Source organism: Coregonus lavaretus (genome assembly GCF_964263955.1).
Source record: "Coregonus lavaretus genome assembly, contig: HAP1_SCAFFOLD_2453, whole genome shotgun sequence".
In the NCBI taxonomy this organism is placed as follows: Eukaryota; Metazoa; Chordata; class Actinopteri; order Salmoniformes; family Salmonidae; genus Coregonus; species Coregonus lavaretus.
Window position 1 is genome coordinate 16,144 of NW_028159301.1, and position 64,870 is coordinate 81,013.

Sequence of the window (64,870 nt, forward strand, 5' to 3'; positions counted from 1 at the left end):
AGAACTCCAATCCGGATTTTGTGCTGAATCATAAGGCTGGCTTTTGGCATGGAGTTGGCTGGGGCTAACATATTTGCATCTTCAAATTTCCATGTCCTACATAAACATGCATTTGTAAAAGCAGTGGCTTCTCGACATGAAATTATATTGTCATTTATTTTCCATATCATTATTTTACAAGGCCACAGTTCTATCAAATAGTCTACACTTCAAATATAGGTATGGGCCGAAAAATTGCCAATGACTCCAGTCATCTGGAGAGGACTGTTCATGCTCCAGTCCAACAGGCGGTACCTGTGCATCAAACCTCAGACCAACAGACTCCTAAACAGCTTCTATCCCTTGGCCATAAGACTGTTAAATGGCTAACAACTACTGCTTACCCTCACACCTACGCTGCTGCTAAAATTATTATTGATTACATTTATTACTACCACTACGCTGCTGTTCATTGATTATTGATTGCAATTACCATTAGTATCTATCTATTTATTCTGCTACTGGTCACTATTACTACGGGTTACTTGTATATATTACCATTAGTATATTACTATAAGTATTTATATATTCCTGCCGCCAGTCACTTTTCAGCCCTGTTGACAGCCCTGTTGTAGGCCTATATCCACCTATGACGCGTACACGGAAGCTCTTGCACACACACACATTCACAGTTCACACACTCACACTAACACCCACACACTTACATACACACACTCACCAACATGCACACACCCACCACTTATGCTGCTACCATACTGTTTATTATTATTATTATTATTATTATTATTATTATTATTATTATTATTATTATTATTATTATTATTATTACTCCTTCTACCAGTCACTTTCTCCTAATCCCTGCCTACATGTACATATCTAACTCTATACTCCAGTATCCCTGCACATTGTAAAATTGGTAATGGCACATTATTTCTCGTGTTTTTTTAAACTTATTTTCTTATTAGTTATACTTTTTATATTGAATACTGCACTGTTGGGTAGGGCTTGGAAGTTACGCATGTCACTGTACTTGTGCATGTAACAAACCGAACATGAACAGGCAACTCTGCAGCTCAGTCTGTGCTATTTTTCCGACAAGAAGCTTTTAAATCGCTCTGAGCTCCATGACCAGGCGCAAGCCCTCTGCCAGACTGTTTCCCCTCGACCCCCGACCCCCATATGCAGCCCTGCTCCCTCGCGATCAGAAAAGCCTCTCACCTCTCCCTGCAACCTGTCGATGCTATACCCGATTTCCAAATGTCTTTAAATCAGGTAATTCTTAACCAGACACAAACGCTGTCGTATACAGGCGCCTTGCCTTTAAAACCTAACGATATGTAGAGTTGGCTTCATGCACTCATTGGCTGCACTATGCAAGCAAGCGTTCAGCTTCACGCTGAATGTCTTTTGTGTCGTTGGATGCATGCATCCATGCGTTGTTATATAATTGGGACCATGTTATGTAATTTGGACTACTTCTTATGACATCATTCTCTCCGATTTTGTTCTAGGCCTGTTTTGTATTGGACTGAAATAACTAATTATAAAACCTTAATTGAATTAAGAGGTACGGTTATTGCTGACCAATATAACTGTGAATATATATTTAAAAATATTATGATGATAAAATAACGCATATTAGCTCCAAACGTGTATCTTTTATAATTAAATGAACATAGTGTGTGTTAACATTTAATGTGAAAATACAATACTGTCGCTACTTCACTTTCCAACAAAGGTGCATGAGCACAAAATGAAAATGAGGAAAATATTCAGCAACACTTGCAGTACAATGGTTAGATGAGGAAAATAGCTTACCTCACCAGGGATTGACTGAAGAACACGTTTGAAAATATATTCTATAGGCCTATCTTAACACCATTAATGGATATTTATAAAACTTTCTCTGACCGAAATAAGATACCTTAATAGAAAATGACTCAAGTAAAAGTCACCCAGTGAAATACTACTTGAGTAAAAGTCTAACAGTATTTTGTTTTAAATGTACTTAAGTACAGTGGTGGAAAAAGTACTCAAATGTCATACTTGAGTAAAAGTGAAAATACATTTTATTACATCAAATTCCTTATATTAAGCAAACCAGACAGCACGATTTTCTTGTTTTTTAATTTATGGACAGACAGGGACACACTCCAACATTCAGACATCATTTACAAAGGCAGTATTTGTGTTTATTGATCAGTTTACTGATTTTTCTTTAGGAATGTAGTGAAGTAAATGTACAGATACCCTCCAAAAACGACTTAAGTAGTACTTTAAAGTATTTTGACTTAAGTACTTACAAATCTGCTTTCTGTCTCTCTCTTGCTCGCTCTCTCTCTCTCCCTCTGTCTCTATATCCGCTCTCTCGCTCGCGCTCCCTTCCTCCCTGCCACAGCAGAACCGTGTACAGCGCAGGCAATCAGTCCAGAGCATCTCTCCGGCCTCAGATGAACAATCTTATTTAACTCTGTGGAATCACACAATAATAATACTGTGTGGTAGCATGCCACTATGAACTTAAAAAATAGTATACCACTAAGAATAGATTTACTCAATGTATTCAATAACTCCTCTAATCAGTAACTCCTTTACATGATGTCAAACATAAAGTCCACCGGAGAACTGTAAGACGCGAGTCTGACTTTACACTATGACGTTTGAGTCATTTAGCTGACGCTCTTATCCAGAGCGACTTACAGTTATTGAGTGCATACATTTTTCATATTGACCCCCCGTGGGAATCGAACCCACAACCCTGGCGTTGCAAGCGCCATGCTCTACCAACTGAGCTACAGGAGGGCACTATGGTACTTTGGTAACACAAACACATTTACCCACTATCTTTTAGAATATTGATATTAGTCTTCAGCGCTAATTTACGCGCGACCAAAATCAACACAAGAGAACAAGCTTTAACTTAATGACAGAAAATTGCTGAAAAAATAAACCTTTGCTGCAATTTTGCGAAAAGGGTTAAGATTAATTTATAGATTAGTTTATGTATAGACACAGGCTTTGGAGAATTACTTCAATTTTTGATTTGAATCACGAGTTTGCTAAACATTAGAAAGGACTATCCCCTTGTTTCGTCCTCCCTCTTCGCCTCCACTGCAGGCTTCAGGCAGTCAGTCACATGGAAACGAAGAGGAGATGTGCTGTTATGTTGCATGATCACACCTTTGTTATCATGACTGCTAACTCTGCTGTTCTGCTAATGGAGGCCAAACCAGCGTGTTTACAGAAGTCAGCGTTGTAAAACAGACGCCCTTCGGTTAAGTAAATAACCACCATTGTCAGTGAGACAATAAAAGCTATGGGTGTTTCGCTTGTACGGTATTTGAGTCATACGGACTGAACTGAAAACGTTTGTTTTGAGAGAGTTTGTGTTTCTCTCTATGAGCTGAGAGTTCGTCTTGTAGCGTTTCAGCCTATACGATCTTCTGTTTCAACGGGACTGGACCATACAAATCGACTGGTACAGCTTCGGCGTATGGAGTAGCTTATATAGGTCACACTCACTCACACACGCACACGCACACACACACACACACACACACACACACACACACACACACACACACAGACAGGCAACTCTCCATAGTAAGTTTTAAAAGACTACCTCATTCCAAAACCATATACCCTCAAACCAGTGAAACGTCGTAGCAGGGTTGAAATGCAGGGTAATGGGTCGCCTATAGAGCCATGGATGTGAATGGGATAATTGCATTTTCACTGGTCTTCAATTACCTAGATATCTGCTATAGTGTGTAGGCCTATTAGTAGTCGAAGGACAGGCTACAGCATCATCATGTGTGGCAGTTGTGGATTTGTAGTGACTGAAGCAGCAGTGCTGCCTGTTTCATATGGCTTCTTTCTTGCTATAGGAACATTATATGGTGGTTTCAATATCTGTTCCTTTCAAAATAATTCTACTTTCATTAATATAATTATTGAACTAATAAAAATCGTGGATGGAATAACTTGTAGTCAGTAGTTAGGTCATTTGATTCAGGCGCTGGTGCAACATCGTGGCCAAATCAGTGTGGATTTCTGCTGTTCATGGTCTTTGGTACATAATTATGTGAGGTTATATTGTAGTACTTTGGTCTGGCTGCATTTGCCTATTTGAAATGAATACACTACATAGGCCTAATAGTGGTTAAAAGTAGGCCTATTATTATTCCATTAAGACTATTGGTAATTCGGACAATTTAGTGCACACAAAATACATATCTTAAATTGGCCAAAGGATATGTGATTTCTGGTCTTCATGTTGTTTAGGATCCGGCCATATCAGACTGCATGGGACGGGTTAACACCTGCAGCATTTGCCTATTGATTACAGTCATTGTGGAGGGCTCCAAAGCAACATATGCTCACGTAACCCGAACTCTTACGGAAATCTCCCATTGATATCAATGCAGATTTTTACTTGAAGGTCGAGTTACTTACTAATAGTGTGTAAAAATATAAATATATATGGTAAAACAAAGTGCAGACATTTTTTTAAAATGATGCATAATTAACAATTGTTCCCCACAAATGACCAATGAAAACTATATATAGATCAAATTGTATTTTACTAAAACTAGTAACTTATTGTATGTGTGTGTGTGTGTTTCTGCGTGTGTGTTCTATTGGCCCTTTAAAACTTAAAATCTATATATTTAGCCTAATTAATTCCAATTATTATTTCCTCATTCATTCATAAAGTATTTTGAGTTCTGTGATTTTGAATAGTATTGTCAACAGGCAACACATTTTTTTCATTTATATATTTTTTAATAGGTCTATAATATAAAGGCGTTCTGACAGCTTTTATCGATCGCTTGTATTGAATTGTCTGATAGCTAGGTGCGTTGTGCTGACCCTGATTCAGGCTGTGTCCGTCAGCGTTACTCCTATAACTTGGTTTTCTAAACAAGGACAGCAGCTGGGAATACTGTAGGCTATGTGAGTGCCTCGGATGCGATAACTGTCCACGCAGTGATGGCGCCAGATTGAGTAGCCGACCTCTTTAGTAAATTGCCTGAGGTTTTTCTTAATCCAACTTGTGGTTTAACTCGTTTAATTCCTCTCTGCCTCGCTCCTGTTATTCTATAGAAGTTACAGTCTATTGGTTTGCAATCCGCACTGGAATTTACCTCCAGAATGCTTTAGATTTCAATGGTCGTCTGTCTCAGTGAGCGGCCTGCTAACCTCCACCCGTAGGCTACTGTGGGGCCTCCAGGCTGACAGGCCGGGCCCGGGTTAGAGGGCTCCCCCCATCAACCTCCGGGTTTACCATACCATAAAATCCCATTACTCAAAACCAGAACAGAGAAACAAACATGGCGGATGATGTCGACTGAAGTGCATGTGAAAGGGTACTAGGCACTATGAGTCGATCATTCAGTTTATTCATGTGGATATCAATAGTTAAGGGTTTGTTAAGGCCTTGATGGCGCTCATAGGCCCACATGCGTACTACAGGTTTGTATATAGAACTAGACGTTTGTGCGGACTTGGCCTATGTTAACATATGTACGTAATTACGCATAAGTAGGCCTATAGTGTGTATCATGCATGGTAGTGTAATATCTCTGTGGGTCATCGTAAGGGTGGGCTACATGGCAATAAAGTTTAGAAACCCAATGCATGGAGAGTAAAACTGTTCCCTTGCACCAATAGATCTTAACCCAAAATACATGCTGATTACGCATTTGTCCACAGAACCAATGCGCTGTCAACATGGGATCCTCTTGGTGACGATTCAGTTTATATAGGCATACAGTGTATCTAATATCAAGATGAATGAAGTGTGTGTTTCTTCAACTAACAACAAAGAGAATGCGCCGTCACTCACACTCAGACGTATTTAATGAACACTTCATTACTCAGAAGAAAGGGAAAGTGCTTCAGAAATCCACCAATCAAGTTTTTCATTTCGAGTGCATTATCCTACACAACAATGATATACAAAAACCCAGTAATTCACAAAAATAAATATATGTTTTTTATATAAACAACCAGTGACTTCAAATCTCATGTCAAAATCCTGACCTCAAGCATTGTATCAAAAAGCTAAGGGAATGAGTGAGAAAGCGGAGCAGCGCAGGAGAGAGAGCGGGAGAAAGAGGGGTTGGCCAATGCCTCGAGCTGCGACACCATGCAATTGTTTACATTGATAGCGTCACTGTCAGAGCTCTACCGCGGTAGTTCCCTCCGTAAACACCTCTACCACCATCTCCTTGCCGGGGTGATGCTCTCTGTGATCCGCGTGAGAATTGGCAAGTACCTACAGAGGGACGTGTGTGTGTGTGTGTATGTGTGCCCTCGCTGAACGCTGCGCGGTATATCCCTCCTCTGGCCCAGTAAACTTTGACACGGGCATAACAGGGTGAAAGTTTCCCTCCTGGAACATATGAATCCCCCTCCCTCTCCTCCCAGGGAGATCCTCCCCTTCCCCCAACTCCCTCTAGGTTGGAGGGATCACGTCATTTTCAAATGGAGAATAAAATGGCTGTGTTTAGTTTGGAGGCACGTTTTTTAAAAGTTCGCTTCTATACATACCTACTCTACAAGGGGAGTACGCATGGCTTGGGGTGGTATAGGTGCATTTCACACACAGATCAATCTATACAAAATCTGAGCATTGAGTGAACCCAAGCTTTTTTCTCTCTTAACTACAATCACCAATCGAATGGGCCTTTGTTTCTGTCTTTGCTGCTGATGTTGCTGTGAGAATCATGACATCAGGCATGTGGTTTGTTGTTATCTGCCAGAATGGCTGGCCCTCTCTTTGTCACAGGGAGAATAATCTCTTTGCCACAACTTCATAAAATCAACATTTTACGTTGGTGGGAAAATATTGATATTTAGGTGCAACTTTAATTACATTTGACAGATTATATATATTTTTTGTATATTCGGAGTTTTCCTATCAGCAACATCAGGATATTTAACATAATGAAAAAAAGTCTGACATACATTCATTGCGCGTCCATATTTAAACGCTATACTTATGATTACGTGGCAAAATTAGAAGAAAAAAATCTGACTTCATACATGAGAGAAGAAAGTCTGCGTATAGCCTAGTCTATATCAGTTGAAATTGGGACATGGAGAAGGCCATGTCCTTTTGTGTAAAACACGAATCACTGCAGAGTGCAATGCTATCATAACAAAGGTACAACCAGATTTGTGTTTGGGCCTGTACATTTTCGACTGACTGCAGGTAGGGCCTGTGTATGTATGCTAATCCTCTGTAGACTAAATTTGAGTAATTTTGACCGACTGGAGATTTTCCCAGGTCAATTCAGCACGGTGGGCTTCACCGCAGAATGTGAACAGGTAATTACGCATTTATGTAACTATTCCACAACAACTTGCTGTACTGGGCATTTCAGCATGTCTGCAGATGCAAGGGTACAATAAACAACTATATTACCGGTTTGACCCAAATATGCAAAACGATCCAACTTCATGTGTAGGCTGTGGATGGCCACAAATAACCAATTATAAATGGTCAGTTTTAAGTGAAAACTTTAAGTGGACATAGGCTAATAGCCTACCTTATCTTACATTTATTTTTATTTTAAGCTTCTCTCAAACAATCACCTCTTTCATAACTAGGCTAAACTAGCCTACACTCCTCAAGCTGAAATGGGGTGTGTGTCAAAGTGCAAAGCATGTAGGCCTATCACTTGTGCTTCCACGTGTTGTTTCTAAATTACATTAGGCTCAGTGTGTTGTAAGACAACCTTTTGGTGGGTTTTTGTTTTAGTGTATGCAACCCCCAAACTGGTTGGACAGGAGTGTCATTATCACCGTTTTTCTCATTATTTCCCCGTGTACATTAGGGCTATGCGTGTTTCAATTGATCGATAAACTTCTAATATATAGGAAAATGTCCCACCAGAATGCAAAAACCTGTCAAGGTTGTCAGGACGTGTGATTTTTCACGAAAATGCGTGATCTGTGTCAGGCCTGGGCGTATCTCTCTGTGTGATTGTCTGTATGTAAGGCCTGCACTGTTTTGGGCCTGTATGGGCGCTCGTGGCTGTCTGACTACAGCCAAACATAAGCTTGCAGGAAATACTCTCAGAAATACAAACAAGGCTGATCACAAACACTCTGAAAAACTGCAAGCACCGGCCAGATCAGAGTAAGAGTCAATTCACTTACAATTATGTCCTATTCAATATAGGCTGCAATTAACATTATGAATTTGGACTTGCATGGAGAAATTAATCTACATTTTATATCGAATTCAAAAATAGTTATCTGAAAATAGAAACAATTGAGATAAAATTGACCCAAACTCTGGAAAGCATCAAATTAAAACCGAAATTAGGGTTTCTATTAGGTTTTTAAAATCTTATAGAAAAAAACAACTACAATTCGTAATAGGGCTAAGGTGACAGACAGTAGGCCTAACCATGTTACTTAAGGAAAACCCTGAATCTGTTGATTAAGCCTACTCAAGTTACAGCTGATGTTAGAAAAATACAGACCAACATAGGAGTGCTGTGATTTTTATGAGGGAATATTCCCCTCTCGTTCTCTCACCACAAAGGCAGTACAGCACAAATGTTTACTTCACTGAAACCCTGGTAAAATCCAACAGGTCGAGCTGAAACCCTGGTACAATCCAACCGGTCCAGCGTCAAGGGGAACAGCAACAATAGATCCGAGAAAAGTCACATAAGCACATTTTGCCAAACGTGTAGCCTATTGCTTATGGTGGATAGCTTATTTAGAGTTAGTTAGTCAGAATAAATCCACGAGGAGGGATCGTCCAGTGGCATAGGTAGAGAGGCTCAAAGACGGTCCGCGCGTTATGGAGAATAGCAGTGTATGTATTACTGATCTATAACTCCACAACAACGAGGAATGTTTTAAATCCACTACATCAAATAAAGGAAAACATTTCAATAAAAACAACTGAAGGATGCAAGCCATTAGTGCCTCCCATTCACTTTAAGACTTATGTTGTAGTAAAGGTACTGTAGGTTTCCATCCAGGTATTTTTTTTTGTTGCAGTTGTTCTTTTCAAAGAAAAAAGCTTCAACATTTCCTGATTCTCTGAGCTGGTGGGGGAGGGACAGTCAGACCGCCAGGCTGCCACCGCCACACGGGGTGAGAGCGAGGGGGAGGTCGGGGTCCCCCCAGAGAGTTCAGAGAGTAAGCTGGGCTTAAATCCCCGTCGCTGCCCACAACCAGGGATGGAGGAGCCGGGAAATTTGCCATGAAGCTGAAAGGCCTCTTCAGAGAGGCTGCTACATTACTGCACGCGCGTTTTCGTTTACTCGCCCCTGTTAGATGCTCAATATTTCCTTCACAAATCTCTGCTTTACCCGCGGGATGAGAAGATAAAGTCCTGTCAACTTTGGACACGTTCTGTTTCGCCTGCGCCCTCGAAATTCCAGGCTCCTTCCCCAGAACCAGAGTCCTGCCGTTTTTCCTGACCCCAACTCCGTTTTTATACTCCCCCTCCTCAGGACAAGGGGTGTCTCGAGTGCTCCTGCATTCCTGCAAGCCGGATGAGGACTTGGGAGCCCCAGCATAACTTTCAATGGCTTTGGTCTCGTTGTTGAAACAGCCAGCAGCGTGTTTGATGTCGCCGCCGGGGTACTGGCCATTGTTGATATCCGCCTCGTCTCCTTTGCAGTGGAACCCGGAGGCCTTACTGTTGTATTCGTATTCATCATAGCTTTGCTCCACTTTGATTTTCACATTCTGCAGGTTGAAGGGGGGCGTCTTGACCGCCCTGCCACTGTTGGGGAGGGGACCCGCGGCCACTGAGAGCTCTTCCGGCTCGGTCTTAATGGTTTTGAGCGGAGAGGGCAGTTTCAGGCTTGGGCTAATTCTCACCTCTTTCTTTAGATTTGCAGCTAATGAAAGCTGGTTGTTGTCTGTGGGCTTGGAGTGCTTTGTGTCTTTGTCATGGGCACAGTGTGAGCTCAGGACTGGGGGGCATTTGTTTGCGTGTCCCGGTGTCCTGTGTGGAGGAACCGCTTTGTTCCCGTTGGGGTTAGGTGAGGGGCTCAGTGCGTAAACTGTTCTGGACACAGGTTCGGCTCTCTTTATCTCTCTTTGGGTCTGGACCTGGGACTCAGGAACCTTCCTGTCTTTCCTCTCAGCGAAACAACTCCCCCGGATGACAGGCGAACTGAACCTGTATGTGTGTGCGTCCTGCTTGGCCTCCCTGGCTGTAAAGTCATATTTCTGTTGTTTCCTCGGACTGGCATAGTCCACCTGGCTGGTTCCACCTTGGACAACCGGTCTAGATGGCTGCTGCTGGTGGCTGTAGTGGAAGGTAGGCTGCAGGAGCAAAGGTGCTTTAGTGTGCGAGAGAGTTAGACTGTTGGATAGAGTTCTAGAATTCGACTGAGTTCTAGTGCCGGAGAGAGTAGTGGAGAGAGTTTTAGCGTTAGGCAGAGTTCTAGTGGTGATATGTTTGGTGGTGTTGACAGAGGAGAACCGGGCCCTCCTGAAGCGGATGGACTGGACAGAGACCTGACTGGACACAGAGCTGCTGTCAGACTGAGATGAACTCTCCTCGTCAGAACTGACCTCAGAGCTCTCCAACGGGCTCTCCTCTTCATCCTCCTCATCTTCCTCCTCGTCAGAGGTCCCAGAGTTGCTGCTGGTGGATAAACTGGAGCCGAAGTCTGAGTCGTTGTTGAGCCGCTCTGAGTAGCAGCTGGACTCGGTGTCACTGCTGTAGCTCTCCGGGAAACCCCCTACATGTTGCTGCGGGTGAGGATGATGGTGAGCTCGGTGGTCGAGGTAAAACTCGTGTCCAAGATGAAAATGACCCAGAGTTGTCCCGTTGTGGTGGGTTTTTGTCTTGCTGCAGCACTTGGGCTGCACGAGAAGCACCGGGTGGTGTGGGTGAGTGTGTGAGTGTGTGTGTCTGCTCCTGCTCCACGACTGCCTCGCGCCGCCGCTGTCCCTATCCCTGCCGCCGCCCCCATCGCGCCTCCTCTTCCTTTTGTGAAGTAGGTCGCCGGCTGCAGAGAGCCTAGACTGAGCAGCAATGGCGGATTTAAACAACACCGGCTGCCGGCTCACCACGCTCCTGAAAAACGAATGTCTCTGACTAAACGCGACGCAATTGCCCGGTATTTGAGCAGTTTCATAGTTTTTAAAGGGTTTACATGCCGACTTGGTGACAGAGGAATAATCCTGACCGAGGGATTTATTGTAAATTTGAGGTAGATTGGAGTCGGGGCGCGAGGTTGGTTGCTCTCTCTTGCCGGATTTGTTTTTGAGGGACAGAGTCTGTGGAACGCTGTGCAAACTTAACCAAACTTTCTCCTTCCATAACCCGGCAGGGTGCGTGTCCGCGTGAAGCTTGCCCTCGCCCACATCCTCGGGTAAACTCACCTTCTTTACTTTTCTTTTGTTGGATTTTAACACGCGCTCCGTTTTGCAGGAGAAATAAAGTGCCTCCACATCCTCCCGTGATATCAGAGTACATTTAGCCGCGTGGAAAGCAATAGAATTTATTGCTTTGAGCTTTCTCAGCTCCTCCAAATCACAGTGGTGCTTTTTAACGTTCAGGTGGTCCATGCGTTTGTGCACGGTGGTCCGGGGAATATTTTTCAGTAGGTCAGTGAAGACCTGGGAGAGGGCGAACATTTGTTTTCCTTTTATCAGCAGGTATCCCAGCCTCACTCCCTGCATCTCCTCAAACCCACACTTCAGGTCTCCCATGTTGCTTTTCCCTCTCTATTGTAATAATCCAAGCATTTATCGCGATCAATTGTTCTCGTGCAGCTATGAAAAGAAAAATGAATAAACTCCCTATTTTGAGCTCAAGGCATTCTGACGCGCCGGTCGGAGGCTGCTGATGCGTCCTAGTACCTCCAAGCTGTGTCATGGACAGGCAAACTTTGAGATGCGGAGTTAAATGGAGCGGTGTCGGATGGGTTCACAGCATCTGTCCTCGGGCCCTGCCCCGGACCAGGCATGGTGGAGGAATGCGAGGGATTGTACCGCCAGGCCGGCTGCTGGCTGTCTGCTAAACCCTACCAGCCTCTCCTCTCCGGCTCACTCCCTCTGACCGGCAGCACCGCAGGAAGGTGTATACCACTGCCTCAACGAGAGGATAAAAAAGAGAAGAGAGGGGGAGGGAGAGGGAGCGAGCTACAGAGGGAGGGAGGGAGGCAGAGAGAGAGAGAGAGAGAGAGAGGGGGAGGGAGGGAAAGAGAGAGAGCGAATAAGAGCCTAAATGCGGCTGCTATCCTGGCTGCGGGGTTAGCCACAAATAAAATGACAGAGGGGAAGTGCGCGAGCCCGGAGACACCTTCATCAATTAATGCCCTCAGACTCGAAGCCTATTGGACGCCACTGACAGGTGATGCAATAAAAATGGATATCCCCCCCCCCAGTTGATTACCATACTATTGTACCCCCACCTCCGTTTGTTAAGTAAATAATGCCGCTATGACAAGTTCATATTTCAATATCGGTTTTTAAGAGACAAGGTGGAATAGCTGAACCGGGCAAGTCGTCTCCTATATCCTGCTAGTAGTATTTATGGCGTTATGCCTATAGCGCTGTCAGGGAAACCAAGTGGCATTATTGAGAGAACAAATACCCTATCATTACAAAGAAATATATAGATGGCATACGTCAATAAAATATAAGTGGTTGAATTCAGACGTCTGTTAATCTGTGTAACCCCTTCACTAATTCTATTGTGATGGATTGGTGTTTTATAGCCGTCTTTCCAATGGACTCCGAGACAAAGAGATTTTCATTTTTCACATGAGTAGAATGCTCTTCGAACTCCCAATTTTAGAGTGGCATATCGTCGAGTTACACTCGAAAATTATGCTTTGGCATGAGCTTTTTTAGTTCTGTGTGAATTTCGAGGGTGAAAGGAGAGCTCATTCTAACGATGATTAGCCAAACCTCTGCGCATAGCCACACATTTGCACAGGCCTTATTATTTCAGAATAAATGACAGACATGTTGTTATAGGCCTATTTGATTGTTTGATTCATGTTGCGATTAGGCTACATCCTTCATTTTGCTAAATGTATTTAGTTTGCAAACTTGCTGAATGGTCAGTGTGTGGTGGTGTGTCCTCTTTTTCTCTGCACTGCCGCTACTGTGCCAGTCACCTCGGTATTAATGATCAGTCTATGTCTCGCCGGGCTATTTTAAACCGGTAAATATCCTCTTTTTATCCCGGCCACCGAGCCTGCTGTTCCCCGGCCCAACACGATAAAAACACGAGCAACGTTTGTGCACGGTGGTCGATTAATCTGGGAAAAGCTCGTGCTTTAACGTGCGGTAAAAGTGCATGCTCAGAGTTGCTTTTCCCCAAGGCCTCTTCCGCAAACTTGATAATAACTAATATTAGGTTTATTATATTGCACATAGGCCTATCATTATACATTTGGATAAAATATATTATTACATGATTTTATTTCAGTAAGGAGTAGGCTAAAGAATGAGTTTGATTGTTAATTGGTGTGTGTGTGTGACATTGTGAATTTACACTAAGGGTTTTGTGTTCAACAAGGTATTGTAGCCTAGCTTATATTTTGTCACTGCAGTGGGAAAAATACATGTAAAGCATGCAATTTCATTCACAGATTTATGCGCACCCCTTCTCCAAGGAAAATAACAGTTTTGCCCACACACACACACACACACACACACACACACACACACTGTTTAAGGCTGTATTATGCATATGCTGAGAGCAGAGCGGTGTGAGGCTGACAGGAGAAACGTCACGCTGTGCCATATCATCACTCACTGCGCCCTGATCCTAATGTAAAGAGGCCTGTAATGGTTGGTTAATTGTTGTGTGAGTGTGTGTGCGTGTGTGTGTGTGTGTGTGTGTGTGTGTGTGTGTGTGTGTGACAACAAGCATGCATGGGAGAGATTTTTAAAAAATTGTTTATTTCACTTTTGTTAATTATCTATTTCACTTCCTTAGGCAATGTCAACATATGTTTCCCATGCCAATAAAGCCCCTTGAATTGAATTGATATTGATATGATCATTTCTGATGACGGTTTAACCGTACAAGTATATTTGCCTTATGTATATCGCTGATTTCCGTACATTTACGGTATGCTTTGCTGCCTAGCTGCAGCTCTCATTGACCTCGTCGATGATCAGGATCAGGAGAAATCACCAGTGAGGCAAGGGCGCTATACAGGCGCGCTATTTAAGGTGAATTTTGAAAAGAACGAAAAGAAAGCATGCAAACCATGACATGGCAACACTTTGGGGCTCGCGTTAGAACAGCTAGGATCGAAGCCTCGAAGCCTCGAACCTCCTCCCAACATAGGTAGGTTAGGTCTAATCTTTGTTTATAAATATTTGGCCAAGTTGCAGAGGGGGTAAGAAAAGGAGGGAGGGTAGAGCTTTTGAATTCTACATCCTGTTCTTGCGTTTTAAATATTCCATAACAATAAAGAGAGCCTGTAGCCTATAGGTGCTTTTCCACTCAGAGCTCCAATGTACTTCGATTACTTGTGAAAAGTACTGGGGAGTGATTTATTTGTTTGTTTCTGTTCTATTACATCATTATAGGCTACTAATGTCAACGAAGTGGTTGATGTAGTTGTGATGATTTACCCTATTCAATGGATGATTCAGTCATATTATCGACAGAAGAACTCACTCTCACCTCCACAGAAAGAAATACACAATTTAACCTACCTTTCCTGACTCATTGTTTTACTACTCGTATCTACTTCAGTGCTATACAGCACACACCCGGTGCTATATTGGCCATAGATTATCACCAAGTCGTTAGCCGCTTCTAAACCACTATTTCACATTAATTTACGTGTGTTTACTTAGTAGCCTGTGATCCAGGGCAAGGTACAAGTTGAAGCACATCCCAGCCTGTAGCTCCCTGCTGGGAGGTAGGGCTGAGCGGTGTCAGCAGGCCGCAGAGTCGGGAGGCCAATTGGCCTGACATTCTTATCGATGCTGAACTTTACGCATCATCTTTGGGACATTTTCGCGTTGTGCTCGCGGTTTTACCTGCAGTGTGTGTGTGTGTGTCGCCTATATGTAGTAAGTGTGTAAGGACGCGAAGAGGAAAGACAGGCAGTATGAGATATTTGTCCTGTTGAAAATATGACATTTTATTTCATAGCGATTCACCAGTGTGTGTGTGGCAGCTCTAATCCAACCCAGACCCTCATTACTTTTCCCAATTGTACCATTTTCAGTGAACCGAGTTATCATGCATATAGGCTATTCTATAGCGTTTGCAGTATGTGGATGTTTGTTTTGCCTTCTGATGGACAAAGGAGAAGGGTCCACTGTTAGCTGAGCTCCATCAACCTGAGGCCTGGGGATTACGGCTCGAACTATCTGCCCTACCCACTGCCAGGCCACGGAGAGCCGGGGAGAAGAGCTGTGATCCGCGGGTTTACTACAGGCCTAATCTTCGGTTGGACGGTATGTGTATTATTCGCTACACATAAAGCATGTTCATAGTTTCATCAATACTTCATACAGACACCTTCATCGTCATCACTGCCCTGTTCAGAACATCTTCTGAAGTCCCACTCATCCTGAAGAAGTTGCCTGACAGACATACATATTAAAGCCTGTCTGTAATCGGTTTAGGTTAGTGCTTATCGCTGTATCTCCAACATTGAGGGAATGCAGGCATAGAGCAAATCACAGGGTTTCCAGGCCAACTGAATAAATCTAGCCTGATTGGAAAATGAACGTGTTTAGCTCTCATAACCATCCTTTCTGTCGTAACCAAAAGGTTAACGAGCCTGTTATGAATAAAACAAAAATAATGCTTCACAGGGCCACGTTTACAAAAATTGTGCAGTAATTGACACTATGATTTTTAGACCACTACTCGTCATTATATATTCCACTAATTCCTTAAATTTACTTGAATTTCTACACGTTATGGACGTTCCCTGAATGTATCAATGGCGCATAAAAACAGGTCATTTTTTGTCATGCAACAGATATTTAAACGGTGTGATGATGCAAAACACACACACACACACACACACACACACACACACATACATGCACACTGAGTGAATGTCATGTGCCCCATCAGATCAACCCAAAGGGCAATTAAAAAATTTGACAAAGTAGACTGTAAGTTTTGTATTTATTTGGCAACTTATTAACCCGTTACCGAACCCATACAACCAGCTTACTAAAATGTGTAAATATAATGTTACTCATGTTGTAGGCTATACACACACAGCCTAATTATATAGGCCTAATTATCCTATAATTAGGCCTATGTGTTTAACAAGGTAAATTACTGTGAATTTAATTTGCCTAATTTCAGAAGATGTGATAGCCTACAGCGCATATTTTTTTAGATTTACTGGCCAACATTTTAAAGAGGATAATAGACTAAAATAATGAATCAAAATACAACAAATACAATATTTTGAAGCCCAAAATAATGGATTGCATAGGCCTGTTTGTTCATGGTCCGTGCTATTCCCCTGTGCTCTTAGCCTCTCCATTGCAGCTCGGTATTTTCTTGCTCTAGATCTTTGGGAGTGAATTGCCTACGTTTTGGTTATTATGATTAATTTTTTTGACCACGCATTTGTCCACCCATTACATTTTGTTTACATATAAGCTAAACCTTTGGGCTGCTCCTTCGTTTTGTGTTGCACTTCGGTATTTAACAGCGATATTCCCATCAGCTGCTACAGGCTATTCAGAAGTTGTGGCTGCTGTTGCCTGCGTTTCTCCGGCCCATTGTGAGAGGAGCCCCCTCGGTCCCGCTCTTCTCTTCTCTCCCCCTGAGCTCAACCCAGCCGGCCGGAGGAGTGCAGATGACTCACCAAGAAGGGTTCCAGAGCGGAGGCTACAGCAGCGTGCTGCATGGAGGCTCTGTAATACCGGGGGAATACCGCGGCCCGACTGGTAGACTAGCCTCGTGCCTTTCCCGGGGCGCACATTCATCACTCGTGCAGATAGATATATTTGTTGTAATGTGCACGCGTGCTTTTGGCGAGGACAAGGCTGAGCGCGAGGTTTGATGGAGGAGATTGGCGGATTAGAGCGAGTGGAAGGTAAGAGGACACACACACACACACACACACACTCAGTCATTCACACACGCACGCACATGTCCGCGCTCTTCTAGGAAAACAAAGCAGAACAAAGAACAAGACTAATGTTTCCTTCTCGTTTACACTTTTCTGGGCCTTTATAGACTATAGTAGGCTATACGGTTGCATTCGGGTAGTCTTTATGAGATACATGCAGAATGATACATTGAAACATATATATGGGCCAGATAATAGGCTTTTGAGTGTAATTGAAAGGATAAGACAACACACATCGACCTTCCATTATACACATAAATGCAGTTTTTTAAATCAAATTATGCACTCTAAAATAATATTTGTTGACTCAATTTACAAAGGTTTGTTACCAGGCTGCCTTAAAATGTAATGTAAAGTCCAATCCGGATTTCGTGTGGAGTTAACTTCAACCTAAGTAAGTGGAACTGACACATTTGGATTTAATAACTTGTTGAGTGAGCTTGATACTTTTAGTCAAATCAATGTACTTCAGCTGATTTTTTTTAGATGTCCTGACAAAGCTACTCAAGTTGTTTTGACAAATTACCTAGTGGAGAGGACAAGTATTTGATAGTCAGAAAAACAAAACGTTTAGTTGTTTTAACTTACCAATGTTTATAACCTGGCTGCCTTAAAATGGTATGTTGTGTCAACTTCCTATACAGTTGAAACAACTACTTAGAAAATTACACATTTCAGAACTGACTAAATCTTTGAAATCATATAAAAGAGATTTCAGTAGGGAACATTATGCTCCCATCTGCCTCTTGCTCATGTGTGCGCTTTTTCGCCAGTTTCAAAACTGGCAGTGCACTCTGTAATGTCTACCAACCAACAGACCACTTTAACTACAAAGCATTCTCAGTAACGGTTAATTAAACTTTTTATTTGTTACTTTTTACATGTGGTTGTTTATCTACCTTCTTTGAATGCACTAACTGAAGTTGCTCTGCTAAATTACCTAAATGTAAATGTAATAATTAACGGTTGCAAAGCGTGCTGGGTATTATTATAATGTGCCCCACCCCCAGAAAATAAATAGAAGTTATCTGAACATGACAATATCAGTCAACACTACTGTTATGTTGCTTCAGTTGATTTGCCTTCTTGGTTATGAATTTCTATGTTGAGTAAACACGTAGTTCTTCGCTTATTCAACTTGATTTAATAAGTTAAGACAATTTGAAAGTTTTAGTTATCTTTACTTGCCATTTTTTGTCAACACAACTGTTATGTTTCTTCAGTTGATGTTACTTCATGTATGTGAATTTCTAAGTTGAGTAAACATATTGTTTTTGCTAACTCAACTTGAATTAATACGTTTGAACATTTTGAGTGAGTTGAAATAATCTCAATTTAAAAAAATTGACAACTCAACAAATTTGGCAAATTTAGTTGACCAAATCTCAATATCTTTTTTTACAGTGTACCTACATGGAAATGTTGAGAACAAGAGTTTAAAACGTCCCAAACAGTGTTGGTGTAAGGGCAGGCTATTCTATAATGGTCTATGTGTATGTGTTTCCCATGTGTGAAACGGAAATCCTTCAACCATAATTAAATAATGGAATAATTACTCTATAGTTCATGTTTCGGTTGTTTTCTTTGAAAAGCAAAACCTGTGGCTTTAAGTGTGGAGGGGAGGCGCTTCACTCTAGAACCCAAACTCTGAACTCCAACAACCTTAACCCTTTAAACCAACTTGCTTCTCTAACACCCAACTCATGGTGTGTCTTTTACTAAACATGTCCCTTTCCCACACCCTGCCCCATGTCATTTGTTTTGCATTGAGTTTAATGGAGGCACTTGGTATGCTTTTTACGGTACAAATTCACTAGCCATGCCAAAACAAATGAATTCCTTGGGTTCGATACCCCTAAGAATGCGATTTTACATGCAATCTGAGCCTGAAGTGTGAGCTGGGGGGTGGGCTGTGTTCACCCCTCACCCCACCGTGTAGCCCACCGTGTTGTGTCTGCTTGTGTTTTCTTGTGCCTCGGCGTTACACAAGCAGAGCAGAGGAAATGCTCCTTTACAGGCAACCAGAAAGGCCCCAGTTAGGAGAGGAGAGGAGAGGAGAGGAGAGGAGAGGAGAGGAGAGGAGAGGAGAGGAGAGGAGAGGAGAGGAGAGGAGAGGAGAGGAGAGGAGAGGAGAGGAGAGGAGAGGAGAGGAGAGGAGAGGAGAGGAGAGGAGAGGAGAGGAGAGGAGAGGAGAGAGCATGCATGATGTCCAACAGGTATGCAGGCTGTTGCCACAGTAGGGTCTGAGGCATCTACGCTGCTCCAGTAGATGTGTGGAATGTGATTTATTGTCAGAGCTAAGCATGACCCATTCCCTTGACATGTAGTGTATGGATGGAGCTTTATTTCACATAAAAATTAGTTTTCGTTTATTTGCTATTAGGCCTAAACACGTTGTCATTTCGTGTGCATTTCTTGTTTTTTACTTTCTCATGTTTTTAGGAAAGCTCAACATGTAGCCTAGGTTATAACACGCCAACACCTCTGCATCTCATTCATTACCTCCAAGCCCATCAATACAATCCATTTATACCACGTCTAACAGCTTAATAGCCCCATCATGCTATTTTAGGCGACTTAAAATAAGTAATTTATTTCAAATCACATTTTATTTGTCACACAATTTACAGCAGGTATAAAAGGTGCAGCGAAATGCTTATGGGCTAGCTCCCTCAATAATGCAGTACATTAATCAATAATAACAATAGCCCCGTGTAGCTCAGTTGGTAGAGCATGGCGCTTGCAACGCCAGGGTTGTGGGTTCGTTTCCCACAGGGGGGCAGTATGAAAAAAGTATGAAAATGTATGCACTCACTAACTGTAAGTCGCTCTGGATAACAGCGTCTGCTAAATGACTAAAATGTAAATGTAAAATAAAACTAGTCAAAAGTCAAAAATAACAGAATGGACTGTATTACAGTCTATGTTCAAGTATGAAGTTGGTAGTTACTTGGTCAAGCAGTGGAATAAATGGTGTACTTCATATGAAATGGAATTTAATATAGGCCTAGTCCTATACAATAATATAGCTGGCTTCTGTATTTCATTGACAGTGGAGCAATAGATATGGGACTATAGTGGGAATAGAGTGTTAAATGCAGCAGGATTATTTAAAAATTTAGAATTATAATTGTCCGATTTAAAAAAAAAAAAGTATCAAATAATTGTTGCATCCAAATTTCTTTAAAAATTAAACATATAAAATCAGAGCACACAAAATGTACACTGTCTATATGTCATTTATGAACAGCGATATAGGCTAGCCTATATGTAGCCTAGCAATTTTTTGTATCTATCAATAATAGCAATAAATAATTATATAGGTCTTAGCATGAGGAAATGTGCTGTGTGTATGAATGGTGTATGGCTCTATTGGGCGGCAGGTAGCCTAGCGGTTAAGAGCGTTGGGCCAGTAACCGAAAGGTCGCTGGTTAGAATTCCTGAGCCGACTAGGTGACAAATCTGTCGATGTGCCCTTGAGTAAGGCACTTAACCATAATTGCTCCTGTAAGTCGCTCTGGATAAGAGCGTCTGCTAAATGACTAAAATGTAAATGTATGAAGTAATCCTCAAGGCCTGAGGTTATACAGGGACGTTCCTCTGCCACTCTGACGGGGCTAGGACACACCGAGGCCTGCTGCAGAGGAGTGGCAGGACCGGCCGGGTAGTGTTTACTCTACTCACTTCAACTATGATTTGGGAAACACATAGGCCTAGTGAAGCAAGCGAATCTGGGAAGAGGGACGTTGCCTAAATCTGACTGTAGTAATGCAGGCTACACGTAAACGTCGAATCTTGACGAAAAGTAGGCCTATACCCTAAAACGTGACATAGAAAATGTATATCCAACTAGGCTAAATGTGGAGATGGGATGGCTATACATGTTAACCCACTCTGGTAATGCAGATACATCAGTAGAATAGTTTTTATTGAGAGAAACTTGTGGAGGGTGGAAGAGCCTAACGCAAATGTGCCCAAACTCATTCAAGGAGTGTTCCATTGCCTAATGATGATGGTCCTCCCCCGCACCTCCCCTGCTGTCCCACTGTCTCCTCTCCTCTACCCTCCCCCCGGAAGAGAAAGAAAAGTGTAGCTCTCGTCTCTCAGGTGCTTCCTTAGCTGAGAGAGAGAACACATCATAACACTGTACATAGCCATAATATGACATTTGAAATGTCTCTATTCCTTTGGAACTTTTGTGAGTGTAATGTTTACTGTTAATTTTTTCTTGTTTATTTCACTTTTGTTTATTATCTATTTCACTTGCTTTGGCAATGTAAATATATGTTTCTCATGCCAATAAAGCCCTTTGAATTGAATACACTTTAACGGTTAAATGGAGAGAGAGAGAGAGACGTGCGCTAGACCTTGGAGTTGGTGGAGTTGTGTGTGTGTCATTGCATGATTGTGTTGTTTATTTAATTATTTAAAAATGAGTGCAGACTGTATAACCCTTTTGATGAATCATCTCTTTGTCAACACGCTCTTCATAAAATAACAGCCACATAGCCTACAGAGGCGAGGCAAGCAATAATACATAGTTTCTCACCTCTCAACCTGGTTTACCTTCCACGTTATCTGGTTCAGGGTAAGTCTCCCCATGTGTAGATCCGATGGCCCATCCACAGTTTTGTTCTAGTTCTCAACTAGAGAGCAGGTTTCCCACATGAACAATCAGTGTGAAAGTTGTACAATTTTGCCTGCATGGGAAATAACTGTACAAAATGTAACATAGCCTAGACATTAAATATACCAATTATTTGCACAATATGAAACAAAAATAACAATTATTTATTTACTTTTTTGGGTTAGTCATTTTGATATTATTTTTTATAAATATAGATGCAATGTAGCGTATTTTCTTATTTAGAATTCAATGATACCTTAAATTACACAATTGTTTTGCAAACCTGTTCCTTCGTATTCCACCGTGTGCCTGACTACAGCCCATGAGCCTCGTTAGAAGCTTTTCTTTAGGTCTTTACTCTGTGGAGCCTTCGGGTTTCCCACTTAATCCCCACAGCCCATAGGCCTCCAGGCTGCATGCAAGCCAACCCCCATCACCATGAGTGTCGTATGGAACAGGACAGTCATGCAGTCATGTAATGTTGGTTTAATGTAGCCTATGGTCTCTGTCCGTGCTAATAAGCAGTCTCTCGACTGAACAGAGGACTGCCAGATACCGTTGGCTATCATTTGTCTGAAGTGGAAGACAAAGTGTGAGGACAGGAGGACATATTTAATACAACAATTCCATTGGTAGTAAATTGTTTTTTCAAATGCCTTTAGTGGAGTGGTATGCACATCCATAAAAACACCCAGTGCTGGTTTCCGAACGCTGTCCAAATAAAAAACACGTTGAAAGCAGCCTACCAAACGCTGTCAAATTAAAATACACGTTGAAAGCAGCCTACCAAACGTTTTCCAATTAAAATACACGTTGAAAGCAGCTTATCAATATGCATATTTATTATTTTCTAATTTCCCAATTTATTTCACACAACATTAAACATGTTCTTAGAAGTGTTTTTTATTTTGTCACTCCCAATATTTACCCCAATCATTGAGCATAGGCCAATACGTACAGTTAATGAAATGTAACAAGCGATACAAAAGGGGTGTGTAACGACAAAGACAGGAAAGCTATAATTATGTGGTTTACTTAATTCGGTTAAAAACATATAGGCCAAGTGTAAAAAGAAAGAAGAACCTTTAGAATAAAACATTTTTTAGGGGGTAGATCAGCTTTAATATTTCAGATAGATTGTAACTTCCATCAATGTAATTGTCTGCATCACTTCCAATTCCCCATATGTTTTCTTCTCGCAAATATATACACACATACATATATATATATACATACATACACACATACACATACACACATACATACACACACACATATATATACATCCATCCATATATACATCCATCCATATATACATACATCCATACACACATATCCTTTTTAAAATTATATTTCCCTTAATTACTTTCCAACCCCACCACCCCTTCCCCAATTGGAGTAAACTGGTGAACAACAACGCTTAGGCCTCTACTTCCAGCCCCTTTATTTTGTTAGTGGCATTGTTTTGGAGTGAATGGGGTAAATTCGTTTCTAGTTTTTCTCCATTTAAAAGGGTTACATTTCACGTTGTCAGGGGCAGGGGCAGAAGTTTGGAGACAGGAGAACTGTTTCTGCTATGTTGTCGATGTTCTAAACGGGAAAGACCTGACCCTGACAAATACTATAGCCTTCATCATACATAATATTCTAAATATGTGCAAAACTTGACCGAGAAATATATAATATCTGATATTAAATCCAAGACATCAATCACAATAGTTTTTCAACTTTTAGATTACTTTGGATCCGCGTCCGAAAACACTGATGGGACACTGATCTCTCTCTCTCTCTCTCTCTCTCTCTCTCTCTCTCTCTCTCTCTCTCTCTCTCTCTCTCTCTCTCTCTCTCTCTCTCTCTCTCTCTCTCTCTCTCTCTCTCTCTCTCTCTCTCTCTCTCTCTCTCTCTCTCTCTCTCTCTCTCTCTCTCTCTCTCTCTCTCTCTCTCTCTCTCTCTCTCTCTCTCTCTCTCTCTCCATTTAACCGTTAAAGTGTATGTCTACTACATCAGTGGAGATCAAATCTGGCAGGTCCGGGCGAAACATGAATGAGGCTACCTATTGTGCCGAATGCAAAGCGGCAAGTCTCGTGAATCAGTCATCAGCTCTGCTCACGAGCTCAACCCCATGTCCCAAACACCAACCACGTCCACAACAAACAACATGTGATATAAGCTGTGGAACTCCCAAATACATTTTACATGGTGTGAGTGAGTTAATCTGATGTTGATGCAAGAAGGTATTACAAAATACATTTTAAAATAATTTCCTAAAATATAGCCAATAATTCCAAGTTAGGAATTTGCTACCAAAGTTATTGAGTTGTATAGGCTCATGAACAAAAGTAACTGTAATGTTGTGTAGGCCTAAGAAATTACACAACTTAATTTCACATGTGCATGCAACATTGGCCTAAGGTTAGCCTACTATTTTGTGCAACATTAATTATCACCATGGCTATGTGATATATTAGACCTATGTTTGTTATAGGCCTATATGAGTTTTCTTCAAAACAGCCTATATATTTGACATTGACCCCTGTCAGCAGTGTAGGTCACTCTAAAAAGAAGCCTACAAATTACCTCCGTAGTTTCCATTAGTAAATCCGTTATAGAGGCACTACATTTTAATAGGAAGCAGTGCAGAGGTAATTTTCTCTCGGCAATGCATGGGCCCTCTTCTCTCTGAGCACGAAGAGAGCACATGTACCGGCAGACTTAGACTTTAATCAAGTGCAAGTTGTAAAAATCATTTGCTATTTCAGTGTTTCAGTAGCCTCCAACCCTCCGACAGCTGCCCCCTCCCTCGCCTCCCTTTGTTCTCGCCAACTCTAATAGGTTTTCCCCTGCCACACACAATTCCCTGTTTTTCCTTTTTTATTTTCCCCCTCGTCCCCTTTTTCTCCCTGTTTTTTTGCGGTGCCTTGTGGACGGGAGCATTTGAGCAATTTGAAATTAAAGCCAACAATAGGGAGCCCCTCCCGGGGACATCTCGCTCTCCATATTACATGGAGGACGCTCGTGTGCTCTCGCGCATTATTGGCAAGTCATTACGTTTCTCTGGAAACCAAACCGGGAGGGTGCGGGAGACTTCTGAGGGCTCGCGGACAGTGACGCAAACGGCTGGCAGATGCGCTTGCAAAATAAACCCATGCATGTTACACAATGCAGCTTCTCTGAATGATTTAACCAAGATTATGTCATTACAAGATTTTAAAACAAAAGTGAAATGCTTTTTTTTTTTTTTTTAAGCGTGCTTTTTGCATTTCACGTTTCCGTTTATTGTGTAAAGTGGAAGCAATTTATTGAGTTCATTAATATAAATAAAAATAGCAAAAACAAATCTTGATTTGATATGCCCAGATGTGTTCTTTACAAATAACAGTTAATAGATTATTTGGGCTTTCTTTTAGCTCATAATCTAACTGTTGAGTGTTCCAAGAATTAAAGACCAAACATAGGAAAGATAAATAAAAACCAAGTAAAGAAATAAGTAAAATAAACATACACAATACAAAGTGTAGATTATTTCAGTTCTATTCATGGTTTATGTAGCTAGGCCTATATTGCCTTCCAAGTTTTTCTCTAATTGAAAATTCAAGCAGCAATGTTTGAGAGTAATACTCGTTCGAACGCCAGAGAAATTCCACACACATTTCTCTCTCAGAGAGCATATTCCTTGTTCCATTTTGCAACACACACACACAGAGAGAGAGAGCGAGAGAAAGAGAGTGAAATGACAGTGGCACAGACACGTCTATGTTTTATTAAGGTCTAATGTAAAGGCACACTCTCAGATGTGCATAGGCTACTATAGAGTGTGGAACCAAGAAAAAACTTCCACCATGACATTTTCATATGCAAATAGCATTTTATTTCCATAGTTACAATGTCCTAGTGCTCAATGAATGACATTATATTCTTTGAGAGCAAAATGATGTCTAGGTTTTCTAAACATGAGTTTAAATAGGCCTTGGCTACATCTAAAGGCTATTTACAAAGTCTCAGATGACAACAATAGCGTACATAAACAATGGAGTAATAGTAATTCATGTTTTTGCTATAATAACGTAATTCATATTTGTAAATACCTCATATTGATGGATACAATGTTGCCAATAGTCATTCGGCATTTGTAACAACCACGCATTGTAGCGTTACAAAGTTTCCAAGCAGTTTCCTTCACAACACATTCGTTTTAAAAGTCCATATGGAGCCAAAATGGCGCCGTACACTTTGGCAACACTCTCTGAGCCAATCATGTCCATCCTTTCTGACTTGTCACGCGCCGTGCGTGCTTACGCACTTCCACTTCCTGACGGGCCGCTTCTTCTCGCTCGCGCTGTGTGTAGCCTACACTAAAGTGGAAAAAATACGGTGTCGAAACGGAATGTAAACACGACTAAAACATGACCTTTCGGCCAAGTGGGACCTAAAGCGCTGTCACACTGGGTAGATGAGGCTCTTCTGCAAAGGTTTCGGCTCATCTTTGTTGTCTTCGTATGTCCACTTTCTACGTAGATGGTCTCCGGCGAGCTGTGCCTGGCAGCGGACAACGAATTCTTGGCGAATAATATGAAGGAGATGATTGGAGGTTGCTGCGTGTGCTCAGACGAGAGAGGCTGGGCAGAAAACCCTCTCGTATACTGTGACGGTCACGGCTGCAATGTTGCAGTCCATCAAGGTAAACACCGGATAAAATCCAAAACATTAAACATGGTATTTGCTTGACGAACATCCGATAACTAGCTCAGGCTAGCTAGCGCGGTTGATGGTCTGCCAGGAAGCTAGCTAGTAACGTTAGCTAGCTAAGCTAACTAATTTTGTTAGCTACTAAGCAAGGTTATAGCTAGTTATTGTAACGTTAGCTAGTTATATCCAATCGACTGTTTGCGCGTTTGTCATGACCTACCTAGCTAGTTAGCCTTCCTATCTAGTAGATATGGAGTTGGCTAAAGTAACTAGCTAACTAACGTTACCGTTAGATATCTAGCTAGGTAGTATTTCTGTAGCTAGCAGCTTGTAACAGACTAATGTGATGCTCCATTAACCGTGCTGATATGTACTGTTTGATACATGTTTGGCCGAATCGAGAACGAAGATAGTATAGTATTGCCAAGTTAAGGTTGGTTGAAAATTCTGCTACGCCAAACAGTAACGTTACCTACCCTGTAAGGCTATTGGACCATCACATTAACGTTATCCCGTTACAATCTGCTAGGAAGGATTTCTGTAGTTGTCAACATTGTCTGTGTAGCCTGGCTATACAATTCGTTGAAATTGCATTGCCTAGCGCTAACTAGCTAGCCAACGTTAGCATGTTAGTTACTTTGTCTTACCACACTAACTATATCCGTAATGATAGCCGTCTAGTAAATCACATTATTTTCCCAATGTATTGCTAGATACGTTTTGTAAACAATAGTGCCACGCGGTGAAGTAGTTAGCTAGCTACAGTATGTTGTCAAAATATTATTAGCTAGCTACTGAGTTTAACAGAACGAACCTGTGTACCTAGCTTGTCTGTAACACACTGAACCCAGGCACGACTGATGTTTTTTCTGACCCAAACAACAATGTCAACGTAACTCAGATTCTGTTGACAAAGTCACAATCAGAACTAGGTATCCATGCGACACAGTAAATATAGGTGATTTTGGCTTTGTGAGACAGAAAAACTGCCCAGTAATGATATTTTTATTGTTGATCGTTGTCATGTGATTGAATATCTGTCTTCATTACATTTTAGTCATTTAGCAGACGCTCTTATCCAGAGCGACTTACAGTTAGTGAGTACATACATTCATTTTTTATTTTTCATACTGCCCCCCCCCCGGGAATCGAACCCACAACCCTGGCGTTGCAAACGCCATGCCCTACCAACTGAGCTACATCCTTGCTGGCCATTCCCTCCCCTACCCTGGACGACGCTGGGCCAATTGTGCGCCGCCCCCTTCATACTCATATTTAGATTTGATTGGGATCCCCATTAGCTGACGCCAATGGCAACAGCTAGTCTTCCTGGGGTACGACACATACCGAAAAATACATTACAGACAAAAATACATACATGAACTAAACCCACCTATTTGTACATGTTATTAAACACATCCTATTCGTTTTACATGTGAATTAATCAATAGCCAATCTACACACTGACGCCGTTGTAACAATCGCTGACCCCTCTGTCCTCAACAATAGACAACATAACAATACCCTTTTTATCATCAGTGGATTATCTCTGTTCATTAAAGTGGATTATGTGAGTCAGTCAGATGTGAGATAATCTGAGCGGACAGCAGAGGTATCTGGAGTGTGCGAACACGATTTAGTGCATATAGGGGAAATACTCCCATGGGCTTGGTGTATAGGCTACAGGGTTATGTTCAGTAGGGCACCGGGTTGGCACAGTGGCACTCTGTTGCAAAATGTTTTGAAACAGAAAGCAAAGATTAGTGTTCTTTATCGGACATGTTCATCCAGTACCATGCCATTTCAAAACATTTTTTTCTGTTTCCTGCCTATTAGAAATGTGTTCTGTTTCCTGCCTATAACATGTCTTAAATCCGTCCATGAGATTCTTCAAATCCGTCCATGTTATGTCAAGTGATTTACCGTTGTAGCACAGCCTACTAGGACACAATACATCAATGTCCACCTCTGGAGGTGTCAGCCAGATCTGTCACCATTTGGCTAGAATGATATCTGCGTGTGTGTGTGAGACATAGGCCTAAGAGGTTGTTGTGGTTAAAGGGATAGTTTGAGATTTTGTCAATGAAGCCATATATTTACTTCCCAAGAGTCAGATGAACTCGTGGATACCATTTTTATGTCTCTTTGTCCAGTATGAAGGAAGTTAGAGGTCGTTTTTGTGAGCCAATGCCAACTAGATTAGCGCAAAGACTGGAAGTCTTTGGAAACTTCCTCTAACGTCCTGCATACTGGACGCAGAGAAATAAAAATGGTATCCACGAGTTCACCTGACTCTGGAGAAGTAGATAAAAGGCCAAAATCCTGAACTATCCCTTTACAGGGATGAAAACTTGTCACTTTTCGTCGCTATTTGCCGTTTTGAATCCAAAATAAGTAATCCACATAAATCGTGAAGATCTGTAATTTAAAAAAAGAATCTCACAAAGTATTACCCATTGAGCTATAATAGAGAAGTGCGAATAGATCTTTTTATTTAATTGTATAAACCATGTCATGGGCCGTTTTAAACTACTCGTGGACCTTGAGTTTTTGGTTCGATAACAAACGACCTTGTTTAGTCATGTTACCTGGCTAGCTAGCTAACAACCTGGTACCTTGGCTATGCACATTTGGATGGCACAGGACAAACTGAAATGGGATAGATAGCCTACTCAAAGAGATGCTTCAAAGGTAGGATGCATATGCCTAATCAATGTAATTCTAAGTAAACCTGAATAAAAATGAATAGCTTTTTCTGGTGTTCCTTAAATTTAATTTGGTGCCTAATCTTGGTAATAAGTGAGTGAGCCTGAGTGTGTGGGTGAGGGAAGGAGGGAGATTGTGTGTTTTTCCCCTTAATGCCACAATGAAAATGCCGTTCATTATGCATTTAAAATTCCTTACTAGCTACATTTCTCCTGCCCAATCACAGGTAGGCATTTTGATATGAGCAAATCAGATATTTTCTGCAGTAGCCTTTTCTATTATACAGTAGAAAGTGACATTAAATTAAATGTGTTGTGTTGGATAGAGGTGTGAATATCAAAAATTGACTTTTTGTTGATTTACAGCCTGAATTTAAAATGGATTAAATTGAGATTTTGTGTCACTGGCCTACACACAATATCCCATATGTCAAAATGGAAATATGGTATTCGAAATGTTTACAAATTAATTAAAAATGAAATGCTAAAATGTCTTGAGTCAATAAGTATTCAATCCCTTTGTTATGTCAAGCCTAAATAAATTCAGGAGTAAAAATGTCCTTAACAAGTCACATAAGTTGCATGGACTCGCTCTGTGGGTAATAATAGCGCTAAGAATGATTTCTGTACCCAACAGGGAGGCCAATGGTGACTTTAAAACAGTTACCAGAGTTTAATGGCTGTGATAGGAGAGAACTGAAGATGGATCAACAACATTGTAGTTACTCCACAGTACTAACCTGAATTACAGATTGAAAAGAAGGAAGCCTGTACAGAAAAAAAAAATATTCCAAAACATGGATCCTGTTTGCAAAAAGGCACTGAAGTAGAATTGCAAAAAATGTGGCAAATAACTTTATGTCCTGAATACAAGCGTTATGTTTGGGGCACAACACATCACTGAGTACCACTCTTCATATTTTCAAGCATGGTGTTGGCTTCATCATGTTATGGGTATGCTTGTCATCGGCAAGGACTAGGGAGTTTTTTAGGATAAAAAAAAAAGAAGGAATAAAGCTAACCACAGGCAAAATCCTAGAGGAAAACCTGGTTCAGTCTGCATTCCAACAGACACTGGGAGACAAATTCACCTTTCAGCAGGACAACAACCTAAAACACAAGGCCAAATATATGCTGGAGTTGCTTACAAAGATGATATTGAATGTTCTGAGTGGCCTAGTTACAGTACCAGTCAAAAGTTTGGACACATCTACACATTGTAGAATAATAGTGAAGACATCAAAACTATGAAAAAGCACATATGGAATCATGTTGTAACCAAAAAAGTGTTAAACAAATCAAAATATATTTCATATTTGAGATTCTTCAAAGTAGCCACCCTTTGCCTTGATGACAGCTTTGCACACTCTTGGCATTCTCTCAACCAGCTTCATGAGGTAGTCACCTGGAATGCATTTAAATTAACAGGTGTGCCTTGTTAAAAGTTAATTTGTGGAATTTCTTTCCTTCTTATTGTGTTTGAGCCAATCAGTTGTGTTGTGACGAGGTAGGGGGGTATACAGAAGATAGTCCTATTTGGTAAAAGACCAAGTCCATATTATGGCAAGAACAGCTCAAATAAGCAAAGCGAAATGACAGTCCATCATTACTTTAAGACATGAAGGTCAGTCAATCCGGAACATTTCAAGAACTTTGAAAGTTTCTCCAAGTGCAGTCACAAAAACCATCAAGCGCTATGATGAAACTGGCTCTCATGAGGACCGTCATAGGAAAGGAAACCCAGAGTTACCTCTGCTGTAGAGGATAAATTCATTAGCGTTACCAGCCTCAGAAATTGCAGCCCAAATAAATGCTTCACAGAGTTCAAGTAACAGACACATCTCAACATCAACTGTTCAGAGGAGACTGCATGAATCAGGCCTTTATGGTTGAATTGCTGCAAAGAAACCACTACTGAAGGACACCAATAAGAAGAAGAGACTTGCTTGGGCCAAGAAAAACAAGCAATGGACATTAGACCGGTGGAAATCTGTCCTTTGGTCTGATGAGTCCAAATTTGAGATTTTTGGTTCCAACTGCCGTGTCTTTGTGAGACGCAGAGTAGGTGAACGGATTATCTCCGCATGTGTGATTCCCACCGTGAAGCATGGAGGAGGAGGAGGAGGAGCTGTGATGGTGTGGGGGTGCTTTGCTGGTGACGCTGTCTGTGATTTATTTAGAATTTAAGGCACACTTAACCAGCATGGCTACCACAGCATTCTGCAGCGATACGCCATCCCATCTGGTTGTGCTTAGTGGGACTATCATTTGTTTTTCAACAGGACAATGAACCAACACACCTCCAGGCTGTGTAAGGGCTATTTGACCAAGAAGGAGTGTGATGGGAGTGCTGCATCAGATGACCTGGCCTCCGCAATCACCCGACCTCAACCCAATTGAGATGGTTTGGGATGAGTTCAAATCAACAATTTTTTGTCACATGCGCCGAATACAACAGGTGAAATGCTTACTTACAAGCCCTTAACCAACAATGCAGTTTTAAGAAAGAATACCCCCAAGAATAGTCTGGATAGCCATTTGATTAGACGTTCAGGAGTCTTATGGCTTGGGGGTAGAAGCTGTTTAGAAGCCTCTTGGACCTAGACTTGGCGCGCCGGTACCGCTTGCCGTGCGGTAGCAGAGAGAACAGTCTATGACTAGGGTGGCTGGAGTTTTTGACAATTTTTAGGGCCTTCCTCTGACACCGCCTGGTATAGAGGTCCTGGATGGCAGGAAGCTTGGCCCCAGTGATTTACTGGGCTGTACGCACTACCCTCTGTAGTGCCTTGTGGTCGGAGGCTGAGCAGTTGCCATACCAGGCAGTGATGCAACCAGTCAGGATGCTCTCGATGGTGCAGCTGTAGAACCTTTTGAGGATCTGAGGACCCATGCCAAATCTTTTCAGTCTCCTTAGGGGAATAGGTTTTGTCGTGCCCTCTTCACGGCTGTCTTGGTGTGCTTGGACCATGTTAGTTTGTTGGTGATGTGGACACCAAGGAACTTGAAGCTTTCAACCTGCTCCACTACAGCCCTGTCGATGAGAATGGGGGCTTGCTCGGTTCTCTTCTTTTTCCTGTAGTCCACAATCATCTCCTTTGTCTTGATCACGTTGAGGGAGAGGTTGGTGTCCTGGCACCACACTGCCAGGCCTCTGACCACCTCCCTATAGGCTGTCTTGTCGGTGATCAGGCCTACCACTGTTGTGTCATCGGCAAACTTTGTGATTGTGTTGGAGTCGTGCCTGGCCATGCAGTCATGAGTGAACAGGGAGTACAGGAGGGGAATGTGCACGCACCCCTGAGGGGCCCCCGTGTTGAGGATCAGCGTGGCGGATGTGTTGTTACCTACCCTTACCACCTGGGGGCGGCCCGTCAGGAAGTCCAGGATCCAGTTGCAGAGGGAGGTGTTTAGTCACAGGGTCCTTAGCTTAGTGATGAGCTTTGAGGGCACTATGGTGTTGAACGCTGAGCTGTAATCAATGAATAGCATTCTCACTTAGGTGTTCCTTTTGTCCAGGTGTGAAAGGGCAGTGTGGAGCACAATAGATTACATCATCTGTGGATCTGTTGGGGCGGTATGCAAATTGGAGTGGGTCTAGGGTTTCTGGGATAATGGTGTTGATGTGAACTATGACCAGCCTTTCAAAGCACTTCATGGCTACAGACGTGAGTGCTACGGGTCGGTAGTCATTTAGGCAGGTTATCTTAGTGTTCTTGGGCACAGGGACTATGGTGGTCTGCTTGAAACATGTTGGTATTACAGACTCAGACAGGGAGAGGTTGAAAATGTCAGTGAAGACACTTGCCAGTTGGTCAGGGCATGCTCGGAGTACACGTCCTGGTAATCTGTCTGGCCCTGCGGCCTTGTGAATGTTGACCTGCATAGAAGTAATTTAGCTCGTCTGGTAGGCTCGTGTCACTGGGCAGCTATTTTGCAAGCCCTGCGACATCCGACGAGTGTCGGAGCCGGTGTAGTACGATTCGATCTTAGTCCTGTATTGACGCTTTGCCTGTTTGATTGTTTGTCGGAGGGCATAGCGGGATTTCTTATAAGCTTCCGGGTTAGAGTCCCGCTCCTTGAAAGCGGCAACTCTACCCTTTAGCTCAGTGCGGATGTTGCCTGTAATCCATGGCTTCTGGTTGGGGTATGTACGTACAGTCACTGTGGGGACGACGTCATCGATGCACTTATTGATGAAGCCAGTGACTGATGTGGTGTACTCCTCAATGCCATCAGAAGAATCCCGGAACATATTCCAGTCTGTGCTAGCAAAACAGTCCTGTAGCTTAGCATCTGCTTCATCTGTAAGCAGGAATCAGGAGGATAGAATTATGGTCAGATTTGCCAAATGGAGGGCGAGGGAGAGCTTTGTACGCGTCTCTGTGTGTGGAGTAAAGGTGGTCTAGAGTTTTTTTCCGTCTGGTTGCACATTTAACATGCTGGTAGAAATGAGTTAAAACGGATTTAAGGTTCCCTGCATTAAAGTCCCCGGCCACTAGGAGCGCCGCCTCTGGATGAGCGTTTTCCTGTTTGCTTATGGCCGTATACAGCTCATTGAGTGTGGTCTTAGTGCCTGCAACGGTTTGTGGTGGTAAATAGACAGCTACGAAGAATATAGATGAAAACTCTCTTGGTAGATAGCTTATCATGAGATACTCTACCTCAGGCGGGCAAAACCTCAAGACTTCCTTAGATATCGTGCACCAGCTAGGGCGGCAGGTAGCTTAGTGGGTAAGAGCGTTGTGCCAGTAACCGAAAGGTCGCTGGTTCTAATCCCCGAGCCGACTAGGTGAAAAATCTGTCGATGTGCCCTTAAGCAAGGCACTTAACCCTAATTGCTCCTGTAAGTCGCTCTGGATAAGAGCGTCTGCTAAATGACTAAAATGCAAATGTAAAAATGTTTACAAATATACATAGACCGCCACCCCTTGTCTTACCAGAGGCTGCTGTTCTATCCTGCCGATACAGTGTATAACCCGCCAGCTGTATGTTATTCATGTCTTCGTTTATCCACAACTCGGTGAAACATAAGATATTACAGTTTTTAATTGTCTCGTTGGTAGGATATTCGTGCCTGTAGTTCGTCCACTTTATTATCAAGCGATTGTAAATTGGCCAATAGTATCGATGGCAAAGGCAGATTAGCCACTCGTCGCCGGCTCCTTACCAAGCACCCAGATCTCCTTCCGCGATATCTCCTTTTCTTTCTACTGCGAATGACTGGCCCTGTCGAGTGTCTGGAGCAAATCCCTCTCGTCCGACGCAGAGTGAAGGAAAAGCAGCCAACAAGTGTTCAGCATATGTGGGAACTCCTTCAAGACTGTTGGAAAAGCATTCCAGGTGAAGCTGGTGGAGAGTGTGTAAAGCTGTCATCAAAGCAAAGGGTGGCTACTTTGAAGAATCTCAAATATAAAATATATATTTTGAGTTGTTTAACACTTTTTTGGTTACTACATGATTCCATATGTGTTATTTCATAGTTTTTATGTCTTCACTATTATTCTACAATTTAGAAAATAGTGAAAATAAAGAAAAACCCTTGAATGAGTAGGTGTTGTAAAACATTTGACTGGTGCTGTAAATCGGCTTGAAAATCTATGGCAAGACTTGAAAATAGCTGTCTCGCAATGATCAACAATCAACTTGACAGAGCTTAAAGAATTTCTGGGAAGAATAATGTGCAAATATTGTACAATCCGGGTAGGCCAGGTGTGCAAAGCTAATTGCTGCCGAAGGTGATTCTAACATGTATTAACTCAGGGATGTGAATACTTATGTAAATGAGATATCTATGTATTTCATTTTCAAAAAAGTAGCAACATTTTCTGCTAACATGTTTTATCTTTTTCATTATGGGGTATTGTGTGTGGATGGGTGAGAAATAACATCAATTGAATCCATTTTAATTCAGGCTGTAACACAACAAAGATGTGGAATAAGTCAAGGGGTATGACTACTTTCTGAAGGCACTGTATAGAAAATGAGAACAAACCCAGTGGTATCATGATACTACTTGTTTTTGTGATACTTGGCCTGGTATCACGTCGTTAGCAAAATGTTGGTCATGTGACAACCCCACTCTGCAAATAGGCACATTTTCCTGCAGTTTATAGATTTTTTGGTTTCCGCGCCCATTCTTTTGTCATCTTTTTGGGCCCTCACCAGTTTGCATCCCTGCCTTTAATAACCCAGTACTGTCCTCTCCGCAGAGTGCTGCTATGGCATCCTGGTGTGTGGTATTAACCCAGTACTGTCCTCTCTGCAGCGTGCTATGGCATCGTGCAGGTGCCCACTGGACCCTGGTTCTGCAGGAAGTGTGAATCTCAGGAGAGAGCAGCCAGAGTGGTGAGTCTGACCAATAGAGTAACAACACCGTATTCTCAGCACTGTGTTTTATGGTACAGTTTCCGCGAATATTTAGCTGGTACTTTATAGGAAATTATGTTATTACTCTCTGGTAGTTACTTCAAAGAATTCAACGCAATTGGCAACTACCTGGTAGCAAAGAGTACCGTGTGGTGCTTATATTAACGAATCCAAAACAAGTAGTACATTGGTTATTACAGTGTAAAGTTACACCTAGGCAATATCTGAAAGAGCCAGTCAGCCGTGGAAGCATCAGACATGCCTATGAACCCCAGAGTATATTTCTCAAAGGGGGAAAAAAACAGCATCTTTTGCTTGTACTTTCCTCATCCTGGCTGTAGAAACAGTTAAACAGTGCGGTCATACTCGCTTGTGATATTGTGTGGACGAAAATTGGCGGGAAGAGGATTTTCTTCTTTTTTCTTCTGAGGGATGGCAGGCATCCTGTGGGAGGGGTGGAGTAGCTGGCGTGAAATGGGCACGACTGGAGGGATACACACACACACACACAGGAAAGGGAAACAGTCTTGGGCAGTGTGTTTGTGTTTTAGTAGAGGCTGAGGCTTGGTGCCAACTAGGCTCTCCCTTTCTCATAGTAGTAACCACACAGTATGACAGAACTGGATGTGGGAGCTATGGCATGGAATCCGACTTACACCTATTTGATAGTGTTGGATCAGTGATTACCAAAAATACTGGGTGTGTAAGATAGTAGGGTACATGCTTGCGAGTGTGTATACGGTGCCTTCAGAAAGTATTCACGCCCCTTGACTTTTTCCACAGTTTGTTGTGTTACAGCCTGAATTTAAAATAGATAAAATTGAGATTTTTTTTGTCACTGGCCTACACACAATACCCCATATGTCAAAGTGGAATTATGGTTTTATAAATTTGTACAAAGTAATTAAAAATGAAAATGTGAAATGTCTTGACTCAATAAGTGTTCAACCCTTTTGTTATGGCAAGCCTAAATAAGTTTGGGGGTAAAAATGACCTTAACAAGTCACAAGTTGCATGGACTCACTCTGTGTGCAATAATAGTGTCTAGCATGATTTTTGAATGACTACCTCATCTCTGTTCCCCACAGGGAGGCCAATGGTGACTTTAAAACAGTTACCAGAGTTTAATGGCTGTGATAGGAGAAAACTGAGGATGGATCAACAACATTGTAGTTACTCCACAGTACTAACCTAATTGACAGAGTGAAAAGAAAGAAGCCTGTACAGAAAAAAAATATTCCAAAACATGGATCCTGTTTGCAAAAATGCACTAAAGTAGAACTGCAAAAAGTTGTGTTTGCAACAAGATAGTGTTTGCAACAAGGCACTAATTTTATTTGATTTATTAGGATCCCCATTAGCCGACGCAAATGTCGACAGTTAGTCTTACTGGCGTCCGACACATAACGAAAAATATATTACAGACAAAATACTTTACAATTGACATACTACATGAACATGTAGTGTGTGTGTGTCTATCAGTTCCACATACATGTCAGGACATACACACAGAGAAAGGTCACATGCGGGAGAGGCGTTGTGCCGGGAGTTTTTTGAAACCAGGTTTGCACAATATAAGATGGAAGTTCCATGCACTCATGGCTCTGTATAATACTGTATGTTTCCTTGAATTTGTTCTGGACCTGGGGAATGTGAAAAGACCACTGGTGGCATATCTGGTGGGGTAAGTGTGTGTGTCAGTGCTGTGTGTAAGTTGACTAGATGCAAACAATTTAGAATTTCCAACACATTAATGTTTCTTATAAAATCAAGAAGTGACGCAGTCAGTCTTTCCTCAACTCTTAGCCAAGAGAGACTGGCATGCACAGTATTAATATTAACCCTCTGATTACAATGAAGAGCAAGACATGCCGCTTTGTTCTTTGCCAGCTGCAGCTTCACTAGGTCCTTCTTTGCAGCACTTGACCATATGACTGTAATCAAGATAAGATAAAACTAGAGCCTGCAGGACTTGCTTTGTGGAGTGGGGTGTCGAAAAAGCACAGCTTCTCTTTATTACGGACAGACCTCTCCCCATCTTTACAACCATTGAATCTATATGTTTTGACCATTACTGTTTACAATCTAAGGTAACACTAAGTAATTTAGTCTCCTCAACTTGTTCAACAGCCACACCATTCATTACCAGATTCAGCTGAGGTATAGAACTTAGGGAATGATTTGTACCAAATACAATGCTCTTAGTTTTAGAGATGTTCAGGACCAGTTTATTACTGGCCACCCATTCCAAAACAGACCGCAACTCTTTAAGGGTTTCAGTGACTTCATTAGCAGTGGTTGCTTATACGTATATGGTTGAATCATCAGCATACATGGAAACACCTGCTTTGTTTTAATGCCAGTGGCAGGTCATTGGTAAAAAAAAAAAAAAAAAAGGTTTTACTGAGTTACAGTTCATATAAGGAAATCAGTCAACTGAAATAAATTCATTAGGCCCTAATTTATGGATTTCACATGCCTGTGAATACAGATATGCATTGGTTGGTCACAGATACTTAAAAATAAAAATAAAAAAGGTAGCGGCGTAGTTCAGAAAACTGGTCAGTGTCTGGTGTGACCACCATTTGCCTCATGCAGCATGACACCTCTCCTTCGCGTAGAGTTGATCAGGCTGTTGATTGTGGCCTGTGGAATGTTGTCCCACCCCTCTTTCAAATGCTGTGCGAAGTTGCTGCATATTGGCGGGAACTGGAACACGCTGTCGTACACATCGATCCAGAGCATCCCAAACATGCTCAATGGGTGACATGTCTGGTGAGTATGCAGGCCATGGACATTTTCAGCTACCAGGAATTGTGAACAGATCCTTGTGACATGGGGCCGTGCATTATCATGCTGAACCATGAGGTGATGGCACCACAATGGGCTTCAGGATCTCGTCACGGTATGTCTGTGCATTCAAATTAACGTTGATGAAATGCAATTGTTTGTTGTCGTAGCTTATGTTTGCCCATACCATACCACAACCCCACCGCCACCATGGGGCACTCTGCTCACAACGTTGACATAGCTGGTCTCATGATCCCGCAGGTGAAGAAGCCGGATGTGGATGTCCTGGGCTGGTGTGGTTACACGTGGTCTGCGGTTGTGAGGCCATTTGGACGTACTGCCAAATTCTCTAAAATGACGTTGGAGGCCGCTATTGGTAGAGAAATTAACATTCAATTATCTGGCAACAGCTCTGGTGGACATTCCTGCAGTCAGCATGCCAATTGCACTCTTCCTCAAAACTTGAGACATCTGTGGCATTAGGTTGTGTGACAAAACGTCACCTTTTAAAGTGGCCTTTTATTGTCCCCAGCACAAGGTGCACCTGTGTAATGATCATGCTATTTAATCAGCTTGTTGATATGCCACACCTGTTAGGTGGATGGATTATCTTGGCAAAGGAGAAATGCTAACTAACAGGGATGTAAACAAATTTGTGCACAAAATCTGAGAGAAGCTTTTTGTGCATATGCAATATCTGGGATCTTTTATTTTAGCTCATGAAACATGGGGCCAACACTTTTCTTTCTCTAGTGTACTTGAACATCTATGTCAAGATCTGAAAATGGTTGTCTAGCAATGATCAACAACTAATTTGACTGAGCTTGATGAATTTTTAAAAGAACAATTGGCAAATTTAGCACAATCCAGGTGTGGAAAGCTCTTAGAGACTTACCCAGAAAGACTCACAGCTGTAATCGCTGCCAAAGTTGCTTCTACTTATGCAAATTAGATATTTCTGTATTTCATTTTCAATACATTTGCAAACATTTCTACAAACATGTTTTCACTTTGTCATTATGGGGTATTGTGTGTAGATGGGTGCGATAATTTGTTTTATTTATTCCATTTTGAATTCAGGCTGTAACACAACCAAATGTGCAATAAGTCAAGGGGTATGAATACTTTCTGATGGCACTGTATATCTGTTTGTGTGTAATTGTATGGTAAAGAGTTTTGCTAAAGGCCCATGTCTTCTTCCGTCCTCTCTCTTTCTCTGCAGAGGTGTGAGCTGTGCCCCCACAAAGATGGCGCCCTCAAGAGGACAGATAACGGAGGTAAGAATCATCTATCTAGGATAATGTGTTGTGTGTAACTGATTTGGCTGGAGCAAAAACCTGTCCTTATCATGGAGCCTCCCTTCATGAGAGTACTCCCATCAACTATTGACACACACACAGAGGCTGTTGGCGTCTCACAAGGTTCTGTGGTTAGCCCATGCTTATTTTGTCTCATTAATGGGATGTGTGGGGCCTGTTTAAGGGGCATGTGCGGAGGGCTGCACGATATTGGCAGAAAAATCTAAATATGTTCACCAAATATTGCGATTTTAATTACGATTTAGATCAAAACACTTTGGTCGGCAGGATAGTGGGTCCGACTCCCGGGACCACCCATATGTAAAATAACTATGAACGCATGACTGTAATTCGCTTTGGACAAAGTGTCTGCTAAATGGAACACATACAGTACCAGTCAAAAGTTTGGACACCTACATTTTACATTTACATTTTAGTCATTTAGCAGACGCTCTTATCCAGAGCGACTTACATGAGCAATTAGGGTTAAGTGCCTTGCTCAAGGGCACATCGACAGATTTTTCACCTAGTCGGCTCGGGGATTAGAACCAGCGACCTTTCGGTTACTGGCACAACGCTCTTAACCACTAAGCTACCTGCCGCCCACAGGTAGCTTAGGGATTTTCTTTATTTTCTTCTACATTAGAGAATAATAGTGAAGATATCAACTATGAAGTAACACATATGGAATCATGTAGTAACCAAAAAAGTGTTAAACAAATCAAAATATATTTTATATTTGAGATTCTTCAAAGTAGCCACCCTTTGCCTTGATGACAGCATTGCACACTCTTGGTATTCTCTCAACCAGCTTCATGAGGAATGCTTTTCCAACAGTCTTGAAGGAGTTCCCACATATGCTGATCACTTGTTGGCTGCTTTCCCTTCAATCAGCGGTCCAACTCATCCCAAACCATCTTGGGTTGAGGTCAGGTGATTGTGGAGGCCAGGTCATCTGATGCAGCACTCATCACTCTCCTTGGTCAAATAGCCCTTACACAACAAATGATAGTCCCACTAAGCGCAAACCAGATGGGATGACGTATTGCTGCAGAATGCTGTGGTAGAAATGTGGAAGTGTGCCTTGAATTCTAAATAGATTACTGGCAGTGTCACCAGCGAAGCACCCCCACACCATCACACCTCCTCCTCCATGCTTTACGGTGGGAACCACACATGCGGAGATCATCCATACACGGCAGTTGGAACCAAAAATCTCAAAAGACCAAAGGACAGATTTCCACCGGTCTAATGTCCATTGCTCGTGTTTCTTGGCCCAAGCAAGTCTCTTCTTCTTATTGGTGTCCTTTTAGTAGTGGTTTCTTTGCAGCAATTTGACCATGAAGGCCTGATTCACGCGGTCTCCTCTGAACAGTTGATGTTGAGATGTGTCTGTTACTTGGGCTGCAATTTCTGAGGCTGGTTACTTGGGTCTTCCATTCCTGTGGCGGTCCTCATGAGTGCCAGTTTCATCATAGCGCTTGATGGTTTTTGTGACTGCACTTGAAGAAACTTTCAAAGTTCTTGAAATGTTCTGGATTGACTGACCTTCATGTCTTAAAGTAATGATGGACTGTTGTTTCCCTTTGCTTATTTGAGCTGTTCTTGCCATAATATGGACTTAGCCCTATTTGGTAAAATACCATCTTCTGTATACCACCCCTACCTTGTCACAACACAACTGTTTGGCTCAAACACTTTAAGAAGGAAATAAATTCCACAAATTAACTTTTAACAAGGCACACCTGTTAATTTAAATGCATTCCAGGTGACTACCTCATGAAGCTGGTTGAGAGAATGCCAAGAGTGTGCAAAGCTGTCATCAAGGCAAAGGGTGGCTACTTTGAATAATATCAAATATAACGACATATATTTTTATTTGTTTAACACTTTTTTGGTTACTACATGATTGCATATGTATTATTTCATAGTTTTGATGTCTTCACTATTATTCTACAATGTAGAAAATAGTAAAAATAAAGAAAAACCCTGGAATGAGTAGGTGTGTCCAAACTTTTGACTGGTACTGTATATATAAAAGGTAGGGCTGGGAATTGCCAGGGACCTCACGATACGATCTTATCACGATACTAAGGTGCTGATATGATGTGTATTGCGATTTGATACTGTGATTTTATTGTGATTCAATGTTCCAAACATATTGCTCACCATATGTCTGCTGCAGAGGGACAAGAGAGAGCCATGAGAAAAAGTGTTGAAAACAAATTGGCTCCTTTTTTAAATGGAAGATGGACAACAAGCTATGAAATACACATACTGGAGTTTTGGTGCAGGTACAGCCTACTACCGCAAAAATAATATTCAGATATTTTTTTCTCCCATCACTAATAAATGGCATATATTGTAGTAGTATATATTATGTGATCTGTTGGAATCATAGAAATGGAATGAGTAGGCTATTGGCATGACAACAAATGAAAAAGCCAGTATAGTAGTAGTTGTTATAGGGTAGAAGCCAATGTGTTGGTCAGTGTTTCCCAGGGGACCCTAATTACCCAGGTGGTGAGGGTAGGCAACAATACCTCCGCAACACTGATCCTCAACAAAGGTGCCCCTCAAGGGTGTGTGCTTAGTCTCCTCCTGTACTCCCTGTTCATCCACGACTGCGTGGCCAAGCACGACTCCAACACCATCATCAAGTTTGCGGACGACACAACGGTGGTAGGCCTGATCGCAGACGGCGATGATACAGCCTGCAGGGAGGAGGTCAGAGACTTGGCAGTGTGGTTCCATGACAACAACCTCTCCTTCAACGTCAGTAAGACCAAGTAGCTGATCGTGGACTACAGGAGAAAGAGGAGAGAGCACGTCCCCATCCATATTGACGGGGCAGTAGTGGAGCGGGTCGAGAGCTTCAAGTTCCTTGGCGTCCACATCACTAAGGACTTACATGGTCCACACACACCCGCATAGTCGTGAACAGGACACCGCAGCGCCTCTTCCGCCTCAGGAAGCTGAAAAGATTTTGCATGGGCTCTTCTGTCCTCCAAAAGTTCTACAGCTGCACCATCGAGAGCATCTTGACTGAATGCATCACCACTTGATATGGCAAATGCACCACCCTCTACTGCGAAGCGCTACAGAGTGTGGTGCAGACAGCCCAGTACATCACTAGGGCTGAGCTCCCTGCCATCCAGGACCTCTATACCAGGCGGTGTCAGAGGAAGGCCTGAAGAATTGGAAAAGACTTCAGCCACTCAAGCCATAATCTGTTCACACTGCTACCAACAGGCTCCGAGACCGCTTCTACCCCCAAGCCATAAAACTGCTAAATAGTTAATTAATGGTTACCTGGACTATCTGCACTGACCCTATCTTGCACTGACTCTATGCACAATACTATATACACACGCTATATACACACACTACACTGACACCCACACACATTCATTACATACGCACACACATGCCTACCGACAACACAAAAATACACGCATACGACACAAGACAAATACACACTCACAAACACACTTTTACACTCATCACGTGCTTCTGCTACTCTGTTCTTTATTTTACTCGTATCTATCCTGATGCTTAGTCACTTTACCCTGCCTTCATGTACATACAGTTGAAGTCGGAAGTTTACACACACCTTAGCCAAATACATTTAAACTCAGTTTTTCACAATTCCTGACATTTAATCCTAGTAAAAATTCCCTGTCTTAGGTCAGTTAGGATCACAACTTTATTTTAAGAATGTGAAATGTCAGAATAATAGTAGAGAGAATGATTTATTTCAGCTTTTATTTCTTTCATCACATTCCCAGTGGATCAGAAGTTTACATACACTCAATTAGTATTTGGTAGCATTGCCTTTAAATTGTTTAACTTGGGTCAAACGTTTCGGGTAGCCTTCCACAAGCTTCCCACAATAAGTTGGGTGAATTTTGGCCCATTCCGCCTGACAGAGCTGGTGTAACTGAGTCAGGTTTGTAGGCCTCCTTGCTCGCACATGCTTTTTCAGTTCTGCCCACAAATGTTCTATAGGATTGAGATCAGGGCTTAGTGGCCACTCCGATACCTTGGCTTTGTTGTCCTTAAGCCATTTTGCCACAACTTTGGAAGTATGCTTGGGGTCATTGTCCATTTGGAAGACCCATTTGCGACCAAGCTTTAACTTCCTGACTGATGTCTTGAGATGTTGCTTCAATATATCCACATAATTTTCCTTCCTCATGATGCCATCTATTTTGTGAAGTGCACCAGTCCTTCCTGCAGCAAAGCACCCCCACAGCATGATGCTGCCACCCACGTGCTTCACGGTTGGGATGGTGTTCTTCAACTTGCAAGTGACCCCTTTTTTCCTCCAAACATAACGATGGTCATTATGGCCAAACAGTTCTATTTTTGTTTCATCAGACCAGAGGACATTTCTCCAAAAAGTATGATCTTTGTCCCCATGTGCAGTTGCAAACCCTAGTCTGGCTTTTTTATGGCGGTTTTGAGCTGTGGCTTCTTCCTTGCTGAGCGGCCTTTCAGGTTATGTCGATATAGGACTTGTTTTACTGTGGATATAGATAATTTTGTACCTGTTTCCTCCAGCATCTTCACAAGGTCCTTTGCTGTTGTTCTGGGATTGATTTGCACTTTTCGCACCAAAGTACGTTCATCTCTAGGAGACAGAACGCATCTCCTTCCTGAGCGGTATGACGGCTGTGTGGTCCCATGGTGTTTATACTTACGTACTATTGTTTGTACAGATGAACGTGGTACCTTCAGGCGTTTGGAAATTGCTCCCAAGGATGAACCAGACTTGTGGAGGTGTACCATTTTTTTTCTGAGGGGATTTTCCCATGATGTCAAGCAAAGAGGCACTGAGTTTGAAGGTAGGCCTTGAAATACATCCCCAGGTACACCTCCAATTGACTCAATTGATGTCAATTAGCCTATCAGAAGCTTCTAAAGCCATGACATCATCATCTGGAATTTTCCAAGCTGTTTAAAGGCACAGTCAACTTAGTGTATGTAAACTTCTGACCCACTGGAATTGTGATACAGTGAATTATAAGTGAAATAATCTGTCTGTAAACAATTGTTGGAAAAATTACTTCTGTCATGCACAAAGTAGATGTCCTAACCGACTTGCCAAAACTATAGTTTGTTAACAAGAAATGTGTGGAGTGGTTGAAAAACGAGTTTTAATGACTCCAACCTAAGTGTATGTAAACTTCCGACTTCAACTGTATCTACCTCAAATATGTCATACCTCTGCACATTGATCTGGTACTGGTACTCCCTATATATAGCTCTATTCTAATGTATTTTATTCCTCTTGTGTTACTATTTTTTTGTTTTTATTATAATTTTAAAACTCTGTATCGTAGGGAAGGGCTCGTAAGCAAGCATTTCACAGTTAAGTCTACACCCGTTGTATCCGGCGCATGTGACAAATACCATTTTATTTGATTGATTTGAAAAGATGTTATATTCAGACAAAGATTTTAGAATATGCTTCACCTATTTCGCTCTGATTCAGAACATGTCGTTGCACAAGTAACATGCTGGCACCACCACTGGCAGCCGAATTAGCCCTAGCTCCATAATCTTTACTAGCTCAATGTACTTAGCTAGCTAGTTAGCGATTAGCATTAGTGGCTAACACTTTTTTTTTTAGGCACGATGTGAAGCTTGATAAGACTAATAACTAACTAGCGGCTTGCAGAGATAAAGGTACACAAACTAATAGTATAATACAGAAAACATGTGGATTGGTATGAAGAAGCAAAGTTGGAATAAGTGTCGTCCTTGTTTCTTGACTGCATGGCTAGCTAACAGACGCATGTATTGCAGACGCAGGTTGAGTGAGTGAATCTAACAGCCAGCTGTGCCTGCTTGAGTGACAGGGGGCGGGGCTTGGTGTGTGTCGAAAGCAAGTAGCCGCATGAGAGAGGGAGGGAGACTGGAGAGAGATGACATATTATAGGGCGTCAAATCTCAGCCTCTTGCGATATGGATATTGCACATGTCAACCTCGCAATTTCGATTAAAAGTAGATGAATTGTGCAGGCCTACATGTGTGTGTTTATGAGGGGGCGGGCCAGGCTGGGAGGAGGCTCCTCTCTGGGTTCACCAGGAGGTCACAGCGAAGACTGTGAACATGGACGGAATATGAGTGTGTGTTGGAGAGAGGCACAGTTGTAGGATTGTGACCTGGCCTGTGGGGAGACATCAAAACATCACACACCATTTTACTACCTGATCTCTCTCTCTCTCTCTCTCTCTCTCTCTCTCTCTCTCTCTCTCTCTCTCTCTCTCTCTCTCTCTCTCTGTCTCTCTGTCTCTCTGTCTCTCTGTCTCTCTGTCTCTCTGTCTCTCTGTGTGTCTGTGTCTGTCTGTCTTTTTAGGTGAGGCTGCTGCCTGCAGTGCCAGAAGGTAAACAGGGATTAATATGTTAGGTAAACGTCTGGCTAGGTTTCAAGTGGTAGACAGAAAGCAATCTGTAACTGTATGTTTGTGTGTGTCAGGGTTTCCGTTAACTGATAATAGCCAGCATTTTTTTGTTGTTTTTTGAATCTGATAAATACAATTTGCACCGACCAATTGTCCGGGAAAACAATCCCATTGTGGAATAATGCTTTTTAGCCTATTCATTGATGAGAATACCAGTTGATGTAAATACATTTGACCGGTCATGCTTACCTGTCTATGGGTTAATTTGCATAATTTAGTGGAATTAAATTGGCACGTGTGTATATTCGTTATGTACAGGGCCTTCAGACAGTATTCATACTCCTTGACTTATTCCGCATTTTGTTGTGTTATAGCCCGAATTCAAAATGGATTAAATGAAAATACATTCTCGCCCATCTACACATAATATCCCATAATTACAACGTGGAAACATGTTTTTAAAATGTTTGCAAGTTTATTGAAAATGAAATACAGAAGTATCTCATTTACATAAGTATTCACACCACTGAGTCAATATTTTGTAGAAGCACCTTTGGCAGCGATTACAGCTGTGAATCTTTCTGGGTAAGTCTCTAAGAGCTTTCCACACCTGGATTGTGAAACATTTGCCCATTTTTCTTTTCAAAATTCTTCAAGCTCTGTGAAATTGGTTCTTGATCATTGCTAGGCAACTGTTTTCAGGTCTTGCCATAGATTCTGAAGTAAATTTAAGTCCATCCTCAGTTTTTTCCTATCACAGCCATTAAACACTTTAACTGTTTTAAAGTCACAATTGGCCTCATTGTGAAATCCCTGAGCAGTTTCTTTCCTCTCTGGCAACTGAGTTAGGAAGGACACCTGTATCTTTGTAGTGACTGGGTGTATTGATACACCATCCAAAGTGTAATTAATAACTTCACCATGCTCAAGGGGATATTCAATGTCTGCTTTTTTTATTTTTTACCATCTACCAATAGGTGCCCTTCTTTGCGAGGCGTTGGTAAATCTCCCTGGTCTTTGTGGTTGAATATGTGTTTAAAATTCACTGCTCGACTGAGGGACCTTACAGATAATTGTGTGTGGGGTACAGAGATGAGGTAGTCATTTATCATGTTAAACACTATTTTTGCACACAGAAAGAGTCCGTGCAATTTATTACTTGTTAAGCAAATGTTTACTCCTGAATTTATTTAGGCTTGCCATAATAAAGGGGTTGAATACTTATTGACTCAAGACATTTCAGCTTTTCATTTTTAATTAATTTGTTTAAAAAAATTGAAAAACATAATTTTATTAAGGCTATACCACAACAATATTTGGAAAAATTCAAGGGGTGTGAATACTTTTTGATGGCACTGTATCTTATTTATCACACGCTCATAGCATACAGTGCCTTTGAGCGGAAAATCTATCAGACAGCGCTTTTATAAGTCCAATCATTGAGCAACATTTCTAAATGCAATCATGTGTAAAAAACTATTTTTGGGCCACGATTAAAAATAGCTACTATTCATATTTCTCAACTGGCAGGTGCCCCCGCACTTTGACTCTGCACCGGTACCCCCCTGTATATAGCCTCCCTACTGTTATTTTATTTTACTGCTGCTCTTTAGTTATAAAAAAAATAATGTTTTGCTTAACACTTTTTTTTTTTTTTTTTACTTTGCATTGTTGGTTAAGGGCTTGTAAGTAAGCATTTCACTGTAATGTCTACACCGGTTGTATTCGGCACATGTGGCAAATAAAATTTGATTTGATTTGGTAATTGAAGCGCGCTTCCAATTCACCATTCAAATGCATAGGCAATGGAAGGTGGTAGGCTTCATCAGCGCATGACACACCACTTTGCAATGAGCTGGAGGCAGTATGCATTTTGAAACATATAGCTTCTTAATTGTTTGAAACCTGAACGTTTTACTACATATTATGAGGCAAAATCCGTGGAGGCAATAAAAAATAAATAAAAAAGACTTTCATATGCCATTGAAACCAGTAGCCCGTTTCTCACATGTTCTTCTATTGGTTTTCAACTTTCTTTAATTGTCCAGTTAACAAATACACATTCACGCATAGCCTGCTGCCTTGTGCGTATTGCTGCTCTGATAATGTGAATAAATAATATTTTATCAATTTTAAGCTAAACGTTCTGATCTGTTGCGTCAGATTGTTTTTGTAGCCTAGGCCTACTGGTTGGATGAATTTGGGATCTATCGTCCCACAACTGTCCCAGAGTCTGTTGGGCTGTTTCTTTCTCGACAAACTGACCAACCGAATAGGTAAACATTTCTACCATTTGGGATAGTAGATTGACATAGGCTCATAGGTGGTGTGTCCATAAGGCTAGGGGAAGCTAAGCTTTTTCTAAGTAAATTGAATTAAATTGCCAAAATTATATAGCCTAATTAGCCTTCTCCTGTTTATACAGAAATAAATAAAATCATTCATAAAAGGCTACTAAAGCATGATTTGGCCATAGAGGATCTTTAGCTTCCCCTAGCCTTAAAAATAAAAATGTGTGGATTGTTTTCAACACTCGGAAGGAAAAGGCAGCGTGCGCAGCAAATACCAAATAGATGATTGTTGAGTTGCAGCTGTCAGTGAGAAGTCTAAATGCAATCGCGGGAAAACATAGTTTGGAAAGCAAATGGCTATTGCTTTAAAGAGAAGACAATTAAAATACTCTAATCTGTCTTTTAGTTATCAAAATTATCAACTTAATTGAGTGAACAATAGTAGGCTAATAGCCTATGTTATAGGCAGCAGCGGAGAGCATCTGCCATATCTCCGGTGAGTATTCACTCTTTATCATTGTTGGGTCAGTGCCACTTAAAAGTTAGTTTTTGGACAATACTTTCCTCCTCCAGTTTTTTTGTTAGTTTTTGTTGTTATTATTATTATATATAATTGTTTGTACTTTTACCCCTTTTTCTCCCCAATTGGTAGTTACAGTCTTGTCCCATTGCTGCAACTCCCCTACGGACTTGGGAGAGGCGAAGGTTGAGAGCCATGCGTCCTCCGAAACACGACACTGCCAAGCCGCACTGCTCGCTTAACCCGGAAACCAGCCGCACCAATGTGACCAAAGTCAGTTTGCAGGCGCCCGGCCCGCCACAAGGGATTGCTAGAGCGCGATGGGACAAGGAAATCCCGGCCGTCCAAACCCTCCCCTAACCCGGATGACGCTGGGCCATTTGTGCACCGCCTCATGGGTCTCCCGGTCACGGCCAGCTGTGACACAGCCTGGGATCGAACCCGGGTCTGTAGTGACGCCTGCGATTCAGTGCCTTAGACCTCTGCGCCACTCGGGAGGCCGCCTCCTCCAGTTTATCCTACTTTGGAGAATCTCAAATATAAAATATATTTTGATTTGTTTAACACTTTTTTGGTTACTACATGATTCCATACAATGTAGAAAATAGTAAAAATAAAGAAAAACCCTTGAATGAGTAGGTGTGTCCAAACTTTTGACTGGTACTGTAAGTATTCAGACCCTTTGCTATGAGACTAGAAATTGAGCTCAGGTGCATCCTTTTTCCATTGATCATCCTTGAGATGTTTCTACAACTTGATTGGTGTCCACCTGTGATCAAATTAATTGTCTATATAAGGTCCCACGGTTGACAGTGCATGTCAGAACAAAAACCAAGCCATGAGGTCGAAGGAATTGTCCATAAAGATCAGATCCAGGATTGTGTCGAGGCACAGATCTTGGGAAGGGTACCAAAAAATGTATGCGGCATTGAAGGTCCCTAAAAACACTGTGGCCTCCATCATTCTTAAATGGAAGAAGTTTAGAACCACCAAGAATCTTCCTAGAGCTGGCCGCCCAGCCAAACTGAACAACCGGGGGAGAAGGGCCTTGGTCAGGGAGGTGACCAAGAACCCGATGGTCACTCTGACAGAGCTCCAGAGTTCCTCTGTGGAGATGGTAGAACCTTCCAGAAGGACATCCATCTCTGCAGCACTCCACCAATCAGGCCTTTATGGTAGGGTGGCCAGACGGAAGCCACTCCTCAGTAAAAGGCACATGACAGCCAAAGTGATGGCACTGTATTTGCCAAAAGGCACCTAAAGACTCTCAGACCATGAGAAACAAGGTTCTCTCGTACTGATGAAACCAAGATTTAACTCTTTGGCCTCAATGCCAAATGTCACGTCTGGAGGAAAAGCATGGTGAAGCATGGTGGTGGCAGCATCATGCTGTGGGGATGTTTTTCAGTGCCAGGGACTGGGAGACTAGTCAGGATCGAGGGAAAGATGAACGAAGCAAAGTACAGAGAGATCCTTGATGAAAACCTGCTCCAGAGCACTCAGGACCTCAGACTGGGGCGAAGGTTCACCTTCCAACAGGACAACGACCCTAAGCACACAGCCAAGACAACACAGGAGTGGCTTCGGAACAAGTCTCTGAATGTGTTTGAGTGGCCCAGCCAGTGCCCGGACTTGAACCCGATCGAACATCTCTGGAGAGGCCTGAAAATAGTTTTGCAGCGACGCTCCCCATCCAAGCTGACAAAGCTTGAGAGGATCTGCAGAGAATAATGAGAGAAACTCCCCAAATACAGGTGTGCCAAGCTTTTAGTGTCATACCCAAGAAGACTCGAGGCTGTAATCGCTGCCAAAGGTACTGAGTAAAGGGTCTGAATACTTATGTAAATGTGATTATTTCAGTGTTTTTTTGTTGTATAAATTTGCTAAAATGTGTACAAACCCGTTTTTGCTTTGTCATTATGGGGTATTGTGTGAATATTGATGAGGGGAAAAAAACTATTTTAATCAATTTTAGAATAAGGCTCTAACGTAACAAAATGTGGAAAAAGTCAAGGGGTCTGAATACTTTCCGAATGCACTGTAAAGTGTAGGAGAATTAAATGTGTTTTTCATTTTTCGCAAAGTAAGAAGAAACATATCTCCAATGAAAATACTAATTGAAAATAAGATGTATTGTCACATACACTGGAAGGTGCAGTGAAATGTGTTGTTTCACAGTGTCGGCAATAGTAGTATGGCACCCCTGGAGCAAATTGGGGTTAAGTGCCTTGCTCAAGGGCAGGCACATTGACAGATTTTTCACCTTGTCGGTTTGGGTATTCGGGCCAGTGACCTTTCGGTTACTGGCCCAACACTCTAACACTATACTGGCCTGCCACCTCTACGCCATACCATGCATTGAACAGTCTTTTTTGCAATCAGTGATTTGAGTTATATTATTAGGCTAAATTATGACTATCCGATCTAATCATCACATTGCGAATAGTAGGCTGTCTTGGATAAGTCTACAAATGTGATGATGTATGGAATGCTTCCCCAAATTTGAAACTCACACGCCGCTTATGCATAGGCTAGAGATTTTGCTGTTTGTTACTCAGCTGTTGGCTGAGGAAAAGTAAATTTGAACATTTTATTCGAACATCTTCAAAGTGTGTGGTAAAGACACACGTCATTGCATCCTTGACTTGCATGTTCTGTTAAGTATAATTACCATAATTGAAATGTGATTTCTGTCATTCTGCTCACCATGGGTAGACGCCCTAATCAGGTTACGCAACCAATGCATATTGATAAATGGCACACTTCTCAAATGACTGGTAAATTAAAATGCTGCCGGTCAAATGTCCAGCGCCACATTTTCATAACGGAAACCCTGGTGTGCCTGCATGCGTATATGGGGGGCTCTGTGAGGTTTTATGGCCCTGTTTTATAGTCCTCTGCCAACAACATCACCCTGACACGCTCTCTCCCCCCCCCCATCCTCCTCCCCCCTGTCCTCTGGGGAGGTCAAAGGCAGGTCAGGGGTTCAACTGTAAGTTGAAGCGTGTTGTTGTTCCTGGAATAGAGGGAACAGAAGGAAAACGGAGGGAGGGAGAGAGGAAGGATTCACCACCATCTGACCTCTCATTCAACTGGCCCTGTCCTGCTCTAGTTACGCCGCTCCACACATGGATTGAAATTGAAGGGGATTTTGTGTATTTCTGCCCTCTGTGTACAGGTTGGGCCCATGTTGTGTGTGTTTTGAATAGGTTATAATGTGTGTACTGAGGTCTGCTCTCTCTGTGTGTGTGTGTATAGGTTGGGCCCATGTTGTGTGTGCCCTCTACATCCCTGAAGTGGAGTTTGCTAACGTCTCCACCATGGAACCCATCGTACTACAGTCTGTCCCCCACGATCGCTACAACAAGGTACACACACACACACACACACACACACACACATACAGTGAGGGAAAAAAGTATTTGATCCCCTGCTGATTTTGTATGTTTGCCCACTGACAAAGACATGATCAGTCTATAATTTTAATGGTAGGCTCCCGAGTGGCGCAGCGGTCTAAGGCACTGCATCTCAGTGCTTGAGGCGTCACTACAGACCCCCTGGTTCGATTCCAGGCTATATCACAACCGGCCGTGATTGGGAGTCCCATAGGGCGGCGCACAATTGGCACAGCGTTGTCCGGGTTTGGCCGGTGTAGGCCGTCATTGTAAATAAGAATTTGTTCTTAACTGACTTGCCTAGTTAAATAAAGGTACAATTAAACATTTGAACAGTGAGAGACAGAATAACAAACAAAAATCCAGAAAAACGCATGTCAAAAATGTTATAAATGGATTTGCATTTTAATGAGGGTAATAAGTATTTGACCCCTCTGCAAAACATGACTTAGTACTTGGTGGAAAAACCCTTGTTGGCAATCACAGAGGTCAGACGTTTCTTGTAGTTGGCCACCAGGTTTGCACACATCTCAGGAGGGATTTTGTTCCACTCCTCTTTGCAGAACTTCTCCAAGTCATGAAGGTTTCGAGGCTGACGTTTGGCAACTCGAACATTCAGCTCCCTCCACAGATTTTCTATGGGATTAAGGTCTGGAGACTGGCTAGGCCACTCCAGGACCTTAATGTGCTTCTTCTTGAGCCACTCCTTTGTTGCCTTGGCCGTGTGTTTTGGGTCATTGTCATGCTGGAATACCCATCCACGACCCATTTTCAATGCCCTGGCTGAGGGAAGGAGGTTCTCACCCAAGATTTGACGGTACATGGCCCTGTCCATCGTCCCTTTGATGCGGTGAAGTTGTTCTGTCCCCTTAGCAGAAAAACACCCCCAAAGCTTAATGTTTCCACCTCCATGTTTGACGGTGGGGATGTTGTTCTTGGGGTCATAGGCAGCATTCCTCCTCCTCCAAACACGGCGAGTTGAGTTGATGCCAAAGAGCTCGATTTTGGTCTCATCTTACCACAACACTTTCACCCAGTTCTCCTCTGAATCATTCAGATGTTCATTGGCAAACTTCAGACGGCCCTGTATATGTGCTTTCTTGAGCAGGGGGACCTTGCGGGCGCTGCAGGATTTCAGTCCTTCACGGCGTAGTGTGTTACCAATTGTTTTCTAGGTGACTATGGTCCCAGCTGCCTTGAGATCATTGACAAGATCCTCCCGTGTAGTTCTGGGCTGATTCCTCACCGTTCTCATGATCATTGCAACTCCACGAGGTGAGATCTTGCATGGAGCCCCAGGCCGAGGGAGATTGACAGTACTTTTGTGTTTCTTCCATTTGCGAATAATCGCACCAACTGTTGTCACCTTCTCACCAAGCTGCTTGGCGATGGTCTTGTAGCCCATTCCAGCCTTGTGTATGTCTACAATCTTGTCCCTGACATCCTTGGAGAGCTCTTTGGTCTTGGCCATAGTGGAAAGTTTGGAATCTGATTGATTGATTGCTTCTGTGGACAGGTGTCTTTTATACAGGTAACAAGCTGAGATTAGGAGCACTCCCTTTAAGAGTGTGCTCCTAATCTCAGCTCGTTACCTGTATAAAAGACACCTGGGAGCCAGAAATCTTTCTGATTGAGAGGGGGTCAAATACTTATTTCCCTCATTTAAAATGCAAATCAATTTATAACATTCTTGACATGTGTTTTTCTGGATTTTTTGTTTGTTATTCTCTCTCTCACTATTCAAATAAACCTACCATTAAAATTATAGACTGATCATTTCTTTGTCAGTGGGCAAACGTACAAAATCAGCAGGGGATCAAATACTTTTTTCCCTCACTGTACTTCACTCTGTCCCTACATTTCTGGGTGTGTGACTGGATGTGTTTTCTTGTCTGTGTGTGTAGACGTGTTACATCTGTGAGGACCAGGGCAGAGAGAGTAAAGCTGCCACCGGGGCCTGCATGACCTGCAACAAACATGGCTGCCGACAAGCCTTCCACGTCACATGGTGAGCGAGCCCCTTTCAAATACCTACAGCTTTATTAACACGTTCACATTGTGAGCCACATTCAAAGACCTACAGCTTTATTAACACAGCAAAAAATACATCACTGTCTATCTGTTAACATAGTAAATACATAATCTCTCTCCTTGTCTTTAGTCTCTTTTCACCTATCTCTATCCCCTTCTTTCTCTTGACACTTCCTCTCTCTCCTCTCCTCTCCTCAGTGCCCAGTTTGCTGGGTTGTTGTGTGAGGAGCAGGGGTCGGACGCAGACAACGTCAAGTACTGTGGCTACTGCAAGTACCACTACAGCAAACTGGTAAGATCTCACTCTTTCTCTTTCTTTCACTCTCTTTTTCTCTCTCTCGCTCTCTCGCTACTATTTTTCCTAACTGTCTTACTGTGCTGGGGAGGAGGAATAGTCTCTCACTTACTTCAGAAACCTTGAATCTAGTTTTGATTGAATAGACCTCTCACATTCTTGCTTCCCTCTGTCTGTTTGAACAAAAACGGTAAGCTTTGTGAAGGACCGCCCCCCCCCCCCCCCCCCCCCCCCCACACACACACACACACACACACACACATTCTCATTTCTTGAATGACTTGGCACTCTTCTCTGCCAATTACAACAGCTGAAAGTGGAGTCATCCTTTAATCTCTAGCTCCTCTCTCTCTCCCTCATTTCTCTCTCTCTCTCTCTTCCTCCCTCCTTCCCTTCTCGCTCTCCCTCCCTCCACACAACCATCCATTCCCTCTCTCCTCTTTTGCCCCACTCCTCTCAAGCTTCTCTCTCTCCCCCTCTCCAGCCCTCTCCCCCGCCACCCCCATCCCTCTCCCCCTCCAGCCCCCCTCCATCAACCCCATCTAATCTCATTGACAAATCAGCAGTGCCTCCCAGGCCCTTTGTCCCCTTCACCCTCTACCCCCCTGCCCCCTGTATGCTAAGCCCAGGCCGGGTGCAGCGGTTTGGGTTACAGCGGCAGGGCGAGGTCCCTAGGGTATGGAGCTCCACTCTGACACTGGACCTCTGCACCGGACGACAGCCCCAGTCCACAGGGCTTCCTGTCTGGCTGTCTGGGGCTGGGAGAGGGTAGGGGGTGAGGGTGAGGGGTACTGGGATTAGGGTTACAAATGGGTAAAGAGATGCTTTCCAATTCACATTCGTACACACCACTCCACACAGACACACACTACAAATGCTTTCACTCACACATCCATACACTCCCGCTCTCTCTTTCCCTCTTTTCCTCCCTCTCTCTATTCTCTCAGAGCTCTTTGGAGCTAGAGCCCCAGCTGTTCCACCCCTACCATCCATCAAGGGGAAAAATACACACACGGAGTGGGGGTAGGATTCTTACTGAAGCATTGGGGTTTAAAGGGGGGGGGGGTAGCATTAGATAAAGCAATGGCTTAACATTATTTAGCGTCCTTCGCACGTACACACACACACACAGTGATGACATTTTATGATGTTAACAAATGCTTGTAGTTCTATTGATCCTGTGTAATGGCTTTGTATGGTGGGGTCTGATGTAATTAGGCTGGTACAGAATAGAGGAGAAGAGAAACGCATGAGAAGGAATCAATGACAGACAAGCCAATGTTGGTAGCAGAATGGATTTCACAAGACACCACATGGGTTGATGAATGTCATGTTCGGAACATGACATTTACAGGTTTTGTCTTCTTGTCGTGACATTGTGATGTTGTTACATTAGTAATCCTCTTTATGTGGTCAATGGGGCCATAGATTGATGATGTTCTCTTACAGTAGACCAGAAATGGCTCAACGTTGGTTTTCCTTGAATAGATTGGTGGTAAATCTAGTCAACTTGAAATAGTCTGCCTCTGGAACATTGTGCCTGGGAGATTTAGATCAGGGGAAGGGTCCTTTCAGTGTGTGTGTGTGTGCGTTTAAGGGCTGGCACAATTACCTTATAACCGTGTATCCAACAGTTATGGATGAAGACCATCATGAAAATAAAATAACCATACATTTACTGAAGACGGGACGGCTGGGTATTCGTGTGGTTGAGTCTGTTTCTTTAGTAACATGGACTCTTAACAACGTGGTGAAACTTTGTTGCTCCTTGCTAAAACAAGCAAGGCGTGGTAGCAAATTAGTCTTCGGTTGCCTAGGCAACACCCCCCTCCCTGCAGCAGCACACATAGACATATAATGAATAGAACGGGCTTGGAATCTCTAACCCTGGCAATTTCACTGGTAAACGCATGGGTACATTCGCAATGGCTGCCTGGTATTGTGATGCAATAATTTCCATGGTAATGTAGAATGTTCATTCAAAGTATGTTAACTGATATCATATGGCTCATGCAATGTAGGGCTGTCCCAGACTAAATAAAATCTTGGTCGACCAAGAGTTGTCTGTTCTTTCGACCAATCGACTGGTCGAACATTTTAAACGTGAGTTCTTTCCATATACAGTGGGGATAAAAAGTATTTAGTCAGCCACCAATTGTGCAAGTTCTCCCACTTAAAAAGATGAGAGAGGCCTGTAATTTTCATCATAGGTACACGTCAACCATGACAGACAAAATGAGGAAAAAAAATCCAGAAAATCACATTGTAGGATTTTTAATGAATTTATTTGCAAATTATGGTGGAAAATAAGTATTTGGTCAATAACAAAAGTTTCTCAATACTTTGTTATATACCCTTTGTTGGCAATGACACAGGTCAAACTTTTTCTGTAAGTCTTCACAAGGTTTTCACACACTGTTGCTGGTATTTTGGCCCATTCCTCCATGCAGATCTCCTCTAGAGCAGTGATGTTTTGGGGCTGTCGCTGGGCAACACGGACTTTCAACTCCCTCCAAAGATTTTCTATGGGGTTGAGATCTGGAGACTGGCTAGGCCACTCCAGGACATTGAAATGCTTCTTACGAAGCCACTCCTTCGTTGCCCGGGCGGTGTGTTTGGGATCATTGTCATGCCGAAAGACCCAGCCACGTTTCATCTTCAATGCCCTTGCTGATGGAAGGAGGTTTTCACTCAAAATCTCACGATACATGGCCCCATTCATTCTTTCCTTTACACGGATCAGTCGTCCTGGTCCCTTTGCAGAAAAACAGCCCCAAAGCATGACGTTTCCACCCCCATGCTTCACAGTAGGTATGGTGTTCTTTGGATGCAACTCAGCATTCTTTGTCCTCCAAACACGACGAGTTTTTACCAAAAAGTTCTATTTTGACCATATGACATTCTCCCAATCCTCTTCTGGATCATCCAAATGCACTCTAGCAAACTTCAGACGGGCCTGGACATGTACTGGCTTAAGCAGGGGGACACGTCTGGCACTGCAGGATTTGAGTCCCTGGCGGCGTAGTGTGTTACTGATGGTAGGCTTTGTTACTTTGGTCCCAGCTCTCTGCAGGTCATTCACTAGGTCCCCCCGTGTGGTTCTGGGATTTTTGCTCACCGTTCTTGTGATCATTTTGACCCCACGGGGTGAGATCTTGCGTGGAGCCCCAGATCGAGGGAGATTATCAGTGGTCTTGTATGTCTTCCATTTCCTAATAATTGCTCCCACAGTTGATTTCTTCAAACCAAGCTGCTTACCTATTGCAGATTCAGTCTTCCCAGCCTGGTGCAGGTCTACAATTTTGTTTCTGGTGTCATTTGACAGCTCTTTGGTCTTGGCCATAGTGGAGTTTGGAGTGTGACTGTTTGAGGTTGTGGACAGGTGTCTTTTACACTGATAACAAGTTCAAACAGGTGCCATTAATACAGGTAATGAGTGGAGGACAGAGGAGCCTCTTAAAGAAGAAGTTACAGGTCTGTGAGAGCCAGAAATCTTGCTTGTTTGTAGGTGACCAAATACTTATTTTCCACCATAATTAGCAAATAAATTCATTAAAAATCCTACAATGTGATTTTCTGGGAAAAAAAATCTCAATTTGTCTGTCATAGTTGACATGTACCTATGATGAAAATTACAGGCCTCTCTCATCTTTTTAAGTGGGAGAACTTGCACAATTGGTGGCTGACTAAATACTTTTTTCCCCCACTGTATAGACACACCCTATGTGTTTACATTTTTTTTGGACTAAATGTAGGCTACTGAGCTTGTCTGATGCTTTAAGCACACTGTGATGTAAATAATTAAGACACACAAATGACTCAAGAGGGAGCCAGAGATCAAGATAGCCAAACCAGAAGAAGAAAACATATTCCCGAACCACCTCCCTCCCGCTGCTTCTGGCCTTCGCAGATTCTGCCGTTACGCTCCCGAAGTTGCCACTAATAGGCTACACCAGGGATCGCCATCCTTTTCCATTAGGAGTGCCAATTTATCTTACCAATTTTACCAATCTGCGTGCCAGTTATGGTTTTCATATGCATATTTTCGTGGAACAGTTTAATGTATTTTATAATAAAGCCTTTGTAGCTCAAAATTATTGTCATGTGATTAATACAAATTCAAACTAAATCAAAATTATACAAATCTAAAAGTAACTTCTATTGCCATTGCCAACTATGTAAAAATAGCCAACAAGTAAAATCATCGCAGCCTCCGGGTAGAAAATAAATCACATTGGCTAGCATGGCCTGTCTGCAAGGAACTTGAAACACTGTATAAAATATTCTGGACCCTCAGAGTTTCCCGCGCCAGTGAGCTCCTGGCAGACACAGCTGTAGGCTATTTGCGCAAGGGATAAGAAGTAATCAGGAAGGCCGGATCAGAGCATGACATTTTTTTTCCCTTTCACACAGAGTGGTTATCGAAAGGGAGAGAGCTTGAAAGATTTTTCAAATGGGCTACATTGAAGAACTATTGTCATTCTCAAAGGATGTAAAAAGAGACTTTGTTTACTTGCTGTTTGAGGTGTAAAAAAAAATGACTGCCATCATTGAGTTGAATGGGCACGCCCATTTTTATTCATTTGATTTCTATGGCAGCACATGCAGTCAGGAGCAGAGTAGAGAAGAAAATGCATGTAAAAAAAAAAAAGTTGTCATATTCTAACTGTTGTTGCGGTGACCCCGGTCATTTGGCTGGCCAATAACCGTCATTTAAAATACCATGACTGTCACAGAGCAGGAATGGGCAATCTTGATGGGGATAGGGGCCGCAAAAAATCTGAATTCATCATGTGTGGCTTGCGGGTCTCTGTATATCCATACCCACACATGCAGTCAGTGCCGCCCTATCCTTTTGAATTTTGTTTCATCAAAAATGTTTTTGCTGACATGGGTTAACAGTGACTAACATAACAAGAGAGAAACTGCTGATGCACAACCAAATTTTGAAATTGCACCTTGTGTATTCTATTATTCTAACTCTCAGCAGTAAATTGAGACCCTGACTGAGTTCCTAAAAAAATGTATATTGGTGTCCTTTAGTAGTGGTTTCTTTGCAGCAATTCAACTATGGAGGCCTGTTTCACACAGTCCCCTCTGAACAGTTGATGTTGAGATGTGTCTGTGACTTGAACTCTGTGAAGCATTTATTTGGGCTGCAATTTCTGAGGCTGGTAACTCTAATGAACTTATCCTCTGCAGCAGAGGTAACTCTGGGTCTTCCATTCCTGTGGCGGTCCTCATGAGAGCCAGTTTCATCATAGCGCTTGATGGTTTTTGCAACTGCACTTGAAGAAACTTTCAAAGTTCTTGAAATGTTCTGTATTGTCTGACCTTCATGTCTTAAAGTAATGATGGACTGTCATTTGTCTTTGCTTATTTGAGCTGTTCTTACCATAATATGGACTTGGTCTTTTACCAAATAGGGCTATCTTCTGTATACCCCCCCCCATCTTGTCACAACACAACTAATTGGCTCAATCGCATTAAGAAGTAAATAAATTCCACAAATTAACTTTTAAGAAGGCACACCTGTTAATTGAAATGCATTCCAGGTGACTACCTCATGAAGCTGGTTGAGAGAATGCCAATAGTGTGCAAAGCTGTCATCAAGGCAAAGGGTGGCTATTTGAAGAATCTCAAATATGAAATATATTTTGATTTGTTGAACACTTTTTTGGTTACTACATGATTCCATATGTATTATTTCATAGTTTTGATGTCTTCACTATTATTCTACAATGTAAAAAATAGTAAAAATAAAGAAAAACCATTGAATGAGTAGGTGTGTCCAAACTTTTGACTTGTAGTGTACATTTTATATCTCACAGAGATTAGTGAGCGGATAGTCTTAAGAAACGTGAAGTTCCTCTCTACCGTTTTAGTTCATTTATTCATAAGTAAAGCCTATATTTAGCTTTATTTATTAATTTGGTCTTAATTTAGCTTAAGTCTTCTGTTCCGCTTCCTTTTTTAGTTTATTTATTCATTTATTTTGTATTTAGCTTTTATTTATTTATGTAGTCTATATTTAGCATGGGTCTACGTTAGTAACGTGAAGTTCCTCTCTACCTTTTAGCGAAGGAGCAGGGCCCTCGGTAGTAGGGCTCAGAGCCTTAGTGACTCTTCCTCTCAGTGTTCGGATAAACCCCCTGACCACCAAGACAACAAGGTAAGAAAGACCCAACATATTTCTACGTGACTGTGATGGACACAGCATCCATACGCCCTCTATGAACAGACATACACCCACCACCACACTGTAGACAGAGGCAACACCACACAGCACAGAGACACAGCTAAGGATAGCAATGCCCTTGCTAAGTTACTTGGGTTGAGTGAGGTCATGTCCTTTGAATGGTCGTGTCAGGCACCAAGGATCTCGATCTCTAACCAACAACCAACACTTTATAAACCTGTCAGCATTAATCATTCCTGCTTACACAAATGTTTCTGAGTCCACCTTTAAGGTGTATGAACAGGACCCCACAGTCATTGGCCATGCATCCTCTTCCATTATGACATCAGAGGAAGTCACCCACTCATCAATCTGTTTTTCTCACCCGATTGGTCCACTCCTGGTCGCTCCACCCCATTGGATAAAACTCCTGTGTTCTTCTTATTGGATAACATGCCAGTAGTCATGTGTTTTTGTATTTCAGTTGTAGTTAAACATTTTTATTGGATTGTTATTGTACTGCAAAAGAAAGCCATTGATCTTTTTTCGAGATCTTGAGTTTTTTGCTAACATTCTCCATGATACCATGTAGTATGTGGGGTCATGTAGCATGCAGCTGGAATGCATGGTCAGTCAACTAGAATATGACTCATGAGTGAGACTGTTACTAGGTTTTTTTGGGGTGAAACTTTTTATAAAACAGTGATGAAATGTGTGTGCACGTGCATGAAAAAAGCAGAGTTGGCACAGTTGTCTAGTCCCCCCAGTGTTTCCTTCTTTGCCCTGGCTTTTGTTACACAGCCTGATATGCATTAGCAAGAGGCCCCATACCCCTCTATCCTCAACCCCCCTCCCTCATACCCCCTCCCCTCCACATTCCAGGGTCAGAGGTCCGAAGGCTCAGATGTGTGTGCCTACCTATTTCCAAACCCCCCCAGCTAAATAACAATGAGGGCTAAAAGCTTCTCCTTCCACCGGCCGTTCATACAGCCTGCAGGAAACACACACACCAGCTGGTCAGAGAGCATGCAGGAAACTGCACATGGGGAATTCCTGCCGGGTTGGTGAGGATTCTTTTCTCCCTGTTCCCCCCTCCCCCTTCTTTCTCCATGTCTACAGCTCTGATAAGGGGGGAGTCTCTCTGTGTGCAAAGTGATGTGGATATCTGACCATGTGTGGACATTCAACCCTCTCAGCCTAACTCTGTCCATTAACTCCTACCACTGGGAATGTTATTGAGAAACAACAAGGGAATCCCCGCAGGGCTCTACAGTGTGAACATTTTACTCGCATATCTGCCTAAATATTTTACTGTGCGACCTGGAATTTTAATTTAGGAGCACCAGTGCGCCTAGAAAAAAAATACATTGTTGCAATGATTACTTCACTGTACCACAGCCCCTGAGCGCCATGGAGAATACACTGAGCGCAGATTCATGACCGTCATGCTTGCACCATCACTACAAAGAAAACATCTTGTTACACCAAATATGTTTCATTGTGCTCCTAAATTTCTTTGTGTGCTTCAAAATGTTTCTACCTAGGAGCACATGTGCTCCTTTTGTAATTTAAAAAAATTATAAGTCAGTGTCGAGCCCTGCCCCGGGAACCTACCCTGTTAAACACACACACACACACACACAAGTGTAGTTAGCTACAATGAGCTACCAGCCCTGACACACCCTGAGAGCTACAGGAAGTACTGGGAGATACAGGAAGTACTGGGAGATACAGGAAGTACTGAGAGCTACAGTAAGTACTGGGAGATACAGTAAGTACTGGGAGATACAGGAAGTATTTAGAGCTACAGGAAGTACTGAGAGCTACAGGAAGTACTGGGAGATACAGGAAGTACTGAGAGCTACAGTAAGTACTGGGAGATACAGGAAGTATTTAGAGCTACAGGGAGTACTGGGAGATACAGGAAGTACTGAGAGCTACAGTAAGTACTGGGAGATACAGGAAGTACTGGGAGATACAGGAAGTACTGGGAGATACAGGAAGTACTGGGAGATACAGGAAGTACTGGGAGCTACAGGAAGATACAGGAAGTACTGAGAACTACAGGAAGTACTGGGAGATACAGGGAAGAGAAAGACCGGAGTAGAACAGAGAGATGGTTGGTGGAGAGAAAAGGGAAAGATAGAGGGATGCTGGGGGGAGTGTCAATGGTTGTCATGGTGCTGCTGTGTGTCAGTAGCATGTAGAATATCATGGCGTCTCACAGGATCACTGCATATTTTCACACCTGCAGGTGGTGGTGTGTGTGTGTGTGTGTGTGCATGTCGACATGACTGCGGTGGTGTGTGAGTGAAACGAGTGTGCAATAAGTGTGTGTGATCGAGGTGTTCGCTGGGAGTGTGCGAGGTGTAAATTAGTTGGCAGCCTGTCGGCCCTGTGCGGTGAGGGTGTGTGCAGGGGCGCCACAGGTTTTAGAAGTGGGGGGGACATAACCTGGCGGGGGGTCTGCTCATTTTTACACAATCCAATATGCCTTCTCCATTTAGAGCAAAAAGTAAGCAAAAATGCCCACAGTCATCAAGCTAGGTAAGAGTTCATTATTAAATATGGTTAAGTGATTAATAAGACTCAACTAGATCAAAGGTAATTCAATAATACATATTGTGTTGGATCTTTAACTTTTGATTGTCTTTTTTAAGACATCCTCTATATCAAATTTTAGCCAGACCGACCAGCCAGCCCGAGCCGCCTGCACGCCCGACCCCCCACCAGTCTAGTCAATAACTAAGCTTTCTCCCAACACAATTTCCTTCCCAGTTCACACCTTTAATTTTTTTAATTCCCAAGGTAAAGGTTTGAAAAAAACACACAAAAAAACACATACACTTCAAATATACATTAACACACAAACAGCAAGTCATCCATATAATTAATCTCATAGGACTAATAGTACTGTAGAGCTCTTTTTACTTGCACACAATATAGCTGGGTCGCCCCGTCCTGTCCCTAGGGGTCCACCCCCCTGCAGCGCCCCAATGAGGGGCGGCAGGTAGGAGCGTTGGGCCAGTAACCAAAAGGTTGCTGGATCGAATCACCGAGCTGACACAAGGTAAAAATCTGTCATTCTGCCCCTGAGCAAGGCAGTTAACCCACTGTTCCCCGGGCGCCGATGACGTGGATGTCGATTTAAGGCAGCCCCCCGCACCTCTCTGATTCAGAGGGGTTGGGTTAAATGCGGAAGACACATTTCAGTTGAATGCATTCAGTTGTACAACTGACTAGGAATCCCCCTTTCCCAACACCCCCCACTCAGCTTTAGGACCTTAGTGAAACATTCATTATTGGTTTCGGGTGTGTTAGGCCAAGGCCAGAGTGTCAACCCACAGGACGGCAGACCACCAGGACAGGACTGAGCAGCCCAGCAGCTAGGGATTGCCTAAATAGGCATCTCCCCTGACGTGGGCATGTTTTCAATAGACTCCTTTAGTCATACTGTATTCCATGTAAGGCATCCAGACCTTATGAAAGTTGCAGAGTATACCCTTAATCTTGTAATAAATCAAATCTAGTGATACATAACTTGACATTGTGGGAGGATAACCAACCTTCCAGTTAATGGCAATGCATTTCTTAGCCGCTATAAATGCTTGGTTACACAGTTTCTTCAAATAACAGTCTGCAGTATCAACATTTCCAAGCAAGCAAAAACAGGGAGAAGGGAGAATCTTCACAAGACCATAACATAAGCCTTCACAAGACCATAACATATGCAAATATGTCCCCTTTTGTGTTTTACACCTCCAGCAGAATAATTACATTTCTGAGTGCATGTAATTCAGTTTCACTGGCATATAGTACTTTCTATGGATGGCCTTACACTGCAGTAATTTATTTCTGAGGTTATATGAACATGACTGGGCATTCAAACATGTCTGTATCCATTCATCATCATCAATAGCTTCTACCAGGTCTTCCTCACATCTTTGTTTGACATGTTTTGTGTCATCGGGAAAAGCCTCGATCAACCCTTGATACAGTTTGGAAATCAACTTTGGAGGTTTGTCAGACTGCCTTAAAATAGCATCTGTCCAGTGTTTGCTGCACAGAGAGAATAAAGTGTATCTGCAAAAATTCCCCTCACCTCCGTCACAGACTGGTCTTCCCTGGCTGCCTGACCCTGCTGAGACCCCTGTCACCATCTGATCCTCCTAAAATGAGGCATGACAAAGAATTAC

At 42.5% G+C, this 64,870-nt stretch overlaps 2 protein-coding genes across 2 annotated transcripts; one reads left to right on the plus strand and one right to left on the minus strand.

The window, feature by feature from the left end:
* Positions 1–8,510: 8,510 nt before the first annotated feature.
* LOC311123048 (SKI/DACH domain-containing protein 1-like) lies at positions 8,511–11,706 on the minus strand (the record flags this gene model as incomplete). The annotated part of the gene is made up of 1 exon (XM_084197335.1): positions 8,511–11,706. One exon carries the CDS (start codon positions 11,704–11,706, stop codon positions 9,052–9,054), a length of 2,655 nt encoding a protein of 884 aa, XP_084053461.1. The 3' UTR covers positions 8,511–9,051.
* A 13,891-nt stretch (positions 11,707–25,597) lies between these two features.
* On the plus strand, positions 25,598–60,668 carry LOC311123049 (protein AF-10-like; the record flags this gene model as incomplete). Its single annotated transcript, XM_084197336.1, has 7 exons — positions 25,598–26,386; positions 35,365–35,444; positions 39,478–39,532; positions 52,034–52,143; positions 54,075–54,178; positions 54,400–54,493; positions 60,576–60,668. Coding segments are annotated over exons 1-7 (699 nt in total), but the record flags the coding sequence as incomplete, so codon positions are not given.
* Positions 60,669–64,870: the final 4,202 nt, after the last annotated feature.